This window comes from Suricata suricatta, chromosome 1, assembly GCF_006229205.1.
Source record: "Suricata suricatta isolate VVHF042 chromosome 1, meerkat_22Aug2017_6uvM2_HiC, whole genome shotgun sequence".
NCBI lineage: Eukaryota > Metazoa > Chordata > Mammalia > Carnivora > Herpestidae > Suricata > Suricata suricatta.
In genome coordinates, this window is record NC_043700.1 from 28,193,404 (window position 1) to 28,265,492 (window position 72,089).

A 72,089-nucleotide genomic window follows, 5' to 3' on the forward strand; every position below is an offset into this window, starting at 1 on the left:
AATCTCCCCAACTAAATAGGCAAATTCATCTCTTGCAAGTTCTACTTTTCAGCCAACATAGACCACAATTCTGCCACATTTTCTGCCACTTTATTACAAAGATCACCTTTCTTTCAATTTCTAGTAACATGTTTCTCATTTCCTTCTGAGACATCACCAGGACCCTCCTTAATGTTCACATGGTCACCATATTTTGTTGATAATGTATGTATTCTCAGAGCTGATAGAAGCTTTCTCTACTGTAGTCCTCACATTCGTCTGAACATTGATCAAAAGTTTAATCATCATACTTTCTGGTACCAAAATCTGTATCAGTCAGAAAAATAGGACTCATAAGATGTATACCTATTGTATATATATGATTTTTACATACAATATATGATGGTTAATATGTCTACTATATATGATTAATATCTAATGTCTTAAAATCGATTGTTTCTATACATTTCATCTATTTTTTTCAGTTTCAAATAGGAAGGCAAATCTTATCCCTTCTCCATTTTGGACAGAAATGGAAGTCTCATTAAACTTCTGAACCACATGTTTCTTCATTTGTAAAATGAACATAATAAAATCGATGAGGTTATTGTGGGTGTTAGTTTTAATATATGTAGGAAATTAACAGTGCCTTGTGCATAATAACTACTCATGGTGTTTGCTACAACTTTCAACAACATATTTTTGACATATTGTGATTTCTACAGGTCTATAATCTTTCCATTTATGTTTATATGGAGGCAATTTGACTTTAAAAAAAAAAGGTCATAATTTAATGGAGAGGGTGTGGTCAGTACCAGGTTATGAAACCGTATGTGGGTTCTGGACACTCATTTTCATCTTACTTTTGAGCCTCTGACTTTTAGTTCTAGTGACAGTTACTGTATTAGTTTCCAACATTATTAGAATCAGTGAATGAGCCCCTGTTACCATGTGCATTGTGGTTTAAAATACATCTCACTCTCTCCCAGCTAGCACTCACCTCTGTGGTAACACAGATTACACTTTATGTTCTTTCTCAATTACAGTGAAAACAAATTTATGTTCTTTCTTGGTTTAGTCTTATATATTAGTATTTCAACAACAATTATGTTTAGAAATCAAAGTATGAATTTACTGGGGGTGCCTGGGTGGCTCAGTCATTTGGGTGTTCAACTTCAGTTCAGGTAATGATCTTGCAATTTGTGGGTTTGAGCCCCGCATCAGGCTGTGTGCTGACAGCTCAGATCCTGGAGCCTGCTTCTGATTCTGTGTCTCCCTTTCTCTCTGACCCTTCACTGCTCGTACTCTGTTTCCCTCTCTCAAAAATAAATAAACATTAAAAAAAACTTTTTTAAAGCATGAATTTACTAACAACACGTGCTTTTCAAATTCTACACTCATCATGTTATTTTTAGCTTTCTTATGATTGTTCATCAAACTTTTTTCTAGAAGTATTTTTTTAAATATAATCTCCTCTGCTATAACACACAAACAAACGTCTGAGCCTGCAATGAGAGTTAGTTGTTGTGAGATCGATACACAGGGAAATACTTGTATACCACAGAAGTCATTTGGTTTCTATATGGATTATTCTTGGCTAGCGAAGCCAGTGTACTGGAGTAGAATGATTTCCAGTAAGAAAGAAATTAAAAATCCTCAGCTCAGGAGCGCCTGGGTGGCTCAGGAGGTTAAGTATCCAACTCCTGATTTTGGCTTAGGTCACGATCTCACAGTTTGAGGATTTGAGCCCCATGTTGGGCTCTGCGCTGACAACATGGATCCTGCTTGGGATTCTCTGTCTCCTCTCTCTGCCTTCCCCTGCTTGCTCTGTCTCTCTCTCTGTCAAAATAATAAACTTTTTTAAAAAATCACCAGTTCAGTGTCTGTGGCACAGAGCGATACAGCCTGGTGCTGTGTGTGTGTAGCCCCTACTTTACAGCAGTTTCTGCCTCTGGTGCCCAACTTCTTAGCAGCCCCGCCATTTGAGAACCCCACGTCTATTCCCTACTTCAGCTCCCACCAGTCAGCTTCCTTTACTGTGTAGCCTGCATTTCCACTCTACTTTGTTGGGCTTTTTTCTTTTTTTGAGGGGTGTTTTGTTTTATTTATTTTTTTTGTTTTGTTTTTATAACCTGCACTGTGACAATCCCCATCCATGCTGGGCTGCTTGCCTGGCCAATCCAAGTTATCTCCCTGGGTACCAATTATTAGTTTTGTTTGTATTCTGGTTGCAAAGTTCTATAGGTTTGAAGTGATCTATCCTTACTGATTTTTCTCATAAGTTCTGTTTTTATAGTGTGTGATTTTGCAGAAAATGAGGGTGGTTTTTTTTATGGATACATGTATTGCATTATAGTAGAAACACTCTTTCTGTTATTAGAAGTCTTTTTATTTCTTTCTTCTCTTCCTAAAATACAAATGTCCAAAAATAAAGCAATGTAATTCTTATTTGCTGTTTTTGTGAAAACATCAGGAAGGTAAAGTCAAAAACCTGAAAACAATAACAGAAACAGACAAACTCCTGTTTTTTGCCCTGATTATTTATACATTAGAGACCTTTAAACAGTAGGTGCATTTGCATGAGAAGAAATAGAAAATATTGATGGTAATTGGTTAGAAAGTATGAATAGTTTAAAACTTCCAATATAAAGTAAAACACATTACTTATCTGGTTTTTTTTCAAACCAACACATTGCACACCTTAAACGTATACAAGGATATATGTCAATTATATTTCAATAATAAATACGTAAATTTAAAAATAAAAAAATTAAGTGTCTTAATATAATTAGAACCTCTTGTTTATTGTTGCTGAGACACATATTTAAAATTCTCTATTCAACTGATGACCGGTTATATGATCTTGGTCACAAAGTGATTTTAGGTACGTTTTTGGAGCCACTTAAAGTAGAAGAAAAGTCATAAGTTTTTGCAGAACCTTTTCTTTCCAGGATTTCATTTTATTATTGAGTATCAGGTGTTATAAGATTTAAGTCAGTATTCTTTTCCCATATTATTTCCAGAAGTGTTGAATTTTCCATCTCTTTTGCATTTGAAAGCTCTAGGTCAGGAGAAAGAAAATTCTATCCATTCTTTAAGTACATTCAAGTACATTGACGATCTTACTTTGTAGAAAGCCTCCTTGCCTCCATCCCGTATCACCTGCCTGTACTCACACTGACACATTCCAGTCATGTCTTTATACCAGGACCCTAGTCAATAAACTGTGTACAATTGTCGTATAAAAGAGCATAAATACACAAATTGCCATGTGTAAATAAGGAAATGCTAATCACAATATTAAATTTACTATAAGATTTGTAATATTACTTCAGATGTCTATATAAAAACTATACTGGGGCACCTGGGTGGCTCAGCTGGTTGAGCGTCCAACTCTTGATTTTGGCTCAGGTCATGATCCCAGGGTCAAGGGATCGAGCCCCACATCAGGCTCTGTGCTAAGTGGTGGAGCCTGCTTAAGATTTTTCTCTCTCTCTTTCCCTCTGCCCCTCCCTTCCCCTCACTCGCTCTCTCTCACTAAAATAAATTTTAAGAAAGAGCTTTGGGACACCTGAGTGGCTCAGCCAGTTAAGCATCTGACTCTTGATTTCAGCTCAGGCCATGATCTCATTCTTTGTGAGATCAAGCTCTGCTTCAGGCTCTGTGTTGACATCATGGAACCTGCTTGGGATTCTCTCTCTGACCCTTTCTCACTCATACATATGCACTCTCTCTCTCTCTCAAAATAAACTTAAAAAGCATAGAAATATATAGAATATATAGAACAAAGAAAGCATAGTCTGTTAAACTGAACATCTGTAGCAAGTTAATGTCAAGAGATTCATTTCTGAATTCTAATTTCTCGTATTTTATTCTGCCTACTATTTGGGAGTTTGTTTTATGTAAGTATAATGTTGATAATAATCAGAATGGTTGAGGACTCTAGGGAAATTTCTAGCAAAAAGAGAAAAGACTTGGAAGAAACATGATCATTGTCTTGAATATTTTATTAACAGCTTTTGGGAAGAGGAAACAGACATGTATTTCATGGATAGCTACATGGAGGAGGAAACAGGGATATGTTCTGGATGTCTGCATGGAGCCCAGGCTAGTTGAGTCCAGGATCTCAGTCTTCATACTTGATTGTCTTACATTTAATAAAAAAATACATATATATGCCCTCAACACTCAATGTAGAAGATATTTGATAAATACAGCTCTAAGGTGAAGTACTCACTATGTAATGAATTAGCAAGGGTCAAGATTTAAAGATAAAGTAAAATAGATTTTTATTCAAAAAGTTATGTCTTGGGACACCTGGTGGGTCAGTCCATTAAGCATTTGACTTGGGCTCAGGTCATGATCTTGCCGTTGGTAAATTCGAGCCTGCATCAGACTCCGTGCTGACAGCTCCGAGCTTGGAGCCTGCTTTGGATTCTGTGTCTCCCTCTCTCTCTGCCCCTACCCTGCTCACGCTCTGTCTCTGTCTCTCTCTCTCTATTTCTCAAAAAATAAATAAAACACATTATAGAAAATTAAAAAAGAAGATATTTGTTGTAATTAAAACAAAGAGAATGAGCTGCCATCAGAAGTAGCCATCTCGCCATCACCACAAGTCCTGGAGCTCATGTTGGTTGTGGCATTTTCTCCACTGCCAGGGAACTCTCCTGTCATACCATGGGGCTTTTCCCCTGTTGATTTTAGAATTCTACAGCAATATAGTTTCAGGCTAGAACTTAGAAGCCTGGGAGAATTCCGGTAACAATGGTACTGTGGAGGCTACCCCTGGAAAAGCTAGCAAATGGAGATGAGAGGAACATATTGAGGCCTTTGGCTCGTGCACCAGGGAGTTTTGAGACCTGCATTCCAGTGCTCGTATGTGACTGCGTTACTGTACGATTTGAAATCAGGAGATTGTGGTTAGTAACTTGATGTGTATATATTACAAAGATGATTCAAAGAATTCCTGATGACTCATGAAAACTTTGTCTTTCCAGTGTTGGAGGCAATGGCTCTTACCTCCCTCAGGTTTTTTCTAAATGTCTCCTGATCAGTGAGGCCTTAGCTGACCACCTCATTTTAAAGCACGGTGCTATCCCTGTAATGCCCCCAACACTTACAATGCTGAGCGTACCATAGACACTCAATGAAATACACTGAATTGAACGAATGTGGAAAACACTATGCTTGCTATATTTACCCATTACCTCTCCTGTCAACTTTGAACCTCTTGCAAAGCCATTCACAAGAAGGAAAGAAAATAGGTGTGGAAATGTCTATCTGTGCACTGCTGATGCTACTCAATCTTATTTGGGAAAATAAAGGCATGGAAGCAAAAGAGGAAATGAACCGGTACTAAACACCTACTGTGTCCCAGGCATTGTGCAGAGAGTGTCATTTATTCCTACTAAATAAACTGTGTCATTATTCCTAGTAAAATCCCATGAGGTAATTGCTATAAACCCTGCTTTTCAAGATTAAAACTAAGTCTCGGAAAGCTTAAGAAATGCTTGCAGTCACACAGTCTTTAAGAGTGAAATAACTAGGATTCAACCAAATCTGTCTGACTCTGAGAAGGAAAGCTTCCTCTCAGAGTATTTGAATCACTCCCTGTTCAAAAATTCTCTTTGATACGCTCACATTCCACAAATATCAAATTTTTTAAAAATATGCCTAATACACACAAGACTTCCATGTTTATGGATAATTTACACAGACCTGATCCTTATTTTAACCAGATCAACATCTCAGGGTGAGGGTTCATTGAGGAAGGAGGAAGTGGCCTTTGGGGATCATAATGAGTAGGGATTTGACTTTTTAAAAATTTGTTATTGGGCCTCCTAGGTGGCTCAGTCGGTTAAGCATCCAACTTCAGCTCAGGTCATGATCTCACAGTTCATGGGTTCGAGCCCTGTGTTGGACTCTGTGCTGACAGCTCAGAGCCTGGAGCCAGCTTCATCAAATTCTGTGTCTCCCTCTCTCTCTTCCCCTCCCCTGCTCAGGCTCTGTCTCTCTCTCAGAAATAAATAAACATTAAAAATTAAAAAAAAAACAACAGGTGGAGTATCAAACAGGAGAAATTGTAATGATTATGAAGGAGTGAAGTGGGGGTGGGAGCTGGCGCCTGTGTGTCTCAGTTCATTTGAATGTCTGACTCTTGATTTCAGTTCAGGTAATGATCCCAGAGCTCTGGGATCGAGCCCCACATCAGGATCCATACTAGGTGTTAAGCCGGCTTAAAAGATGACTCTTTCCTGCAGTGCCTGGATGGCTCAGTTAAGCATACAACTTTGGCTCAGGTCATGATCTGGTGGTTCATGAGTTCGAACTCCATGTCAAGCTCTGTACTGATAGCTCAGTGTCTGGAGCCTGCTTCAGATTCTGTGTCTCCCTCTCTCCCTGCCCCTCCACTTGTGATCTGTCGCTTTCTCTCTCTCTCAAAAATAAACATTAAAAAAAGTTTTTAAAGATGCTCTCTCTCTCTCGCTGCCCCTCTCCCTGCCATGCTCTCTCTCACTAAAAAACAAACAAAAAACCAAAGGAAGGAAGTGGGGTACCACACACGTCTGATGTCACCAGCTTTCCACATCACTGCTCTCCAGGTTCCCCTCATTCCTGAGGTGACGCGATTAAATCCAGTGGGAAAGGAGAGGAAAGAGGCTAAATGGTTCTTTCTTGGAGGAGGAAGCCAGATGCCAGCCTGAGACTCGTTTTCTTATGCCCATTCAACCTTTGATCCATTTGGCTCCTCACTCTCTAATTAAAGTACTTGTGAATTCAGGGCGCCTGGGTGGCTCAGTCTGTTAAGCATCTGACTCTTGATTTCAGCTTGGGTCATGATCTCACAGTTTGTGAGTTCAAGCCCCATGTGGAGCTCTGCACACTGACAGCATGGAGCCTGCTTGCATTTCTCTCTCTCCCTCTCTCTCTGCCCTTCTCCTGGTTTCTCTCTCTTTCCATCTCAGAACAAACAAATACACACACACACACATATGAAGTACTTGTGAATTAGACTATTTCAGGTATTGGGGTGTCTGGATGGCTCTCAGTCAGTTAAGCATCCGGCTTCAGCTCAGGTCATGATCTCACAATTTGTGGGTTCAAGCCCCGTGTCAGGCTCTGTGCTGACAGCAAGCACAGAGCCTAGAGCCTGCTTCAGATTCTCTGTCTTCCTCTCTCTCTGACCCTCCCCTGCTCATGCTGTCTCTGTCTCTCAAAAATAAATAAATAAATTAATTAATTAATTAATTAAATAGACTATTTCAGGTACTTCTGCAATTTATCTTTCTACTCCCATCTGAAACTGCCCAGGTTGTCCATTAAAATGTGTTTAAAGCAGTCACTGTCACTGTCTGTTTCCAACTAAAGGCTTTTCGGCTGCAGAGGGGAGAAGACCGCTACCAGGTACCTCATAATGTTGTGTCTAGTTGGTGATTATCTGGCTACTCTGATGGATATTGACAGATGTCTTCCTTAGGAGTATTTTCACACAAGTGCTGGATTTTCCCTAATCCTTTCCTCCCAAGGGTTGATCATTTCCCGGATGCTCACGCTTACACAGCCACATAGAGACAAAGTGATTGCGCATGATTCCTCACATCCCATGTAATCATTGCTTCTGATAACCAGGCAGTCTTTATGAAGTGATTACTGTATAATTTTCTAAGCTCACTTTACAGTGATGAATATTGCACCCTAATCTGCATAATGCCCTCTTGATTATATTTACTAGCTATGAGTTTCAGTTCACTGGCATTTAGGTTAAACATTTCATAGTTCCTTTTTTATTAGGAGGTTTTTAAAATGTATGTTTATGTGAGAATCTGATTTTTGAGTGAGAGGAATACCCTCATTAATTCTTCCTTACAATAATCTGAAAACTAGTAGGTATAATGGGAATTTGTCATTGTCAAGAAATACATAGAAATGAAAATATTTTAGGTAATCACAAGATAATTCTTCTGCAGCTAGAGTAATTAGGCCTTGTTTCCTGGGGTTGAATAGCTACTGAGTCATTAGATTCAGAGAATCTTACCAGCTCCTCAGCTTACTGTCTCCGTGTTCCTTCTTGGTCAAGTACACTAACTTCTCCAAACTTCCTTACAAAATAAGGCATAATAATGCCTCTCTCAGAAGGTTAGTATCAGTATTAAATGGAGTAATGAATTCATCTTGTACTCTTAAGAGCACAGTCTCAGGAACCAGTGTAGTCTTGGGAAAGAGACTAATAAGTATATCTATGCCTTTGTTTTAGCATCTGTAAAATAGAAATAATTATAGTACCTTACTCAAAGTTTGTTGTGAGGATTAAAATAAATACTGTCAAACACATAGGTTCTTGGCACATAATAAGTGCTCAGTAAAAATTAGCTGTACGATATGTGTAAGCTCTGTATAAATTCTGATACGCTTTCTCACCTGTTATTTGCATTCTGTGTCCCAGTTTATATATTTATTTTTTGAAGTATAATTAACATACACTGTCATGTTAGTTTCAGGTATATAATATATAACAATCCAAATATTCTATACATTTCTCAGTGCTCATCAAGATAGGAGTACTCTTAGTTCCCTTCATCTATTTCACCCATCCCCCCACCCATCTCCCCTCCAGCAACCACCAGTTTGCTCTCTGTACTTAATAGTCTGGTTTTTTTAAGTTTGTTTTGTTTCTTAAGTTCCACATATGACTGAGATCATGTGATATTTGACTTTCTCTGTTCTGACTTATTTTATTTAGCATTATACCCTGTAGGTCTATCCATGTTGTTGCAAAAAAGATCTCGTTCTTTTTTTATGGATGGGTAATATTCCATTGCATGTCTATATCTTGTCTTTATTCATTCATCTATCAATGGACATTGGGTTGCTTCCATATCTTGGCTTTTGTAAATCATGCCACAACAAACATAGGGGTACATGTGTCTTTTCAAATTCATGTTTCTGTTATCTTTGGATAAATACCCAGTAGTGGAATTACTGGATCATATGGTAATTCTATTTTGAATTTTTGAGGAACCTCGATACTATTTTTCACCGTGGCTGAGGAAGGTTACATTCCCACCAACAGTGCGTAAGGATTCCTTGTTCTCCATATCCTCACCAACATTGGTTATTCTTGTGGTTTTTAATTTTAGCCATTCTGACAGGTGTATCTCATCATGGCTTTGATCTTCGTGTCCCTGATGATTAGTGATATTGAGCATCTTTTCATGTGTCTGTTGGCCATCTGTATGTCTTCTTTGGATAAGTGTCTATTCAGGTCCTCTGCCCCTTTTTTAATTGGATTATTTATTTTTTAGGTGTTGAGTTATATACATTCTTTATATATTTTAGATATTAGCCCCTTATCAGATATATCATTTGTGAATATCTTCTCCCATGCAGTCGATTACTTTGTCATTTTGTTGATGGTTTCCTTTGCTGTGCAAAAGCTTTTTATTTTGATGTCATCCCAATAGTTTATTTCTGCTTTTGTTTCCTTTGCCTCAGGAGACATATCTATAAAAATATTTCTATAGTTGGTATTAAAGAAATTATATTCTCTGATTTCTTCTGTGAGTTTTGTAGTTTCAGATTTCACATTTAGGTCTTTAACCCATTTTGAGTTTCTTTTGTGTATGGTATAAGAAAATGGTCTAGTTTCATGTCTAGTTTGCATGTAGCTGTCTGGTTTTCCCAGTACTGTTTGTTGAAGAGACCATCTTTCTCCCACTATATGTTCTTGCCTCCTTTTTTTGTAGATTACTTGACCATTTAAGCATGGGTTTGTTTCTGGGCTCTCTATTCTGTTCCATTGACACATATATCTCTTTTTATGCTGGTACCATACTGTTTTGATTTCTACAGCTTTGTGGTATATCTCAAAATGTGTATTTTTTTCTAGGTTATATATATATTTTTTACAGATTCAGTTAGATTTATAATACAAAGCAAAAATTTACTCACTAGGTATTGGGAAGCCTAATTTTGATGTTCCTACAGTTTTATGCACATTTATTCACATTTTACTATTAGATGTGCAAATCTTATCCTTCTTCCTAATACTTTTTTTTTTTTTTGAAGGCAGGGGCAGGCTTTTTCTTTGTATAGCTTTCAGCACTCAGAAGAGTGCCTTGTTAGTCATAAGGATTTGTGTTTAATAAATATTTCTTGACTATAAAACTGGTTTCCATTTTTGGAAGGCATTCTAGCAGCAAGTGAGTAGGCTTAGATCATTGTGGAAAGAGGTCAATGGCAATCTTAAAGCTGAATTCAGTCATAGGAATTTGTAAACAGAAATTAAGTTTTGTGTAAATTCAAATTTTGAAATCCAAAGGTGCCATGACATAATTAGAAAAGATATATTTAGCCCTGGAGTCCCATAATATTGGGCATGCTCTCAGGTAAGTAACTTAATGACATCTCTACCTCCCTATCTACAATATGAAGACCATGTACCCCCTCTTTCTATTTCCAGGGATGCTTAAAATCATTACAGAGGTAATCTATGGGAAAGCACTTTGTAGACTCTAAAATCAATGTACAACGTCAGCGTTATTGATAATTGTGAGAGGCAAGCCAATGATTCTGAAAAAGACGCCGAATATTTTTCTGGTCAGCTATGTAATTGGTACCTTCTATTTTTTCTGGGCTTGTTTTAAGCTTGTCTATTAAATTCTGTGAAGAACAATGTGGAATCAATTAGACCTTTACACTAAAGGATCTGTTAGGTGAGTCACAACTAAGTCCAAAATTGTATCCTTAGAATAGGGGGGATGTGTGTCATCAGTGGAGGTAAAGGCTGGAGTAAAGAGATAGGAAAGAGGGGCCAACACTTCTCCTTATTTTCATGGAGGCCCTATAATTCTGTTGGAGCCCTCAAAGGGATGCTGATGTGCCCCTCTGCTTCTTTGCCCATCTCTCTATCCCCTTTCATTCCTATCTCCAGCCATGTGTTCAACTGCACCCTCATCTGAAATGTAAGGCAAGCAGAGAAGGGGGGGCATTCCTACCTCCAGCCTTGATAACAACCATGAAATATGTTTTCTAGGTTCTGATCATAAGGGAGTTAGAAACACTATGATTTTTTTTTTAATCAAAATATGCTGAGGGCTCCCAACGTAGACCATGGGAGTCTCAGTTCATTGCTAGGAGAGGTGTAGGCTGATAAAATTCTCTTGTAGAATAGGTCAGGATGGAAGGAATCAGCGAGGTCATTGAGTCCACACTCTGAATAAGGAGGCACCTTTTTGGACTTCCCTTGCATGCCTGAGAACTCCTTTATTGTCAGCGAGTGCTCCCTAGGCTCTGACCACCAGAGGTGTTCCTCCATAACTCATGGGAGGACTTCGGTCATTTCTGAGACAGTAAGTTACTATTAGGTCACTGCCAATACCGGCAGCCAGTGGGAGGAGGGGTCCCTATGATGAGAATGGAATGATTTGTCCTCTTATTAACAGAAAACTGCGCCTACCTACCCCTGACTTATTCTCAGGGTCATGGGCATTTCCCATTCAACTATTTTCCTGAGGATGGTCTTCCACTGAGCAGTATGTCCCCTTTGCTTTGCCCTGTGCTTTTCAGGCCCAGTGGTCAGGGAGTGAAAACAGCTGGCTGGAATGGGGAGTCTGGTTTAGAGATTCAAGAGCAGCTTACAACTGTGAGACAGGGCCAAGCTGGTTCAGAGTTGGGAGCCACATGCAAACTGTTACTTAACACTCTGACTCTGGCTGGGGAATGGCTGAGAGACAGCACTTGGTTCCTACTGAGCTCATTACCTTACATTAGTTTCCATGGTCTAGTGGCCTGTGAATGAGAAGGAATTCTCCAAAGCCCTAGAAAAGTGTGTGTATGGAGGTGGGGAAGCGTTCTCTAAGAGAGAAGGAGATTAAGTTAAGCTTCCATGGAAAAAAAGGGTGGGAGGCTGTTAATACTGTAATTCATGCTAAGAAAGCACACACTCTGTGAGCAGAGAGGCTGTTTCTTTGGAGCAGTCTGAGGGACCTGAGCCCACAGCAGCCCGAATGTGAATGGAAAGGGAACAGAGCAGGTTAACAGCTAACTCCCTGCTTTACCCCCTTGGCTCAGTGCTAAGAGATGAGCTTTACACTTAACTTCTCCCTGTCTCTGTTTTCTTCTTGTGCAAACAGGGCGATGACATTGACTCTCTTCACAGGAAAGCACTAAGTGAGGATTAGCTAAATAAGGAGAGCAAATTGCAAGGGTGAAGGAAATGCTCGATAAAATTGCTGATGGATTTCTCCCAGCGGGAGAGTCCCTTCAATGCTCCTTTCATCTGGGTCTTACAGGGCAGCGTGTACCAGTGCTACCTCCACTGGCTTCTCAAACCTTCCCCTCTGAGCCCTTGCCCCTGGGGAGCTTTGAACTACGCATTGAAACTATTCCCACGTTCTCCCACCAGCAGCCAGAAGCAGCAAGACTCATTGTTTTCCTCTGGACGGGGAGAAACTGAGGCAGGGATTTGGCCAAATGGTAGGTAATTCCTCCCTGTTCCCATCCTGAGGAAAGCAGCTTATCAAAAAGATTCCATGCTGAATATACATGTCCCAAACTTTCTGGATTACAATTTAGTAAGATCCGCATTTAAAATTCTTAGAAACGTGCCAGAGGAAGTCCATGTTCAAACACAATCATCTGGCTTCTCATTTACTTTTCTCTTCTTCACACCAAAGTGTATTGCCGTCAAGAGAGAATTTAACCCGTTTTGGACTTGGAACCAATCAGTTGCTTAACCCATCTGCTGACCTAATTGCTTATAGGTCTGATGAATCTGTTCCTCTGTGAGGTATTACGGTCCCACAGGCTGCTCTTTCTCTGGTTATGGGCTTCTTCAAGGAAATCCATATATTTTCATAGAACCTTGGAAATGTAGGTGTGAGCAGGCTCGAATAATCACACCCCACCCTTTCTATTTCCAGATGAGAATCTGAGACTCTGAGAAAACGAGGGCTTTCCCAAGAGTTCATACCCATTCAAGACCACAGAAGAAACCTAGAACCTAGGGCCTGTACCTCCCATATGTTAACTTTGTGGAAGGTTAACAATTTGAGACATAACGCAGAGAGAAGTCACTGTAGGGCGAACTTTTATAAAGTAGCAAAGGAAATCATGTTTGTACTAGGTGTGATGGTATCCTAGAATCCACTATTAGATATGCCTCAGCTGATTATGCATAATTTGGAGGCTGGGGCCATGTACCTCAGTTAACTCACATTTGTATCCAAGCAGTGTAAGGTCTAAAATTTTAAAAAGGAATGTTCTTTATCAGTCACTCAGCTAAGTCTCAATGTATTGGGTCCTCTTATATTTGATCTTTATGAGGACATTGTGGACAGGTGGTTACTGTATGCTAAGCTCTTTCCATATTGTGACTGTTAAACTTATATGTCACCTGACTTGGCCACAGGATGCCCAGACATTTGGAGAAACATTATTCTGAATGTATCTCTCAGGGTGCTTCTGCATGAGATCAACATCAGAACTGGTAGACGGCCACAAAGCAAATGGCTCTTGCTAATGTGGGTGGGCCTCACCTAATCAATCAAAGACTTGAAGAGAACAAAAAGCTGAGTAAGGAGGTAACTCCTGCCTGACTTCCTGTAGCTGATACATCCATCTTTTCCAGCCTTCAGACTCACGCTAAAACATGGGCTCTTCTTGGATCTTGAGGCTATCGGCTTTTGAACTGAAACTTACACCCTTGGCTTTCTTGGTTCTCAGGCCTCTGACTCAGACTATCCTTACTCCATCTGCTCTCCCGGGCCTCCACCTTGCTGACTGCAGATTCTAGAATTTGTCAGCCTCTATAATCACATGCCAAGTCCTTATAATTCATCATATATTTTTTTTTCTAAGTACATACATGCACACACACATCCTATTGGTTCTGTTTTTCCAGAGGGCCCTGGTTAACACCTGTATGTTTTTATACTAAATCCCCACAAAGAGCCTCTGAAGTAGATTCTGTTGTTGTTATTGTGGTTGTTACTACTCTGTCTTACAAACGGGGAAACCACACTGGAACTAGTTAAGTCCTTTGGACAAAGCTACACACTGCATCCAGCAGGAGTCTGAATTCACTCCGGAGTCTTCATACTCCTTCTCTGTGATACACTGTCTCCTAATGTGTCCCAGAAGCCTTAAGGATGTGCATAGTCTGACCTAGCCATCCAGTTCTAAGAATTTGCCCTAAGCTGGATGCCTGGAAAGCTCCACTGAGTAGGCATCTGACTTCAGCTCAGGTCATGATCTCATGGTTCATGGGTTCGAGCCCCATGTCGGGCTCTGTCTGTGCTGACAGCTCAGAGCCTGGATCCTGCTTCAGATTCTGTGCCTCCCTCTGTCTCTGCCCTTCCCCTGCTTGTGTGTCCTCTCTCTCTCTCTCTCTCTCTCTCTAATATAAATAAACATTTAAAAAATTTGCCTGAAATAATAATCATGGATATGTAAGATGATCTATCCTAAAACATTTATAATAGTGAAAACTTAAAAAATCCTTAAATGCTATATAATGCGTCAATAGTTAAATAATCTTTGATACAGTATTCAGTGAAATACTACTGAATGGTAGTACATCTAGGACTCTCTCCAGGACTATTCATTAACCTGGGTATTCATTCACAGTGTATGACTGTAGAAAGCATGTTACAGGCGTAAGGAAATGATGCCTACATGTCATGTATTTTAGATGGGATCCTGGAATTGCATTTAGTTGTCATATTTGCTTATATGCTTTTACTCTTAAACTGGCACAGAATATAGACTTTAGTTAATAATAATATGGCAAAATAGATTCATTAATTGTGACACACGTACTATACTCATGTAGATGTTAATATGGGGGAGCTGAGAATTCTTTCTGCTATCCTCCTAATTTTTTCTGTAAATCTGAAGTCATTCTAAATAAAGCATTTATTTTGAAAAATGTGTATCTAGGAGGGTACCCTGTTTAATAAGATAAAGAATGCAACCATAAGTGCATTCTGATTATGAAAGGAAGTAAAAATGTTGCCATGAATTATTTTGAATTGGAAAATATGGCTAATTTTTATTTTTCCATGTTTTCCAAGTTGTCTATATTAAATACTCATTTTTTAAATTTTAACTTAAAGAGAAATAGTAAATACTGTTTTAAAAGGTTCACTCCCAGGGCGCCTGGGTGGCTCAATTGGTTAAGTGTCCGACTTCAGCTCAAGTCATGATCTCATGGTTTGTGGGTTCGAGCCCTGCATCGGGCTCAACATTTGCTCAGAGCCTGGAGCCTGCTTCAGGTTCTGTGTCTCCTTCTCTCTCTGCTGCTCCTCCACTTGTGCTCTGTCTCACTTTGTCTCTCAAAACTAAATAAATGTAAAAAAATTTTTTTAATGTTCTCTCCCATTTCTTTCTGAAATTCCTGAAACTTTGGCCATTAAAACACTTCTTTAATGTGAAGACAATTAGAAAATATGTTTCCTAAAGAGTAATCCTTTATTTTTATTTTTCTAAGTTTTTATTTTAATCCCAGTATAGTTAGCATCCAGTATTTTATTAGTTTCAGATGTACAATATAGTGACTCAACAATTCCATACGTTCCTCAGTGCTCATTGTGAGAAGTGTATTCTTCACCCTCACCACCTGTTCCACCCCTCTCCCACCCTCCCCACTGGTAATCATCAGTTTGCTAACAGTAACCCTTTAAATCTTTATTCTACGTTATTGCATTTGCATGGAACTGTTGGGCAAATCAGCTGGCTGTCATTTTGGAAATCAGAGGGTGTAGAGAAGGACACCAGAAAGGGAGGAAAGGGACAACCATGTGTCAGTTTTACTGTTGTCCTTAACTGACCGAGCGAAAGGCCTCAGGGACTCCCAAAGGACAAGACAGTACATCTCCTATGCATTAGGTGGTCAAGGTGTGCAGGATGATTTCCGCATCGATGGGTGTTTTCCCATGCTTTTGATCCAAGACAAGAAGTGCAGTTGGGTTTTTTTTTTCTAAAATAATCCTGGGGGTGCCTGACTCTTGATTTTGGCTCAGGTCATGATCTCATGGTTCCTGTTGGAGCCCTGCATAAGGCTCTGTGCCTCTGTGCTGACAGCATAGAGCCTGTTTGGAATTCTCTCTCTCTCTCTCTCTCTCTCTCTCTCTCTCTTCCCCCCCCCACCTCTTTCTCAAAATAAATAAACTTTAAAAAAAGTTAAAAAATAATAAGATAAAACAGTGCTCTCACACAGACAACTCTTAGACATGAAAACACACTTTGCCCATTCACCAGGCTGCCTTGCATTGTGGAGAGAGTTGTTGAAGCTGAACTCTGAGTTTCTAAAACCCTGCCATTAATTCCTATGTGACCTGGGAATAAACCTGCTAAGCTTAGGGACCTCAGTGCAGAAACGAAGCACCTGAATGAGGTCACTGATTTTCTCCTTGTGTGCTTCTAACCCCTACGTGGTCTTTACAAGTCTCCCGGGAGCCTGGTTTGGATTGGAATCTGGACTCCCTGACCTAGATTGAACCAAAGCACTTTAACATTTACCTGTTACACACTGGGCTTCTGCATACAATTTTGTTTGAGAGCAAGGATTTTGTTGAACTCTGACGTTATGCGATCCTAAAATTCTGAAAGATGGCTTAAAGTGAAATCAATGTTCAAAAACCCGTTTTTCAGGCTCATTGTCAATATTATCCCTGTACAAGATGAAATGAACTACCACAAAAAAGAGGCAAAGTCAGAGTTAGATGGTTTCCAAAATAAAGCATCCCTGCCGAAATAGTCCCTGAAGCATTCCTCTCTCTGTCTGGCAGAGGTGATGTGGGAGGGCATGTTTTTCAGGCATCACCATCGTGATTCCTGCTCCTGCTGGATATTAAAACCTTCAACCCAATACTTCTGCTGCATGAGCTGGAAGAGCAACCCAGGTTCGTGATGGTCCATAGCCTTTACAGCCTTTGTCTATGAAATCGGTATTTAGAGTGTAAGAAATGGCAAGAAACAGGAAAATATGCTGGGGAAAGGTATTGCCCAATTAAGCAGAGGAGGGCAAATGCCTTACTTTCATTTTGAATTGAGGTGGTCTGAAAACGTCTTGAAATCTTTGAGTTTATAACTGACACCCCTGGTTTCTCTCTCCTGAACCCTGGCAGCCTGGGTATCATTTATTCTTGGAAGGGACAGCTAGATAGCAGGAGAAGGGCAAGAGAAAAGCCTCCCTATTGTAAGACAGACTTGGTGGGTTATACACCTGTGCCCCCATTGACCCTGCAGTGGATAAACTAAGATCAATCATATGCTCTTCACCAAGTTAAGGCATCTATTTGAAGAAAGTGTTTGGACAAAACTCTTCTTTACTGGGTCTGTTCTCTTGAGTGTATTTCTATGGGGAAAATGTTCTTAAAAAGTCAGATTTTGGGGCACCTGGGTGGCTAAGTCAGTTAAGCATCCAAGGTTTGGTTCTGGCTCAGGTCACAGTCTCGCAGTTGGAGAGTTCAAGCCCTGCATCAGGCTCTGCGATGATAGTGCAGCATTCTTTCTTTCTCTCTCTCAAAATAAATAAATGAACTTTTAAAAAGTCATGTTACTATAAAAAAGAATATGTGAAGGGAAAGCATTTGCAAAATGCACAAATTACAATCAATTTATGTTAATTTGATTTTTTTAAATTTGGTATTCTCTTCAATGATTCTTTTCTTGTGTTTTTATTTTTTGTGAATTATTATGTGTATAATATGAAATGAGCTTATTATATTTATGTTTATTCTCTGGTAGACTTGCTGGTAGTTCTAACAGGAAAACGATATATGAGCATGAATATTTAAGACCATCTAAATTTTGTAGAAATGACTGCCAATTCCCTAATCTTTCCCCTTACATATGTACCCGTTTCCACATTTACTTCAATATTCTCCACCTTATTTTTTTCCTTTTAATTTTCTTCACATCCTTCTGCCCCCAATCTTCATCCTTATTTGATTGAATCCCTACATCACAATCCAAACTTTTAGCATCTGATCCATTAAAATCACTCACCCTATTGAAAACTCTGGCTAGCCAATACAAGTTAACAAGGAAATTCTAAGCAGGCTCTTTGTACACAAACCTCATCCCTGAATTTTAGTTTCTGCAGGCCGCTCCATGCTCAGCCCTACATCTGAGATGTGCTCTCCAGCCGGGCAGGGATCAGGATAACGATACATCCTCTAGACACGTCCCTGACTAAGCTGCTGAACTGTCAGTGCAGCGTCCATGGTAAGGGCTCTGAAATCAGCCTACTTGGGCTCACATCATGACTGTTGCTTACCAATTATGTAGTCTTTTGGATAGTTACTTACCCATTTTAAACCTCATATCCATCATCTGGAAAAGTATGTAATAATACCTACCTTGGTATTGTCATGAGTACTAAATGACCTTAGTGACATAAGGTGTGTTTGACACTAGAGTGGTACCAGACTCTAGTAAAACTTTAATAATTTGTCTTCTCCCTTCCTCCTTTTTCTCCCTAAATCTCATTCATTTCCCTTTTCCTTTCCTTCCTCCCCTCTCTCTCCCTCCCTTCTCCCATCCTGCCATCTCTTCCTTCCTTCCCTCCTTTCCTTATTCCCTTATTTCCTCCCTTCCATCCTTCCTTCACTTCTTCCTTGCTTATTTCCCCCTTACCTTCCTCTCTTCCTACATTCTTCCCTCTTTTCCTCCCTCCCTTCCTCCTTCCTTCCTTTCTTCTCTTCCTTCCCTCCCTTTCTCCTTCCCTTCTTTTCTCCCTTCCTTCTTCCTTCCCTCCCTCCTTCCCTTGCTTTCTTCTTTTCTTCCTCCTCCCTTCTCTGTCCCTTACTCCCTTCTTCCCTCCCATTTTCCCTCCTTCCTACTTCCCTTCCTCCTTTCCTTCCTTCCCTCCCTTCCTTTCATCCTTCCTTCCATCCCTCCTTTCTTCCCTCTCTCCTTTCCTCTTCCCTCCCTTTCTTTTCCCTTTGGTCATTTCCTGAGGACATATCTGGGAGCAGTAATGGTTCTCAGATGTAGCCTTCTAACCACCAGTGGCAGCATCACCTGGGAACTTGTTAGAATTGTAAATCCTTTGGCTATACATCAGACCTCCTGAATCAGAAACCCGGGTGGGGACCTAGCCGTCTGTGGTTTAACATGTCTGCCAGGTGACTCTGAATATGAATATTCTGGTGTGAGGTTTTAAGTGATGCAAATGAACCTCTGCCTCTATTGAGGTGAAAAGGGAAAGGTCTTGGCTTGCAGAGTAGTTGGGCAGTATGACAGGATGCAGAAACACTATTAGAATTACTAGAAAAACACCATCTTGAGCAGCTCAGTCTGTCAGGGTGTGCCTTCTACTCAAGATGTAAATGAGGGTGAAAGAAACAGCACTAGCATTAGCTGCTCCGTGATTACTCACTCTCAGGTAACTAAACAGCATGTGAATGTTGATCAAGCACGCTCTTGGGTAATTGGCAGTGGAAGTGTGGACTCTCCCCAATTTAATAAATATTAGAACACCACAGCAAGTGTTGATGAGTAATAGGGAGCAGCTAAACAGAAGACCTTTCGGTACATTGTGAAGGATGTAGTTCTCAGTTTTCTGGAGAACATTACAGAAGAAAATGTACATTGAGGGTAAAGCTGGAAGAAGACATGTCTGGTGTCATAGCAACCATTGTTAAGAACAATATTAACATACATACCGATCTACAGGAGACTTGATGAAGTTGTTTTTGCGTCCAATGATGACATAGAACATTTCATTGATACACCCTTTCACGCATCTCCCCATCTGATATATGATGCTGAGCTCAGTTTACTGAACTTCCTTTCTTGGTCTTTTAGAGAAGTTGTGATATTCTCAAGATCTGTCCTAGCCATGGGAAAGAACACAGAAGAAGCTATATATACATCCTTCACCCCAGGGGTTAACTTTTAGCTAAAATACTTTGTGGGGAAGTTGTTCTGATGCCATTCCTCTTAGAAGTTTTTCTCTTTATCATTGTATTAGTATTCATCTTTTGTGATCAGGAAAGCATATTCACCACAATATTCATTATTTGTTATTGGTAAGTTTTTCTATGCACCTTTTCCAAATCAACTCTATTGTACTTATCTTGAAAAACTAAAATAATAGCTTTAAGATAAATTCTAGTGATTATTTCCTGTAGCAAAAGTACAGGAAAATGGGATACATGCATCTTTTCTGAAAGTTAAGAGACTCACCCTAAATGTTTTTGAAGCACTAAAAGCAAGACCAATATTTCCTTATAATGCTCAACAGTATTGTAGTTATCAGATGTGAATGATAAATGTGTTCATATACAAAGACTTAAGGGCTAATCAAATTCACCTAGAGAATGCTGTCCAATAAAAATATGATGTGAGTCACATACCTAATTAAGAAAATTTTAATAGCCACCTTTAAAAAGGTAAAGTGAAACAAGCCAAATTAATTTTAATAATATATCCCACTTAACCCAGAATACCCAAAATATTGTCATTCCAGCATGTAATCCATATAAAAAATTTACATTCCCTCTTGGCATTAAGTTTTTGAAATCTCGTATGCTTGACACAACACATGTGAGTTTGGACTAGCCACATAGCAAGTTCTCAGTAGCCATTGATGACTGAGACAGACTTGTTAAAAGAATAAGTCTATAAGGGATTTTCTTAAGTAAAGTTCCCTCAAATGTAACAGATCATCTGATGGAAAGACATACACATACAAATAGTTATTGTTCAAGAAGAAGTGTTGAATGCAAAGCTGTTGATCTGTCAGTAATTATACATGTTAAGAAACAGTTTTGAAGATGAAATGTATTCGTACCATTCATGACTAAATTTTATGACTTTTATCGGACACTAGTTTCCTTGATTCTGAGATGTACTATTCATATTTCAGCATTGATGAGCACAGAACACATGTTAGAATTTAAGGTGTACATTTGACGTGCTTCTTTCCCTGAAATGTGAGGTTCTCAACACAGAAATAGCTGTGGTACATTGTATGGTTGTGTTATTTGAGGATATATTTCAGCACTTGAGAGATGGATTTCTTAGAGTTTTAAGGATCAGAATTAAAAGGTGGGAATATACAAATACACAATGGAATTAGTGTTTACCTTGAATAAGCAATAAGGTCAGCTTTCAGTCACAGCTCCATTTCAACTCTGGGAACTATGAATGTTGAGATCTTGTGGTACTTGACCTTGTTAATATCTACATACTGTTCTGCAGAGCATGCTGGTACCCAGCTTCCCATTTATATGGTAAACAACCTAATGCTCTCTGGATGTTGAAAATATTCTCTGAAATAGTCACTGAAACAATGGCTAATACAATGTGTTTTCTACATCACCGCTTTATTCCAAGAGGAATCAAGGGTAACTGGGCTACATTTGTTTAAAAAAAAAAAAAAAACAGAACTAGACCTGAGGCACCAGTCAGTTGAGCTTCCAACTTCGACTCAGGCCATGATCTCACAGTTTGTGAGTTCGAGCCTCGCATCACACTCTCTGCTATCAGTACAAAGCCATCTTTGCATCCTCTCTCTTTGCACCTCCCCTGCTCATGCTCTCTCTCAAAAATAAGTATTCCTAAATACCTTTAGGGAGGAAAGATACTGGATCCAAGGGAAAGAGGATTGGGACAGAATCAAGTTTAAAGTTTATTCTAAATATGTTTGAGTTAGCTGAAACTATGCATCTTATTGTAATAGTTAGACTCTTCTTTTCATACAGGTCACATTTGTCTTTTAGAGAATTCAAATCATTTTTAAAATGCCAATTCAAATAATACTGAAAGCCAAGGTAAATAAGAGGTTAGAATAACTATAACAATCAGGGTTGGCTAAAATACCTTATCGCAACATGGCATCTTTTCTTTTACATATATGCAAACTGACCATTGCTTATCTTTCGCCACAGTTGAGAAAATCTGTGGAGTACATCCTTATCGCCTCTTCATACCCTGTTGATACAGAATTAATAAAATCCTTCTATTTTATTAGTCCCGGTAAACAGATGAAAACATGAAAGCCCTGCAAGGACAGTTTACATGGTCAGTCGGTGGCATCAGGGAACTCGGGGTGCCTGATTCTGGTAATTCTTGCCTCACGAAGGTGATATTAAAAAGGTCAGAGCCTAGAGCCCATGTCACTGCTCATGCTGTGTGTAGGTCTAGTAATAGGATGCTTGCAGAGAACCTTCAGCCTTAAACCCTCATCAGACAGAGGCAAGAAGCAAGTGGTTCTCTGTAGGATGCGTTGTGCTCCCTTGTTTAATGGAAGTTGTGGGTTCCCTTCTCCTTGGAAGAAAGAGGTTGTTTGGGGTTATTGTTCTCTCATTTTATTGGGATGTTTCAAAATAAACATCCTTTTGCATATTTCTGCTTGAAGATCCAGAACATTTTCTGCTACCAGCTTTATTCACGTGGCTTGCCTAGAATTGCTAAGAAAAAGTTGTGGGCTTCTCCAATCATGGCCTCAGCATCCAAATGCTCCCTATGTGTGCCTTCCATCCTTTAGTTTCTGTCACATGATTGATCAGGGACTGTACTTGTTCTTTTTTTTTTTAACTCCCAGGTACACATGGGGTAGCTGGCATGTAAAAATTTGTCAAGTTTTAACCCAGATAAGGGCTTTCTAATCCTCACTACTACACTACCAGATGCCTTTGCTTACCTTTTGAATATATTAGGTGCATTGCAAACCAGATCTGACTAAATCCTTTACTGTGAACCCCAAAGTTAAGGGAGAGGAAGGGAGAGTTTGATGTGAATCAAAATAACTATTTTTGAGGAGTAAGATGGGGAAGGAACCAGATGTCAGAAGCTCAAAAATTGACACAGTGGATCAACAAATGGAAAACATCAATCATGGAACAGGGACCAAAGGCAAAAAAATAAATAAATAAATAAAGATTTTACTTATCCACTTTTGGCATAACATTTGCAGATTCTGGCCATTGTCTTATCCTTCCCTGATCTTCGGAGCCTCTATCTTTAAATGGGAAGGTAATTGCCGACAGCTAGAGCTCACAGGCATACCGCATGATGAGTGAGGTCATGTTCATAAAGCCCTCAGAAAGAAAAGCAATATGAAGCAGCAGGGCTATTACCGTTCCAAGATTATTTTACAAAAGCGAAACTCAAGTTCAGTGTGATGATTAACAAGCTATTAGAGCCTAGTTATTGATTCCTCTATCTTTAGAGTAGCTAATGCAGTGCAGACCACAGACCCAAGCTTTCCTTCTTCCTGTGTGCCTGTGTTTTGTGATGGCCCTTTCCTAGGAAAATGTAAATCATTGAACATATGCAGTGCACCATTTTTATCAGGCAGGTGCTAGGAGAAAGAAAAAACACCTAACCTGATTGTGCGTTGTATTAATTTTTACTGATAAAGAAGATTAATGCAGATACATGGGAAATCACATCATGAAGAATAGAGTGAAAAAAGCATCAGTGCAAAGTTCCTTACTCTGAAGCAGCATGTTGGCATTCTATGTGCATTTCTCACATACATGTTAAATATGTTGTTTTACAACTTGTTCTTTGTTCCTTTCCTATCCTATTCCCCATTTATAACCTTATCATTGATGGTTTCTCCTGTCAGTTAATATGAGTACCAGTATTGCTTTTATCAGCAAGTATTTCATGGGTGGTAAATTTTATTGGCTGAGTCATTTGACCAATCTCCTGTTGATAGACACTGAAGGTGTTTATATTTTTGCTTTCATAAAAAGTGCTCTGATGAACTTCATGCACACATCTTTGCGAGTTGGGCCAATTTCTTCTCTGTTGGAAGTGGAATTGTTGAATCTGAAGATTTGGAGATCTTGTATCTTTAATCATATTACCCATCTACCCACTGGAAGAGTCACAGCAGATTCCTTTCCACCTATGTTGTAATAGAGCGCCTGCTCCTCCCCAACCTTGCCCACACTGGGTATTGTCGATGCTTTTGATCTTCACCAAACTGATAGGGGAATGGAATGTCTGACAACTTTTCCATTACATTCTAGCATGCCTATCAGACTATAACTGAATGCAGTTGTTATGTGTCAGGGGACCTGGTTTAACTCATAGCACACTGTGTAATAACCAACCATGATATGATGAGACTTCCCTGTAGTTTTGAGAAAGAAGCCAAACTTTCACCTGGTTTCAATTATTCTCTCATTTACACTCCCAATGTGCTAGACCATCTGGGAAGCCCTTTGGAAGTGCCCCCAATAACCCAGTACAAGTTGTTAGCTGCCTACCCATGAAAGAAGGACCATGCTCAAGACAAACAAACTCTACAACTGAGATTGTCCCATTGGGTGGCCTGTGGCATTTGAGTCACTGGGAGATATTGATCCCTTTGCCTTCAGCAGTAATATTTTTACAGTTTTGACATGCTTTAAAGGTTATTGTCTCCAGGACAGGTAATTGAAGAGACCCCACACTCCATCAGAAGCATTTCATCTTTTTTACAGAGCCACAAACCAGGCAACATACTTCTCTTTTCACTGACAGATTATGCCAAGATTTACAAGGCCTGGTCTACATGAAAGCAAACACATGTTTGGGCAAAGATTCAAATAAGTCAGAGATACGGGGTCAGGACTATCCTGAAACAAAAGTCAGGATGTTCCTTCTGCCTGTGCCAGAGGCCAGCCCCTCAACACACACAAACACACACGCATACCAGTATTTTTTATTTTTCTTCTTTAAAATACTCTCTTTTCAGATAGGTGCTTTAGATCGGGTTTTGCAAAGACACCCATGATTGGTTTACTGTGGGCCACTGTTCTGAAAAGTTCATCTAGCCAAAGTTTTTTGACTGGTTATCAACAAATCCGTTTTGAACACTGCCATAACACGTTCCTTTCAGGTAGTAGAATAATGAGGAATGAAAAAATTCTCATGAGCCAGCATTTGGAAACCTGGCATTTGAAATTCTAGAAGAGTATATCTTCTGCCCAGTTCCTAAACCCTCTTTCCAATTACTGTCAAGAAGTATATGTATATGTGGCTGACTTGGGTAGTTAGATCTGGGCAGTACACACATATGCCCTCCTCTTGATTTCTCAAATTCTTCTCTATGACTAAGAGTGAGCACTGTCTTCTCTAAGCTGTTCCTTAAACTTCTGTCCTTTGTTTTCCCTTCCTTTCCCCATTTGTGATATCTATAATATGTTACACTAACTATAATAAAGGACCAGTGTGAGTAGGACATGCTGGAAAGCCCTTGCCCTGGGCCTCTAGAGCCACTAACTCCCAGGCCAGCCAGCTGGTAATGTATCATTGCTATCTGCCTCCTCCAGCCTTCGGCTCAATACGCTTCACTATGACTTCCCAAAGTATCCTCATACTAAATGTGAATTAAAGGTATTCTTTTTTGGGTTCAATTAGAACAAAAGCACCCATCATCAGTTTTGTGGTGAGGAATCTGGAAAATCTGGTGAACAAAGAACAAGATGAGATCTTTAACTTTGGTGAGAAGTGCATATTAGAGTGAGTCAGGAGACTGGGTTGAAGTCCTAGATCTAGTTTTAGAATCTTGAGTGATTCAATTAATGTATTTGAGCAGTAGTTTCCTCACCTCTAAGATACAGTGAAGGTACACAAGGTAATGATTGTTCCTGAATAATATTTGGCACATTGTAGCTGCTCTTTAAAAGGTGGCCATCATTATGATTTAAGCCCTCTATGGCTTTATGTTTCTATGATTCTCTATATATCAGAAACATTTCTCTAACCCATCTTGGTTAGATGGGTGCTACTGAACTTGAAAGACAAGAAATGGGATGGTATGATATGAGCTGAGAAAAGAGTAAAAGAAAACACCCAAAAGCATCTTTTTAGGGTAGCATTTGCCAATATTCATAGAACAGGTGCCTTGGGGAGGGAAAGGTTGGAATATCCATTTTCATAGATTCCTGCTTAGTAAGTAGTAATTATGTCTCCATATTGGTTTTCCCCCAGTTTTACTGAAATCCAGTTGAGTATATACATTTAGGGTGTACAGTACAATATCTTGATCTACATATAGTCACAAAATTATTACCACAATGTTTAATCACATCCATAATCTCATGTAGATACAATAAATAAAGAAAATATTTTCCCCCTTGTGATGAGGACCTTTAGGCTCTAGTCTCTTAGCAACTTTCATATATACCATATTGCAGTTTTATGTTTCTGAAATAAGCCTATGAGGAAATAGGAAGGCTGTCGGGAGTGTGATTTCACCAGGATAAGAATCTGATTTACAAATTGTCAGTATGACTAAGGGTGTCTGTTTGTTTTAGATCAGGAGTCAACAAACTACAGGTCACCAGCCAAAACCACGCCTCTCAATCTGTTTCTGTAAATAAAGTTTTATTGGAACATACTCAGTTATTATATCTCTGGCTGCTTTTGTGCTACATTGGCAGAGCTGTTTAATTGCAACAGAGACCATATTGCCCACAAAGCTGAAAATATGTACTGTCTGACTTTTTACAGAAAAATTTTGTCAACCTTAAGTTAGGTTATAGTAGCATTGGTGCTGATTAAATAGGTAGTGGCTGGTATCAGCATGTAAAGTTTAAACCATTTAAGGGCAAGTAACAGAAAGGCTGAAAGCTTAAGAAAAAAGTATGTGTGAGTTTATTTATTTGGAATAGTAACTAAGGAAAAAGACTTTGGTACCATCATTCTTGGTAGACTCCCTTTCTTGAGAAACAGTTTTTCTGGCTAGATGAGAGTAGATAAAGCCTAAGGAAAATCATCCCATTCTGGGTCTTAGGAAACAAGATTTTGATTCTATATAATGGCTATGGAGAAACATAAAGGTGTTTTATACAATTATTATGGTAGGTGAGAAAAATGTAATAAGAATAAAAAGAATATTCCATATTGAGAGGATCAGTTTTGGAGCCCAGATCAAATAGACCTCAGCAAGAAATACAAGATCAATTTCAGTGATTTTATTTAGGGAGAAATAACAACTGTGCAGATATCCAGAACAGAAATAGGAAAGAGTGTTCACCAGTCACTGTAGGTTGCCACGAAGTACCTGCACGGACTTTTTAAATGTTGTATTGGTAACGAACGGGTGCGTGACTATGTGTACCCTGTAAAAGAAAAAAGACTCAAATCCATTTTTATCAGAACTGGAGAAAAAAATAGTTCAGATGTTTGAAACTCTACTGACGCAAAATATTGTGTAATTCATAAACAATTCTTTGTGGGTGTTTGAGTTCATAGGATGCCCAGAATATAGGACTCACTAGCTGCCCTCATGCACGAAACAATTGTTCTTTGGTATATTTGTTTGTTGGTCGAGTGGTAAACATTCCCCTAGAGGATACTGAAGTTTGTGAAAAAGGATGAATTGATGGGTATGGGCATGGAAAATGCAGTCACAGGGCCCTTCTCTCACCGATCGGCATCCCACCCCCAACTCCATACCCCACGCACGCACCCTGCCATCCTGCACTGTGACACTGGCCATACTGTCTCGGCAGCACACAAAGCCCATGCCCAGGATAAGCTTCTCTTTCAAGCGCCTATCTGGCTTTCAGCATGTGCTTTGAAGAGATAGTGACATTGCTATGCTCTGACATGCACCATAATGTCAGCAGAGCAGAAGCAAGTGGAAGATTCTCCTTTCCTGATAAAGATCAGTTGCTGTTTCCTGTCTTGAAGACGAAAGTTGAGCAAATGCAAAGGTCATCTGTGTTTATATTAACAATGCAGGAGTTATACTATGTTTTCGCAACAACATCAGATCATTATTTATCCACTTGCCCTTTTTTTTTAATATAATTCCTTTGAACTGCCTACATTTGCTTATCATGATATTTCTAAGTCTGTAAACAGCCCAAGTGTGGCTGCTCTATTTCTCTAAATAGAGTCTTAGGTCATTTTATTATCCAACATTATAAGTCATCAGAATGCATCCATCTGTTGTCTTTCCACATCTGGTGTAATTTTTAACTCTTTAAGCCTAACTAAAAAAAAAAACCCAAAACTTAGATAAACCATTGTGACATTAGTGTATTACTTTTTCCTACCACACTGCTTTCCGATACATTGTTTTCCCTGGAAAACCACAAAGAAATGATTAAATATATCTATTTCTTTGGAAATGGCATTAAATACATTGGCTTCTCCCCCTTCACTTAGTGATCTCTCTGGTTTTCTGGTGCCCTGATTATTTTCCCTGGGATCATAGCCACTCAGAGCCTTTTCTTACTAACTCAAAAAAATCTTTACAGATGTGAAGGCACAGAGCCTCTGAGGCTGCCTTGCAGTGGCCCATGGGCAGACCTCCACAGAAGTGGAGGTGTAAGCAAGGGAAGAAGCCAAAGGCTGTTTAGCACCAATAATCTTGTCAATTTGCTAATCATTCTTTCAGACTTTGTTGCGTGCATGATTAGATTTTCTTGCATGTGCATTTTGGGGGTGACAGCATATTGGTTGACCTGTTTTCAATCCATTCTACTACCATCAGTTTGACAGCTCCTTCAGCAATAAAGAAAAAAGTTGAGCAATTCAGCTGTAAATCACATGATGAGGCAAATTACAGTTTATCAACTGGCTATAAAATAGTTCTAATGTGTGAGATAAGATGGGCCATTGTCTGTTGGGGAAAGATGCTCAACATCAAGGATTTAAAATTTAAAATTATTTAAAGTTAAGTGGCTTATAAGTACAATATTAACAGGGACAGTTTCAACCACACAATTATTTTCTTCCAAGTTGTTATCTGTTTCAGTTGGAATAGGCTAGATTTGCCCGTGGTAACAAAACCACCCCAAAGTCTTGGCAGTTTACAACAACCAAGATACGTTTTTCAATTACACTACATGATCAGTGAGTTTTAGCAAGTGGTTCTGTTCTGTGTCAATACCTACAGGGGACCCACAGTGATGGAGGAGTCTCTTTTAATATTGGTGTCTGTTACAGCAAAGGCAAAGACAAAAGTAGACCTTGGTCATAGAGCAAACTATGGCTTATGTTTCTGTCTGGATATAATACAAGTCACTTCCCTTCCCATGTCCATTTCATGTGACAGAACAAGTCAATCCAAATCTGACTTCAGTGCCTTTGGGAAAATATAATTCAACCCCGGGAAGGGAAGCAAGGTCTGGATGAGTGGTAATGAAATCCACCTCTCCTCAAACCCAGGTCTGATGCTCTATTTGAGTGAGTCCCCCCCACCCCTTTAAAACCAGCCTAGAAACAGTGCTTCTGGAAATCAGCTTCACTAGTTATAAAGAAGGGGTCTCATTGTTGGGATGTATTGTCTGACCTTGTTTGTAGATTTCAACCATAGGCTGAAAATGGATGACCCATTTTAGGATTATCACCACTCGTAGAACTAGAGGTTTTCCTGCTTAAGGGTTTCACACTGATGCAAAAAAGGAGTACACTCTTCACCAAAAAGGACCAAAGCTCCCTCCTGCTCTGTCAGCTGCTGGTTCCCCCCAGCAAATTACTAAGCAAGTTACTAAAACTAGATACAAGGAGCTGAGGTCTCCCTCTTCAGCAAGTCTGCAGAATCTGCACTTATGACAGTACCCAGGTAATTCCTGATAATTGCATCACTTCCTGTTGGAAACCCAGCTTTTATTTCAGCAATTTCAGTGACCCCTGAGTTCACCTGAAGATGTCTTTATGTTGGATCTGCCTTATATATGGGGCAATTGGTTCAAGACTTAGAGAAATTTCTACAGATATTCTCATACCAGGTAAGTTGTTCATTTTTGTTTTGCTTTTGGGATAGGACCTTGTCATATTTTGTCCACTATTGGAAAGCATAGATTAGTATTCCATACGGAAACTGGTTTATTCCTTCCAACGTGTTTTTGTAAATAAGCTTTGGCTGCATCAACACCAGGGTGTAACCTTAGGCAAGTGGACCTTAGTGATCTGAGGGTGGAATGGAATATGGTCTTTTTTTTTTTTTTCAAGACAAAATAATAAGCTGTATGTTTTGCAATATTAATAGGATTAAGGATGTATAAGGATATTTATCCAGAGTTTCTCTTCTCTTTGTTTTGTAGAATGATGGGACCCAACCCGGGAAATTGGCCAGAAGCAACAATGGCTTCAGGCTTGGCGAAATGGACTAAAACATGGAGGTAAGTTTTTGAGACTCTGGTTTCCTAGGACCACGTCTCTGCCTCATCATACAGAGTCACAGCCTTCTTTTACCACTATGGTCCCAACACTGTGAAGCCTTCTGCCCATTGGCAGTGCTTTTCCTGCCTTATGCTGATTACTAATGCCAATAAAATACCTACGTACTTTGGCTATAATGTATGCAGATACGTGTTTCTAATTAAAGGGATATTGTTAGAACATGACTTGGCTTTGAGATACAAAAGTTAATAATCTAACCAGAAATAATGCTTTGTTTTCCAGCATAAGAAAATAAGAACTTCATTTTAATCATTTTCCCCTTTCTCTCTCTTTTTGTTTGTTTGATACACATACATGGGCAGTATCTAAACTGGGGCAATACCAGAAGTTCTTGCAAACAGTGTGGCCCTTTCTTCTCAGACATCGGACATACCACATCTGTTACCTGCTTAATCATCCATCCGCTCCTTTGCTACAGCGGCATATCCAGGATTCTGTATCCTATCATTGTTCTTTGTGGATACCATGTACATCTTTAAAGAATAAGTGTAAATTAATTAAAGTTATGATTTCAAAATATGTATCTATATAGCGTACGTGCATAATTTTTGCTTTTCCTCATTTTTCTCTTGTAGGACTAAAAGCTTAAATCTGAGAGCAGCACATGTGTGCAGAAACTGAATGCACCATAGGTTCAAATGGGCAAGGAAGTTGTTCAATAAAAGCACACGGTCTGGTTCTTGACCATGCTATTATAATTTGCATTTTCAAATCAGTGTGTCTCCAGCCTTAGGACAGTGCTACTATTATTGTTGGTGGATTTTGCAACCTAATCTTGACTCAGTCAGTGAACCACAAAAATCACCCAAGGCCAGATTCCCAGTCCACAGGAATTCCCTTTCAAGTGATGAGAGATGTACTCTTCTTCAAGATCTTCTTAAGAATTCAATTTCTTGAACATAAAATTATTTCTGCTTATCAGTGAAGCAGAGGATGTTGACACATTCCCTTTGCTTCATCATGTCCAAAAAGTAAAGAAATCTTAGTAACATTGATGAGTAGCAATGAATGATACGTTCTGTTTCTTCTTGGGCAAACCTGGCAAACAGTTTAAGAACATGTGTGCAGAGCTTGGGCATGCAGTCTGAGCTGGAGATGGGTGTGTGCGGTGTCCACTGTAGGATCATTTCCACTCAAACTCAAGACAGAGCTGTCTCCCTGTAATCCAGATCACTTTTTCCCCCCTGGATCGGACAGCTTGCATATGTTCATCACTGAAAATAGGGACTGTGCTTTTCGTTCTGCGTAAATAATGACTAAAGTCCAAAGCAGCTATGGAGGCATTGACTAAAGATGGCATTCTGCTTATTAAGTGCACCACTTGCTACTGTAGACATGCAATGTCTGCTTGTTTCTTGTGTTACACTGTGGGTTTGTGCGAGGTCTTTTTTTTTTTGGCACATGAAACACTTTTCTCAAAGTTTGTTAGTTTAAACATCAGCCAATATTCATTTATTGAGCATGACTGTATAATAAATAAGATTCAGGGATAGAAAGATGAAGAAGACATAGTCCTTGCCCTCCAGTAGTTCACAGTTTAGAGATGTCTCCATGATAAAATGAATAATAATAATAAGTAGCATTTATTGAGCATCAACTGCTTCTCCTCAGTTAGATTCCCTGATTTAATTGCCACATGACCTTGTGCAGTGACTGTTGTAATACACACAGGTCATCAGTGTGTGGTTCAGAGAAATCAAATAACTTGCCATGGTCACAGAACAAGTTACGTGGTCACAACAGAGTTGTGATGTCAGGCTAAATCTCTCTGATTCTGGAGCCTCTGCTCCTATTGCTTCCATTTTAGATCAGGCTGCCTATGTAATACACTTGGGAAACAGGACTGCATGATGATTATAGGAGGTGGTACCTGTCCTAATCGGCAGACATCTGAGTCCTGGGGTAATGCTCCAAATGTTAGCTAGGGTTCTGTACTATTCTTCTCTTGCCAGCAAACAAGAATCCACATGTCCTAGCCAGATACTTATTCTCAAGATTCCTAGGAACACTCCCCCAACCCCCCACTCAATCGTTTATATATCCCTTTATATATAGTTGCATTGTTGCTAACTTGTTGGCACCTTCATTTACATTTAACAAACCTGTCACAGCATTATGAGTCCTCAAGAGACAAGATCTCATGGGATAGTTAATATTCTGAGGAACTCAGAGCCCACCTTAGAAAGGGAATCTCTGTGAACCCAGCTTATGCTTATTTTGTATACTTAGCCTGTCTATCAATATCTCATACTGTTTTCTATTCCATCATTGCTTTTATTAATGAAAAAAAGGAAGGAAAGAAGGAAAGAAGGAAGGAAGGAAGGAAGGAAGGAAGGAAGGAAGGAAGGAAGGAAGGAAAGAAGGAAGGAAGGAGGGAAGGAAGGAAGGAAGCAAACAAAGAAAGAAGAAAGGTAGGAAGGAAGAAACTTGACTGGGTAACTTCCTAGCCATCTTTGCTCTGATTATCACCATAAACCAAAATGTCAGTAGGGATAAGGTTTACCTTGTAGATGGTTAAACACATTGAGTTTAGAAATGTCACAATTAACTAGAATATGTTATTTAACAAATGGTAGACGTTACTATTTATTGGCTTAATATGTTGCCCTTCCCAGGAACATCTGTGTTTTAAAAGAAGCTTAGTAATCAAATCCAGGTTAAAGAAGTACATTTCTAATTGTGGACTTGTCCTCAAAGGGAGATACATTTTGGCAGAATGTGCATGGGGAAGGTGGTTTCCTTGAGGAACACCTGGTAGAAAACTCTCCCCATTGGAGAGCTCTGGGCCTATCTTGACTAGACAGTAATAGACAATTTGAGGATGAAAAGATAGACATAGGGGTGCCTGGGTGGCTCAGTCGGTTAAGTGGCCGACTTCAGCTCAGGTCATGATCTCACAGTCCGTGGGTTCGAGCCCTGCATCAGGTTCTGTGCTAATGGCTCAGAGCCTGGATCCTGCTTCTGATTCTGTGTCTCCCTCTCTCTCTGACCCTCCCCCGCTCATCCTCTGTGTGTCTCTTTCTCTCAAAAATAAACATTAAAAAAAATTTTAATGAAGAATAAAAAAGATAGACATAACAATAGCATATATTGAGAACTAATTATGACTAAACAGGTTCTAAGATCATTTTTTTACATTTATTTATTTTGAGAGAGAGTGTGAGGGAGGGGCAGAGAGAGGAGGAGACGCAGAATCCAAAGCAGGCTCCAGGCTCTGAGCTGTTAGCGCTGAGTCCTTTGCAGGGCTCAACCCACAAGCCATGAGATCATGACCTGAGCTGAAGTTGGACAACAACCAACTGTGCCGCCCTGGCTCCCCTAAGATCATTTTATTTTTTTAATTAAAAAAAAAATTATGTGGGGCGCCTGGGTGGCTCAGTTGGTTGAGCCTCCAGCTTCGGCTCAGGTCAGATCTCACATTCGTGGGTTCGAATCCCGCATCAGGCTCTGTGCTGACAGCTAGCTCAGAGCCTGGAGCCTGCTTTCGGTTCTGTGTCTCCTTCTCTCTCTGCCCCTCCCCCGCTCATGCTCTGTCTCTCTCTCTGTATCAAAAATAAATAAAAACATTAAAAAAATTTTTTTAACATTTATTTATTTTTGAGAGACAGAGAGAGACAGAGCATGAGCAGGGGAGGGGCAGAAAGAGAGGGACACAGAATCAGAAGCATGACGTGGGGCTTGAACCCACCAACTGTGAGATCATGACGTGAGCTGAAGGTGGACACTCAACTGACTGAGCCACCCAGGTGCCCCCTCTAAGATCATTTTAAATCAGTAACTAATTTAATCCTTTCAACAACCCTAAAAGGTAGGTGCCGTTATCCTTATTTGTAAAATAACAGAGCCTAAGAGAGATTATCTACTTTGCTCAAGATTACACAGTCAGAAAGCAGATGAAGGATTTGGATCAAATTTTCTTGACCGGAGAATCCGTGCGCTTTCCACTATATCACACTCTATTTAATACCACAATGAAGTGTGCTGTCTGTCCTTCCCTGGCCGGGCCTGAATATTCTTGGCCAGTCATATTTAGGGGGAAGAGGTGCTTTACGTGGTGGCCAGTTGCACAATGAGTAATCTTAAGTTTTTCACTTCGATCAAAGGGAAGTGGTAAGAGTGGAATGACTGTGTTTGGAGGGAAATATTTGTTATTTTGTAGTCATGGTCTGCGACATCGCCTGTGCTCCTGAGTGGATGACAGGGAGTGAGGCCAGAGAGGGCGTTTGAGCACATGGTATCTGTGTCCACACTGAGATACTCAGAACAGTATCAACCTGGACAGCCATCTGCTGGGGAGTGGGAGACACACCAGGAAGGTATGGAAGGAACTAGCAAGGAGACGTCAGGAAAATGTCAGAATGAAAGAGAAATGCAAGTCTTTAAAGGAGGTTCACACTCTCTCCTCACCGCCTGCAATTAGGAAAGAGGTGATAAAGGCCCAGAAGGGTAAGAGAGAGATTATAGATTTGGGCAATGCTTACCAGGCTCATGGTGGAAAAGTGAGATATGCCCAGTAGCACAGCTGTGGAAACTATTAGAAACTGAGCTAATTGTAGACGTCTTAGTGTGCCTCAGGAAATAGGAAGGCATTTGTCCCTTTGGGGCTTGTATTTTTTCCAATTTTCCTTATTCAGGGAAGAATTCATTCTTTGAGCAATGTAACCTGCTAGGATTTCTCAACTCCACAAAAAAGAATAACTATGGATTAATAATGGACTGAAATAGAAAATGTTAAATGTGTGTAGCAAATAAGTGGGAAATGTTCTGTCTTGTAAACTGTATTGTTTCAGTTCCTGGCAACAAAAAGAAACAATTCTCACCTATGCGGTTCTTAACGGATGTTAAAATTAACCTCTTTCCAAATGGTGCAAATTTTCAGTCTCAGTAGGGGTAGGACCCTGAAGCGCCCTGAGCTTGGTCAAGAGCAAGAAAAAGTTTTTACAGCACAGATGCCTTTTCTTCCTTGAGCCGAGAGCCTGGTGGCCTTTTACACACATGATAGCTGAGCAGTTTTCAGAAGTTTTCTCATCGGTAAAACTTAAATTTAATTCATTGAGAATTTTCTAGGGATCAGGCCCTTAGCAGGGCATTTTCCACCTGTTTTTCATTAAAAAAAAAAATGCTCGAGTGGCTGTCCTGTCAGGCACTACAGTTGCTGAAAGTTCTCAATTCTAACACAGCCTCTGAAAAATAGGTGGGGTGATGCCTACCCATTTTACAGATGCAAACAGCACCATATTCAGACAAATTAAGGAATGTGCACAAAGCCATGCAATTCATGTATGACATCTGGGAATCAAAATGTTTAGAGTCTTCTAACTTACTGAACTCTGAATGCCCCAGAAGGCCAGCTTAGGAGCCATTCCTGGGACCCATGGCCCTTGAATTGTTACTTCATCCTGTTCCCTGTTCACCATTGAAGCTTAGCCCAAAGTGTCAGTTCCTGATACCCTGTGCCTTCCAAAGGACGCGGACCTAATTTGACAAAATAACTTACAGGTATAAGGCTAGGGGAGATTGCCAGTAATCACCAACCCTTTTCAGGTGCCTGTGAACAGTGGCTTTCTGGAGACGCTATGCCTGTATTTTTGTCGGATAGTTAAAAATCGGCATAAAGAAGGATGGCAGATAACCAAGGTGGGAGGCAGATATTTCAGTGAATGCGTCTTAAATCAGACTCTTTCTAGATTCACTTAGGGTCCCACTTCCGAGAGCTGTCACCATGACAACCCCAGAATCTCATTGGTTGGGTGGACAAAGGTATCCATGAATTACAGAAATGTTCTGAGGGGATTTCTCCCCAGTAACCAGGGAGACTTGTATTAAAAGGAACCTTTAGTTGGGACACCTGGGTGGCTCAGTTGGTTATGCATTGGACTTCAGCATAGGTCATGATTTTTCAGTTCATGGGTTCAAGCCCTGTGTCCGGCTTTGCACGGACAACTCAGAGTCTGCTTCAGATCCTCTGTCTCCCTCTCTCTCTGCCCCTCCCCTGATCATGCTGTCTCTCTCTCAAAAATAAACACTAAAAAAAATTAATACATAAAATAAAAACGACCTTTGGCCAAACTGAAGGAAAATAAAGTTCACAAATGTGGTATTAGCTCCAGTTGATGAGTTGGTGGCTTTGTGTGAAATCATTGCTGGGTAGACCCCAGTTTATTGGCCCAAACAACTCTCTGTTACCTGACAGAGGCAGAGAAGGTCATTTTGCATAATCCAGACCCTTCATCTAGGACTCTGCTGCTGTTGCACGGTGAGCTACTATATTCACAGTCATGCTGTTTGCTTGCTTGGTAATTCTGTAAATGAGTCTGGTTAATAGTCTACAAATCTTAGTGTTTTACATTCGCCATGTAAATAAAAAGACCTCTTTCCTCAGCAAAAAACACCATCAGGCAATATACTTTTAAATAAAAATATAAAATGCAATCAAATGACTTCAAAGTTCCAAAGAATGAGAAGTCAAGAGAACTTACAATATTTCTTTTTTAATGATTCTGGATGTACTTGGGAACATTTCAATATGTGCTAACATAGTAATTCTGGCGGTCATTTATTTCCATAGAGTCATACCACTACTTCTAAAGCAAAATATTTTTTATTAATAAATTGTTTTTATTAGCCAAAATGAAGCTTCCTTTTATAATGTTTATTTATCTACATTCCCCATCCTTTGAATTCTGGAATAAGCCCTAGCTTTATTCTATCGCTAAGTGTGTATACTTTCATTTTATTCCTTAATCTTCATTTCTGAAGTTTTCAACAAATAATTTGCTTTCAAAAAAAATTAGAAGCTTAAGTTGGCTTTATAGTTAACAAGTGACCTTTGGTTTTGGCTAAACAATGATTTATAAAGGCATTTTGGATTCAGATTTCTCCTCCCCTACTTCATCTTCCATTGCTAAAGTAAACATCAGTTTGATCACTGAGACGATGTTCTATTTTGGGTGGAGTTGTACCAAGATGTTTTTATTTATTTATTTTTTATGAAAAGCCATCATCGATTAGGCCATCATTTAATTAAGAAGAAGCCATACGTACTGAAACCATGGGAATGAGCATGGATCATTATATAAGTATAGCATATTTCTTTGATTTGAGCTTTCAGGGACAAAATAGCGCCTATAGTGTTTTAACGGTACCGGAAGACATTGTGTAGGTGTGTCAGTGACAGCGCACAAGCTGGGCCTCACACGCCCAAATATTGTGCGCGTGCACCCACACACACTTAAAGAACTTTTCCCGGCATCTTATGCCATGCTCAGCACCAACACCTTCATCAGTACTCACCAGGCAGGTAGCAGAAGTGCCTCGGACTGTCGGCGGGGACGTGCTCCTCCTCAGAGTAACGGTGTGAGGGGGTAAACGGGAGGGGATTTTGGCCAGTTTGTTAACCATATCAGGGCATCTTGTACTTCTTCAGCATGCTCAAACTTGGAATTTATCCACGTTGAGACTACAGGTCTTTTTCTGGAACTGCCCCTGAATTGTTTTTGTTTCTTTCTTTGTTTGTATTTAACCTGGCTAACACCTATTCATTGATCATGACCTAGCGCATCTCGGAAAGCCTTCCGTTTCCCTAGCCTACCCCAACTCTCAATCTGAGCTCAGCGACACTTCTGTGTGCTCCGTTTAGTGATTTCTTTGTATTCTAGAAGTCTGTTACTAGGAAAGTAGTCCTTTACATGTAGACTTCCTTGACAGGAAGGACCAGGCCATACTTATTTTTTTCTTACCAGTGCCTGGCACAGAGCCTGGCTGTATAATAAATTTCAAAGAAATCTTTGTTGAATGGGCAAATAAACTTTTGAGAATTCCACACAGCTGTCTTTATATGCACCAGAACGCTCCCTTCATTTCACCTGGTTGTTTTTCACAAAGGCATATATTAGGGAGAAAAGAAGGAAACTTGGCTTGCAAAGCAGCCTACTATGGCATTGCGAACATGAAGTTTTTGATTTTGGAGTTCTTATCAATGAAGATTGTTTTTAAAACTAAAATTCAAATGTTTAACTCTTCCCATTCTCTATTTTAACATACGTCTTCCTACTCTTGGTTTGGTTTTTAGTATTGTGTTTTCAATAGCAAACATCTGATTGAAATGTATTTCTTTAGTGGAGCCTGGGTAGCACAGTCCATTGAGCATCTGATTCTTGATTTTGGTTCAGGTCATGATCCCAGGAGCCTGCTTGGAATTCTTCCTCCCTCTCCTTCTACCCCTCTCTACCCTTTCCCATCTCTAAAATTAAAAAAATAAAAAGAAATACATTTCCTTAGATATCTTTGTTACACCTCATTAGCAACATTTTCCAAATATACAAACCTCACTCATGAAATAAGAGACTTTTGATAGTCTTTATTTTTTATTTATTTATTTATTTATTTATTTATTTATTTATTTTTGAGAGACAGAGAGAGACAGTGGGAACAGGGGAGGGTCAGAGAGAGAGGGAGATACAGAATCTGAAGCAGGCTCCAGGCTCTGAGCTGGCTGTCAGCACAGAGCCCAATGCGGGGCTCGAACCCACGAATGTGAGATCATGACCTGAGCCGAAGCCAGACGCTTAACCAACTGAGCCACCCAGGTGCCCCATTAATCTTTAGATATTATGCTGTTTGTGCAAACTGTGACCTAATATGTTTTTTTAAAGTATCTTCCTTTAAAATCACATATTGGAGCGCCTAGGTGGCTCAGTCTGTTAAGCACTGGATTTCGGCTCAGGTCATGATCTCACAGTTTGTGGTGTTGAGCCCCGCGTTGGGCTCCGTGATGACACCTCAGAGCTGGAGCCTGCTTCTGATTCTGTGTCTCCCTCTCTCTCTGCTCCTCCCCTCTTCACAATCTCTCTCAAAAAAAATTTTTAATACCTTTTAAATAAAAATAAAATCACATATTAAATTAAACCTTGTATTTTGAGATAACTGTAACTTCACATGCAGTTATAATACAGAGAGATCTTGTATTATACCCAAGGTACCTCAAAGATACAGAACATTTTGGTCCCTACAAGAGTCCCTCTTGTGCCCTTTTATAGCCACATCTATTATCTCCCCTTGCCAGTCCCACCTTAAATCCCAGCAACTATTAATATTTTGTCATTTCAAAAATATTGCATAAATGGAGTCATACAGTCTGGAACTTGGAGTTTTGGCTCTTTCCGTTCAGTATAATTCTTTGGAGAGTCTTAGAACAATTCTCTGGAGATTTATCCGAGTTATTGTCTGTATCAGTAGTCTGTTCCTTTTTCCTGCTACATAGTATTTCATGGGTTGGCTGTTTAATCATTCACCCATTGAGGAACATCTGAGTTGTTTCCAGTTTGCAGATATTATAAATCAAGCTGCTATAAATATCCATGTACTGGTTTTTGTATGAACACACATTTTCATTGTCTGGGATAAACAACCCGGATTGTAAACCCTGAGTTATATGATAGTTTCATGTTTAGTTTTTGTTTTGTTTTGTTTTTGTAGAAACTGCCAAAATCTTGTCTAACACACTTGTGCCATTTCACATTTCCATACTCCAGTTTTTCTGTATCCTTGCCAGAATTTGGTGGCGTCACTTTTATTATTTTTGTCATGATGGTAGGTGTTTAGTGATATTTTATTTTGGATTTAATTTGCATTTCCCTGAGGGCTACTAAGGTTGAACATCTTTTCGTGTGCCTTTTTGCCATCTGTATATCCTCTTTCCTGATGTGTCTAGTACCTTTTGCCTATGTGGTAATTGGACTGGCTTTTGACTGTTAAGTTTTGAGAGTTCTTTATATATTTTTGAGAGAAGTCCTCCTTCAGTTAGGCAGTTTATAAATACTTTTCTTTCAGCATGTAATTTGTCTCTTCATTATCTTCATTGAGTCTTTCACAGGGCAAATATTGTTAATCTTCATAACAGTAAGTTTTTATACCTATTTTGCATCCAGATATTTCATTTCTCCTGATAGAAATACTTGTCAGAGATAATGTGAAATCGTTTTTACATATTCATACATCTGTCTCCACTAATGTCATGCAAATGTAACCTTCACAATCATAATGAAAACAGAATCCTAAATTATAAATTGGCTGTTTTCCTTGCTCCACTATTTTGTTATAAATACACTTCCAATAACATTTGTTGAGCACCTACCTGTGTTGAGTAATAAGGTTACAAAATTCATAATTTGTGGTTTATTTGCTTTAGGCAGTTACATTTTAGTGTATTAACATCTAAATTCTTATTTCATAATTTCCTTCCAGGAAGCTCAGAATAGTCTTATTTTCTATGCCCTTTGTTGCCTTATGATGAAAAAGAGAAATAAAGTCTTAACTTTGCTTTTAACTATGAAACTTGAAGAAACACAGTGAAACAACTTGTGTGTCCTTCCACAAGTCACAGTAAGAATATTTTCACAAACAGACTTTGACTTCTCAAATCGTTTCGGCACACCATGCTATTTCTTAGGACATAGAAGGTTGCTTTCAAAACACATAGAAACTGTTTTTTTAACTGTTATAAGAATTTAATTAGCAAAAATTGCCAACTTAATAAAAAGTCCTGATAACCAAGGAGCACTACATAGAACTACTTATAATATTAAAAATTAAAGGATATTTTACTGTGTGGTATTATAAATTTGTGAAAATTAATTGTACATGTGGGCAAGAGTTAAGATTAACCACTGAAAAGAAAAGAGTTAGGATAAGGAATGGGTGTTTCTGGGTTTTCAATTTCACTAATTTCTGATTACCTTTAAAGCAATTGTTGTTCTTGGCCATGATGATCTCTAGCATAAAGGGCATTTTCTAACTTGTGAAGATATAAGGGAGTTTGATTTGACACAACAGAGCAGAGAGAATTGATTGATGACTAAGAGTGTAAACCCTGTGTCATCAGAGTTGTTTCCCTGGTGATGAACTATGACGTCACCAACTCATTGGTGCTGTGACTTAAAGAACCGTTTAGACAGAGGATGAAAAGCAGTAGTTCACTGGGATGCATGCCATCTTTGCTTTATATGACATTATTAATTAAAACAAAGGGCTGGGTATTTCTCTCAATGAGATTATATAAAGATATTACATGTCTGCAGACTTGCCTGAACATGGTCATGCTGGTTTTAAATTGAGGCTTTTCAAGCACGCGAAAATCCACAAACAGAATTTGACTTGGAATTGTGTATTCCTAAGAAAAGACCTTTTCTTCTCACATTTTGAAAAAAAAAAACCTCCTCATTAATCATAGTTAAACTCAGACCAATTTTCATCAGTATCCTTGCCCTTTGTTATTTAATGGTCTTGTTTTTCATTTTAAAATATTGGCACTGAGGGCATGGAGGGAAAGGTCTTCCAGCTCACATGCTCAGAGATTAAGAAAATAGTTTAGATTGAAAATGAGGCACTTCCCCTGATAGTTTTGGTTGGTACATGCTCTAGGCTAGGTTTCTAGGACACAACCAGATGCAAATGAACTGGCAGTCACTGTGCCTACTTGGTGTTTGTACCATCTCCATGGTAGCAAACACCCAGGCTGCTGGAAGCATGGATTTGGCTCGATGTGTCAATTTAGTTTATCCACCTGGGGATTTGCACACCTTCCTCTGACTTTTTGATCGCAGTATCTCGACAATTCCTCTCAGTTCAAGAGTGCTCAAGTATTGTAGAAGGCAGCTTTCACTGTAGAGTTATGAGACAGAACATTCAAAAAGTCAACCTGAATTTTCAACCAAAAATTGGAAATCTAATGCTAACAGTTGGTGCCAAGACATAGCATCATGGAAAAAGAGACAAAGACCTTGAGTTATAGCCTACATTTTGCCAGTGTATGACCTTCAACTCTGATACTTGATTTTCTCATAAAAAGTGAGATATAAAAAGTGAGTGTCACATAATTGTTGTGAGAATTCAAAATAAACCCTATTTGAAGCTCTTAGTTCAGTGCTTGGTCTACGTTAGTGCTTAGTAAATGATCATTCCTTTTTTCCTTTGCAACAGATATCCAAAAGGTCTGATTCCATTAATCCTTCACACAAATAAGAATTAATTTCTTTACCATCTTCAGAGCTTACGAAAGGCAAAATATGCATCATTTCCATCTCGCTGTCACTCAAAGAACATCCTGTTGTTACTTAGCTCAGGGAAAAATGGAGTTACAAAGCGAGGGCCGTGTCTGCTCCTCACCAAACGCTGACCCTTCTTTGCAGGATTCAAAGATTGTCTTCCTCAGGCAGGTCTACCTGGGCCTAAACTCAAAAGAATTGCATTCATTATGAGCTAGAGGAAGTCAGATCTATTTTCCGCTGCATTGGCCCTCTGGCTCTCTGGCACTTTCCACGTCCTCCTCATTTGGAAAGGGCTTCATCATTTGCAGTCTTACAAAGCAATCCTATTGTTCCTTAGTTCCACTGCTGGGCATAGGTGAAACCTCTCACTCAAGGCTGCAGAACAAATGAAGTCCCTTGAAGGAAAGCTGTCACAGTAAAACCCAAGTTGCCTCTGTGATATTCCAAAATCCAGTTGTTTTACCTTTCTAAAAAATGTTTGGGAAAATTTCAAAATTGTCTTTGACAGTATATCATAAAGCCTGTGGTTGAGCCAAAAGGCTTATTTTCACTGTGTACCAAAAATATTGTACATTGACAAAGAAAAGAAATAAATTAGAAGTAGATTTGTTGAGGACATGCCATTAAAAACAGGCTCTATTGAATCAACTCCCTTTTCAGAGGGGCTGCCAAGCTAAACTTGAACTAGTCTAATGGAGGCAGGTGGTAGATTCTAAACTTGGAAAAAAATGAGCCTTTATATTCCATTAAAGATTATAACTACTTGATGGAGAAGTGTTGAAAACACTAAATGTGAGTATCTCAGAAAGAAGGAAAAAATAAGTCTGTCTTTTTGCTAAATGGCCAAGGTTTTCCCTTTGTCTTTCACCTCTTTATAAATCCATGGTTCAATTTCTACCAGACCATTCACATCTCTGTTATCCTAGTAAGTGATAAAGTTGATAATATACTTCTTCAAGTGACCATGGACAAAGGACTAGAAGCAGAAATAAAGGAATAGCAGGATATAGGGATATGTGAATAGATATACGTGAAAATTTATGACAAGGTGGACCTGGTTAAGGAATAGATTTTGGGAACCTAAATATGGAGGGAAGTGGTGGTGGGGGTGGGGTAGGAGTCGGGGAATGGCAGCAAATGCAGAGAAAAAACAATGGTGACAAAGGTCTGGGTAAAGAATGGAGGGATAGATATTCCAAAATTTCCTACTTTATACCACAATCACAAATTCCTGGTAAGGATTCTAGATTGCTCTGTGGGCTGATATGCATTCTCCTCCATCAGGTACCAGAAATTTATGTTATTAACCAAACTTTCCTAGACAGCAATATGATTATTTATTATTTGCTAGAAAATCATGCACTCTTAGTGTTTCATTCAATATGAAGTTTTTTAAATTTGAAGTCAGGAAAAAATATATGGCTCTAGAAAATATTCTAGTGACTTTTACTGGTTCCTGTCTTGGTTAATATCAATGATGTAAGTGCTCTGTTACTACCTGGAGATTAAATGAAACCCACGATCCAATTTCCTTTTTTTGATATATGAATTACTGTGCTTGAAAAAAATTTTGAATAGATGAAACACATTTTAATCTTCTATTTTTTATTATTATTATTTTACTTTGTAAAAGAGCCAAGGCAGCATCCACCAAATCATTCAACCAGTTGACTTGTTAATGGATTGACATGGCTCAGGCATTTTCCAAAGGGTGAACTCATACTTTGGTAATCCCATGGACTTTCATCATATTTTCTGTCTGTACCCCAACGTCATAATGAACAACATCATTCTTTCCGTGGAAGTCTGGCAACTCTGTCAAAAGTAGAAACAATGCTACTGACTAGTACAAATCCAGCAATTACAAAGAGCATATCTAACAAATAAGCCCACCTTAAAGAAGTCATTTTATACCCTTTGGCCTCGTCCACCTCACCCCTAAAGTGAAAAGTGGGACTAAGTCACATCCAAGATTTTTCTAAATAAAAGTCTATGATTGATTTCTGTAGTAAATCCAAACAAATGAAGACTAACCAGCTTGTTAGCTGCCGCCATTACAATAGCGGTAATTCAGAGAAAATTTGGGGAGGGAGGTAGCCATCACTGGATGTTTCCTGAAAGGCGATAACAAGTTGGATCACCACCTGAGAACCGCATAGTAATGGCCAAAAATAAGGGTGGCTGGTGGTAGGCAAACTGATTGTGTATGTGCTCTGTCTACAAATGAATCTCCCCTAATAGTCCTGCTGGTACATTTCTTCATTTCTCAAGGTTATTGAGCCACCTGATTTGCCTTTTTCTCTAACCTCACTCTGTTTATTTCACTTGCTGAGTGATATGTGGGTTCTGGATGTGCAATTCAAAGCCTAAATATTAGTCCTGATCAAAGCGAACATAATCCGGGGCGCTGGGGCGGCTCAGTCGGTTAAGCGTCTAATTTTGGCTCAGATGTTGATCTCGTGGTTCATGGATATGGGCCCCGCATCAGGTTCTGTGCTGACAGCTCGAAGCCTGGAGCCTGCTTCAGATTCTGTGTCTCCCTCTCTCTCTGTCCCTCCCCCACTTGTGCTATGTCTCTCTCTCTCAAAAAATAAATAAATAAATAAATAAATAAAATAAACATTAAAAAAATATTTTAATGAATATAATCCAAAAAAAAAAACCCAACACAGGCAACAGTAACTCACCAGCTGACTCCTCTCCTCTCTTTTGTTAATTCATTTATAACAGAAAAGTCTAGGTTCTTTTTTCTTGCTGTGACATCCAGAATTATTATCTAATAAGATCAATTAGGGAAGGCCTTGCTGACTTACAGACCATCCTAGGATTCATCAAAGGTGAAGATGTTTCAAAAAGATTCCTAATTGCTTAAAATTTAGCTCCAAGCACCTGAGGGTTACTAAACACCACAGAGATGGTGTTATATATTTATACATGAAGGAAAGCTCAGGCAAAGACATTTCTTAAGAAGACTGCCCTGGTGTTAGGGAGACTACTATAGTTAAAAGGGCAAATATGTTATTTTTTCGCCATATCCCCAGACCAGGCGCTGGAAGGGAAGCCAGATGTCAAATAAACAGACTAATTTGTTGAAATCTGAACTAAACCTGTGTTTATTTGTTTAGTGTTAACAGATATTTATTGAGATCGTATCACAGATAGGAAACTGTGTCGGGGAAAACTTTTAAATCAAAATTGCCAGGTACTAAATCAGATGTGAAATAGCATTTCACTCAATTGCGGCCTGGTATCAGAGCATAGTCTTTCTTTTCCTGACAGGGGATGATATACCTTTAAAAGCAGCTGATCGACCACTTTCCTTTTTCAGCATGCTTCGGGATTTTCATAGACGAAGAAGGAACATCACATGAGAATGATAGTTGTTTATAGAAAGACTGTTCTTCTGATAGGCAGCAGAGGCATCCATGTTGGCAGCAGCAATATAAATTAAAACTTTGAGTGCGCCTTCTTGCCTATTTCATTAGTACCTCTTCTTGGTTTACTAAAACACTTGAAGAGTGAAAAAATGAATGAAAGGCTTGGGAGGCTTCCACACTGACCCGGTGGAGTCGGGAGGGACTGTCAGGCATGATGAACCCAAGGTCTGCACTGTAATAGGGTCACAGGACAGAAGTTGGTAAGAGTTTCTTAACTTATACTCAAAGACATTTAGTTCTTGGTAAACTAAAAATAACTTCGATAAGGTCATCTTGTTTATATTCTTTGCATTAAGAATATGAAAGCCCAAAAGACCTTAAAAAATTACAGCAGGCAGAATAAAGTCCTCTCCTGTCTTTTCATCAGAAATGGTCTGATCAAACTCTCAGAAACATGCCTTCTGCAGTCAAAACTTCATACATAGCTAATCACAGTGGGGAAGCACTTATACCATATGCAGTTATAAAAAGATAATCTTGAGACATCCATGTACATGAATGCCTAGCGTTACATCTATCTTATACTTGATTCCATTGTATTCTATTAGCTAGTTGCAATTTTCACTAAAAGGCAAAATTAAAAAGTTTAAAAGAACAGTTTAAAATGGGTTGCTCGGTAAAAGAAAGGATGTCTTGGGGCACCTGGGTGGCTCAATCAGTTAAGCATCCGATTTTGGCCCAGGCCATGATCTCACAGTTCATGAGTTTGGGCCCTGCACTGGGCTCTGTGCTGACAGCTCAGAGCCTGGAGCCTGCTTCAAATTCTGTGTCTTTCTCTTTCAGTGTCCCTCTCCCGCTCACACTCTGTCTTCTCTCTGTCTCTCAAAAATGAATAAATGTTAAAAATAATTTTTTAAATGGAAGAAAGGATGTCTTACAGTAAATCTCTATGAGGACTTTTTCCAAAATGTAAATCTCAGGTTTTGAAATTTTTGTAGGTGATCATTAGCTTCAGTAGAACATTATTTTAAAGTTTGGATATTTAACCAGATTATATTACACATTTTCCCAGAGCTTAGTTTTATATGTTCCCTTCAGGTTGAGTCTCTATCATATTTGAACATGAAAAAACAAAATGATTTTATTTAACCCCATAAAAGCAATTGTTTAATCAATGGCTACCTTTAATGGCTGCACGCTTACCTGGGTCTGAGCTAGGGAAATAAATTTATTTCCATCAGCAAGTGATCTTGATGTACCTACCTGAACAGAAAACATCAACCACATAATAAACCACCAAGAGAATTTGAAAATTTTCCTTTTGAGACTTCTTTTGCCATTGATTAATGCTTGATGCCGCGTGCTTGCAATTTTGCTTTCAAGAGAATTCTTAACCAGGTTCTTTATTTAAATCAATAGGAATAGAATTTCCAGGGCTTAAATTAGCATAATCTCTTAAGATCTTGCATTTGACACTTTCATAATTTTTACATAATAGTGGCTTCAGGGAGTTGGAATTGCTCCTTTAGCTGGCCTGAGTCTGAGGAGTATCCAAAGTCTCTGAGTTGTTTTATTTCCCTTTACCCCCTAAAGCACTGGAAATGGTTGGCTCTGATGTGCTCCTAAGGCAACCGCAAGATGAGGCAAAACAGGATTGAGATGAAAACCAAGTTCACCCACATCCTACGTCAATTAGTTATTTTCTTTTTCTTTGTAAACAAGGCGTGTGGGGAGGTGGGGAGGATGTTATAGCTTTTATGGTAGATGTTCCTCCACACCCCGAGTCCTCCCCCGATTTCTCTTCTGCCCCACCACTGCCCCTCAACCCCCAGCACAAGCTGACACCAGAACACGTTTTCTCAAACAAAGCTCACTGTTTACTCTGGCTTCATCTCGAAGGTCATCAACACATTGAATTATCTTGGGAGAATCTTCAGAATAGTGTGTATGTTTAGGAAGGATGTGAGGGGGATTGAGAGGTGGGACTCCGAAGAACACGTTGAAAGAAGAGTATTAAGGAAAGCTGTGCTTTAAGATTGGGCAAGGTGCAGTCCGTTGTTAATAGAACTAAAATGCAAAGTGCTCAATGGGGCCTTGAGTCATGTCTCTAGCCTAAAAAATAACAGCAACAACAAAAGTCATTTCTAAAATTGCCAATGCTCTGTTTCTTCAGTTGAAGATTTGTTTCAGATGCAAAAATGATACAGTCATAGATGGGATTTGTTGCTGGACCTGAGCACAGAAACATTTACCCACTCATGTATTCACTGGGCACCTGTTATGTGCCAAGCACTGTGCTAGGCACCATCAAAGATGAACAAGATGTGCTGGCATTCATAGGCCAACAGAAGAGACATAAAAGCAAAGAGTGGAAATATATTATGGCAATAAATATTTAGATACAGTCATATCATAAAGATATTTCAGCTACGCAAGCCTTCAAGCATGAGGAGGAATGTGTCACATAAAAGATGAAACGGGGAGCTAGTACTTCTGGGAAGAAACCACATGTACAGCCGTGTGGGTTGTGGTGGAGCTCAGTGAGCTCAAGAGGAGTAGGCAGTCCAATGTGTCTGGCATGTAAAGTTCCGAGGTAGGGATGGGCTGCCCAAGGAAGAGGTCATTGGCTCCAAAGTAATTGAACTGTGACTGAACTTGAGGTATGATAACATCTACAAGAAATCTGTCAATGTGATGGGCAGGTGACTAGGAGAGAGCAGAGAGAGACCATTCATGGGTCTGAACAGAAACAGAATGATTTTGCTGAACACCTAGTGTGGGCTGAACACTTGTTCAATTATTTCATGTACTTCGTCTTTTTTTATTGTTGCCACAAGCTTGAGAGTTAAGGTTGATGCAGAATTAAATATAGGCAGAAATCAATAGATATCAAATGAAAAGCATAGAGGAATGTCTTCCATCTTTGTCTTGGTCTGTGTGCCAGCAAAGTGAGGAGCTTTTTAGGAAAGAGATCAGGGTGCAAGTCAGCTCTTGGGCTTGTTTTGTTCACCTATCTTCGTGCCTAAGTGGGACTTGAAATAGAAGTCAGGGGCAGTTGGCGAGGGATGCTTCGGTGACTGTCAATTAAGTGCCCAACTTCAGCTCAGGTCATGATCTCAGGGTTTATGAGTTTGGACCTCACATTGGGTGGGCTCTGTAATGTCAGCACAGAGCCTGGAGCCTGCTTTGGATCCTCTGTTCCTCTGTCTCTCTCTGCCCCTCTCCAACTCTCTCCCTCTCTCTCTCTCAAAAATAAAAAATAATAAAATAAAATAAAGAGAAGTTCATTGACCTCCCAGAAACATCTGGAGAAACATTGGAAAACTGTCTCTTGGGGTTGCCCTTAACCACTTTTTAACAAAACTGGCAGATGTTTTAGAAACCTGAAGGAATACATAGGTCTCCTTTGGCCTTTGAAACTATGACATCTTTAAGTACCACTCCATATCTTGATATTATAGTAATTACAATTTTCTCCAATGTCCCCAAAGTGGAACACCTTGGGCAGTGACAGAGGAGAGTGCATTTGAACTGATTTGACTTGCAGCAGAAATCTCTTGTCTAATTCTCCTATCCTATCTCACCATCTGGGCCATCCACTTCCATACTTGATTATACCCTGTTTGTGGCCTCGGCCTTGCTATTCTCCCTCCTGCCCTAGAACCATGGGTTATACTCATTTCTATCTAGAAACCTGAGCAAACTGCTTCCTGTAGTTGGTCTCTGGTGGAAAAGGGTAGGGAGGAAGCCCAACTTCAGCCCAGCCCTCCTTCCCAGCACAGGAGCAAGGAGGGCGCCATTTTCCTGGGGGAAGGGAATCATCCTTCTCTCTTCAGCAGCTGCCTTTACCACTCTCATGCCCTATCCAGGGGCTCTATGTGCCTCAAACAAAGTTTCATGTCTCTGGCAACTGAATGTTCTGGCTCTATAAAGGCAGAGGATTACATTGACTTGTTCATGGCAATTCTTTGCTTCTTGACCCTCAATGGCTCTTCAGCTTTATTTGACTAAACATTTAGCACTGGATCAGGGTCGCTGGGAGCTATGTTTTTTTGATTGTTTGTTCCTTTTTATTTGTTTTTCTGTCCTTATGTTTTAGTGCTATTATTTGTTTTGTGTCTTGTTCTATTTCATTTTGCTCATTTGGAGGATCTGAAGTTTGGGTGTTCATCTATCAAATGGATTTTTTTCTGGTCAAGTAGATGTTGAAAATACACATTTAACTCAGCACCTATTACAGTGATAACAAGATACTGTTTGCCTTAAATGAGCTCTAAATCTAGTTGGAGAAATGATACATATGGAACTGGCAGTAAATAAAACATGGGCTATACTTGGTGCTACAATGGAAATATATCAAATTATGCTATGAACAGAAGAGGGGCCATTTTGAACTTTGAGATGGGGAGACTTCATAGAAGGGGTGATATTTAAATTGGAACATGAATGAAAAGTAGTATTTCATGAGAAAATAAAAGGAGAAGGGCATTCCCAGATGAGAGTGCAGTATTAATAAAGATACAGAATGATATATGTCTTACCCAAGGAATAATAAATAGTACAGGGGCTGCTAAAATGTAGCATGAAAGATTAGAGAAAGTAGAAATAGCTGATCATAGAAAAGTAGATTGCACCTTTATTGTAGAAATCTTTGCATGCTATACTGAGAAGCTTTGATTGCATTCACCTGACAACTATGAACCATTACCTGTTTCAAAAGAGAGATCTGGTGGAAGAACAGAAATAGAGATGATGATATCCTCATATATAAAATTCTACCAAAAGCACGAGAACACCCCATAGGTCTGCTCCATTTTCTGATATCCTGCTTACACTCTTTGAACCATTTGAAAATATGAAATAATAATGTTTTTTCTGATAACAATATTTAATAATTCTTAGCTACCAGTCCCTGCTAATTTCCCTTTGATAAGACATTTATCCCAAATAGATACCATCTCTTTGGAAAGTGGTGGGTTCCACATAAAATAGTAGCTACATTTTCACTTTTAGAATACCACTGCATGATGCTATATACTCTTATTAGGTAGAAACTTCCAACAAGTGTTACAAAATTGTACTGGTTTGTGGGTACATGTGTATTTTCAGGTATTAGGAACCAGGCTCCCTACCTGTGGCTCAGTTAAACCTTGCCATTGACTTTCAGGAATTTTCCAAGGGTCTAGGTCTTCCCTTGAACATTTGGAATGCTTCTGGAAAGATAACTTTCATCACAGCTTTTCCGTTTGAATAACTATTTTGGTCAACATTGAAAGTAAAAAATATAACTGGGTTGACATACGTCTTTCCCCTTAATAAGTTCTGTTTGAAATTAACGTCATATTGATGAACTAAGCATTAAAGATTAGAACACAGGAGCTATTGAAATGTTGTGTCAGTACAGAAAATTATGTTCGCTACTTCTCATTCTCAACATAAACGAGCAGTAAATCACCACCCTAGGGGGTGTATGCATTAGGGCCTCCCACATAAATTTCACCTCTGCGTGCATAAACATTTTCTTATTATTGCAAATAATCAACAGGGGAGTAGCAAATGCAAGTTTAGCTTTTCTCCAGAATGTTTATCGTGGTTATTTTAAACTGTTTATAGGAAAGAGAGAACTATAAATGTCCTTCAGGAGGTGGGCAGGACCATATGGCTTGGAAGGCTTTGCTGTGATAAAATGTTTGGTTAAATTGTAGGCAACACATGGTTCTCCCGTTGCCATTATTTGTCATTTCAAACATTGTTGTTGATATTCCACTCCTGAAACAAATAACACCAACGTAAAACATTTATAATAACTCAAGAAACGAGGTTCGAGGACCCAGCTGCACCCTGGCGACCCGTTCTCCGTCAGCTGTGGTTGCTACTGGGCCATCCTCCCCACCCCCGCCCCACGGAGAGAGCCACAAACCCTTGCTGGCCTTCAGAACCAACACTGTGTGTCCCGGGCATCCCTGGGTTTTCCTTGTGGGGCTTCGCACACTTTCATTTTCTCCAAGAAAAGAGTCTCTATAGTCAGTGGCTTGGGGAAGTGTTCAATTTTGGATCCTCAAAGCATGGCTTGCCCTGCAAAATGTCTCCGATAGAGCCCAGGTGTTCACCGCATGTTAGTTGAATGGAAAGGTGTAATTTCCTTTCAGGTGACCATCCAATTAGCTTAGACACCGTGTTTCTTGGTTAGTCGAAATTCTAGTAGTAGAAGCGAGTGAGACGAGCAAAAAAGAAGAGGCAGACCTCGTCCCAAGGCCTTTGTCTGCCATGTTCCCTGGTTGCCTACTTCATTTAAGCTGACCATACTAGAGTGTATCTTGGTTAAACCCTCAGAAAGTCACCACAACAAAAACTTAGGCAAGTCCTCTTGAGAGCCTTTTCAAATACGTATTTTATTTATATACTTATGTTGGTTGGTACAACCCTTTGAGAAGAATTCATTTTGGGGGGCACAGTTTATTGACTGGAACAATGAAAAATAAATTCTTTGTAGTTTTTCCTTAATTTAAGGAAGTTGGCTATTTTGGCCCCTCCTGTTCTATCGCAATCCAAAAGAACATCAACCCCCACCCAAATCTCCTACACACAAATACACATTTCTCTCTCATCTTTACTTTCCGACATGTATTAGAAGGTGTTCTGAAATGGATAAGGAAATGAATAAGGCAGTTTTTAATTCAAGATATTGACAGTACAAGAGGGAAGGCCATAGCATCAACAAAGAATTGTGACAGAGTATGTCAGACATTTTTATTTAAATGTTTGTTTATTTTTGAGAGAAAGAGAGAGAGTGCATTGGAGGGGCAGAGACAGAGAGGGACAGAAGATCTTAACCAGGCTCTGTGCTGACAGCAGAAAGCCGATGCAGGGCTCAAACTCATGAACCATGAGATCACGACCTAAGCTAAAGCCAGATGTTTAACCAACTGAGCCACCCAGGGACCCTGAAATGTGATACATTTGTCACCATAGGTACTAAAAGAATATCATGGAAGCAAAAGGAAAAGAGAAAGATTAATTCTGGTGGGTGAAGTGATCGGAATGAAGACAACTTCTGAGGAGGTGGTGTTTGAGTACTCTTTAGGGATGAATCTGATTTTCAGAGGTAAAGAAAAGGGAAACAATTCTGAGAATCCCTTGTTCATGTTCTTGGACATCTCTCCTTCATCCCTCCCTTCCTCTCGGCCTCCCTCCCTCCCTTCATCCCTTCCCCCTCCCTTCCTCCTTTCCTTCCTCTCTTCTTTCCTCCCTTCCTTCTTTTCCCTATATGTAGAAAACTAGACAACCAAAAGTAATGAGCATTATTTTTGATTTAGGGTTTCTTTCTTGCCGGCGATTCAAAATGTGGTGCATCTCATTACAGTTACTGTTTGTCAGAAAGGCAGAATCTTTTAGAAAGTAACATACAACAAAGATTAAAAATAAAATTTTTAGGGGAGCCTGGGTAGCTCTGTCAGTTGAGTGTCTGACTTCCGCTCAGGTCATGATCTCACGGTTCGTGAGTTCGAGGTCTGCATCAGACTCTGTGCTGACAGTGCAGAGCCCTCTTGAGATTCTTTCTCCCTGTGCCCTTCCCCCCCCATCCTATCCCCTCTCCCAAAATAAATAAACTTTTAAAAAATAAAATAAAATCATAAATAAAATAAAATTTTGAAACACCAAGATAGAGGAGAATAAAACCTATATGACCAAATTTGTTTGGGTTTTTCTTGGTGGAATTATGGAATTGAATTTCAAAAGCCCCACAGTCGATTTGGATTGACCCAGGCTTCGTAGTTGTAAGGCAGAATTGGTTGATTTACAGGAGTGCTATAACCGTAACTCCTGTTTATAAGACAGTTTTTGGTTTACAGTGTGGTTCTCACTTGGGTAGTACCTACTGCCTAGGGAGCATTTGGCAATTTGGGAGTTTATTTTGTTGGCAGGTATTGGAGGACTATGGCATTAAATGGGCAGGGCCAAGGGTGGGGGGGCAAGCCAGCTACTGCTCAGTGAAAGACTGCCCTGCGCCCCACCTGTCACTGCCTCACATCCAGCAAATTCTCATGTAGATGAAAAGCTTATGTCACCTAACTCTGTTTTATATGTAAATAAAAATAATTTTTTAACATTTTATTTTATTCTTTGAGAGACAGAGAGAGGCAGAGCATGAGCAATGGAGGGGCAGAGAGAGAAGACAGAGAATTAGAAGTTGGCTCCAGGCTCTGAGCTGTCAGCACAGAGCCCAATGCAAGGCTCGAACCTACAAACATGAGATCATGACCTGAGCTAAGGTCGGACGCTCGACTAACTGAGCCACCCAGGCGCCCCATATATAATTCTTTGTGGTTTAATATATACTGAATTTTTGAGGCATGCAATCACTGTGTAAATCAAATGAAGCATACATTCTATTTTGCTTAGAAACTTGCTGCATTTTTCACATTTTCAGAGACTCATATCACACCAATAGCTTATGTTTGAGTCACCAGTAAAATGCAGGAATGTATGTCTTTCAGCTAGAGGTGCAGACATCGGACCACTTCTCTATGGCTTCTAGCGTAATCATGCCTTTAACAGTTGCCTACTGAGACACAGTATGGTCTCGTGGTAAAAGCAGGTTACAGACGGCCTGCATTCTCTTACCATCCTCTCTGAACACACACTGGATTTGTAACTTTGGGCAAGTCAGTTAGCCTCTCTTGGTCTCATTTTCCTTATCTGTAAAATGGGAATAATACTAAACTAACCTCACAAATATTAGAAAGTTTTGGGAGCTTAGAACAGTGCTGAGCATGTAGTAAGCATTATAAAAGTGTTAGTAATTACAAGTTTACATTCCTTCTCTAAAACTGGTGAGACTAGATGTGTTTTAGAATTCAGTACAATTTTGGGGGCACCTGGGCGGCTCCGTCAGTTGAGCATGACTCTCAACTTTGACTCAGGTCATCATCTCAGAGGCATGGGATTGAGTCCTCGAGTCAAGCTCTACACTGAGTGATGGACTCTGCGCTGAACTTGGAACCTGCTTGAGATTTTTTCTTTCCCTTGCCCCTCCCCCACTCACACATGCTCTCTGTCTCTGAAAAGAAATAAAAGAATTCAATATATTTTTTAAAGATCATCTGGTCCTTGTATTATGTATATTATATAGCATGATTAGTGGAAACCAAGAGAACACTTATAATTGAAAACATGATGATGATGATGATGATGGTTGATGATGATGGTGAGGATAATGATGATTTGCTGAAAAACTTCTGGACTATTCACAGTAATTGGGAAAAATAAAGACCTCATCGACTTCTGGGGTGTTTCTGTTAGGTTTTATTGTCAAGCAAGTTACAACATGGTTTTGAATTTCTGAATCATTTGGATTGTGGAATGGTGGAATAGTTATGAACCTGAATTTTATTGTTTGTTTACAAATCATTTCCCTCTATTTCCCTTTTATGGAATAGGCATAATCTGATTACTTAAAAAGTAACTTTGTGGATAAAGTATAGCATCTATGAATCTCATTTTGAAATAGTTAAGGTACTTTACAAGCTATTAGAAAAAGAAGATATTGGATCCGATAGGGTTGGGAACCACTAATAAATGGCCTTTGGCTTTGTTTTTTGATATATGTTATTTCATTTGATCTTCCCGAGAGCCCTATGTTAGAGAGAAGGTCCTTACATGAGAAAGAAGAAAACCAAATACAAGAGAAATTAGGACATGCCAAGCTCCTCAGTCTCAGTAAAGAGAGGAATTGGCCTTGACCTAGATCGTGGACGTCAAGTCCCCTCTGTTCTCCCATTCCTCCGCCATGGATGGCTCAGTCACAGCTAACATCGGTGCACACGAGCGCCCCCTACGTGACTATTTGGGGCCAAAACTATAGGAGGGAACACAGTGAATAATGAGCGATTTCCCATCAAATGTTGATATTTACACTATTACTACTTAACATAGCTTCATTTTCCACCTACTATTTTAACCAAAAATTTAGTACTTGGATTTATTTTTCCCTGAAAGTATTTTCATATGAATCTCTGCTTTTCCGATAAGATGTTCTTGATCTAAACTCCTTTTAAAAAAAGTACGACCATGACCTCAGCCGGGTTTCCATTTGAGAAAGAATGCAGTTGGCAGTGCTCAGGAGCAGAAAGAACACTGTAGGGCTAAGAAGGCAGAACGATAAATTCAGACCCCGATTTAGCATAACTGGATGGCGTGATTGACTGTAGGCAAACCTATGGCCTTTATGCACCTCTGTTTTTCCATTTGATTTACTGTGAAAATGAAATGACGTGCCATACAGAATAAACCAGAGTAAAACCTACCAAAATAAATGCAGATTCAATCTGAAACCACTGGTTTTATGCCTGTGGAAGACAGGAGGAGCCTCCCTATCTATGAAGTTCAGCCATAAGAGAGTAATGCCAAATTATCCTTCATGGAATCAACTTCCTGCTGATGATCCAGTGGTCTTCTGAGTTCTGTGAATTTCATTGCAGCCTGTTTTGACCCATGAATAATAACATACCACTAATTTCAATGGTTTTGCTAATAAATTACATTTCCACATTCAATCAAAACAACAATCTAGCAGACACTGCTCAAGACACAAGGTAAATAAAAAATATGGCATTACCAATGAAGATACATTTTTTTCAATCAAGAAGAAATCACTGAATAGCTTTCCTTGATTTAGATAGCAATTAGGTTAATAATCAAATGAGACTTATAATCACAGCAGAGGAGCCTAATCAGGCAGATTACAATGTATTTCTTTAAACCTCTCGAAAGATCACATCACAGCTGAATAGCGAAATCTACTTAGGACTAATGTCCCTTGATCCTTACTAATTGTTTCACTGGATGCAGTCCTTAGGGGGAAAATAGTTTCAAACAATCTTTTCCTCATAGAATTGGGTTATTTAACTTTAGAAGTATTTCCTATGTATAATCAACAGGATTGTCTTCTCCATAAAAGCAAATTCTGTAAGTGAAAAACAATATATTTTTCACTCTTCTGTTTCACCCAACTTAAGCAATATGTTCTGACCCACTGTCTTCATGATGTGCACCCTTATTTGCTCCTATTCTCTTCCTTTCTCAAAGGAGCGTGGGTTTTATTTTTTAAAAGCACCCGAGAACCATACATGTCCTTATTGTTACTAGCCACTGAAAGAAAACAGGTGTCTCTCAGAAAGTGTGTCTGCAGGTTCCACTGCAGACGATCCTACGGAGAACCACGTTGCTTCCTTCCTTCCGAGAGCATCTCCTGTTTGTCAGACTCTGTTCCACATGAGCAAAAACATGGCCCCTGACCACATGGAGCATAGTGTCTGCTCACACATGGCCTGACTTCTTTCTGTAAATTGCTTGGGAACATGCCAGTACTTCCTTTCCCGGGGCATTCCTATGTTTGCACCCTTCTAGAAGGGAAATCATTGTAGCCCCATAATGAGTTTCCCAACCCAACCAGTAGAAACTAGAATAGAGACTCCCTAGAAATTGAAAAGGATATAGAAATCCCTATTCAGATTTCCTTTTCACTAACTTCATCTAAAAAAATTTTCGTATGATTGCTCTTCAGTAAAACAATAAGCAATGACCAGCAAAAAGAAGAATGTTTCTGCTGTAATCTTTTATCGTAAATGGTGGGATCGATTCCTCTCGTCATTAACATGGTCGCCGGCATACACCACTCCACAACCAGGACCTGGTGCATAGACTCGGGGGGGGCTCCAGTAAGTTCAGGAAGGTGTTTCTTGAAAGGTTTGTTTGGTTGTAGTTTCCTTCCAAAGGCATAGTGACCAGGACGGAGGAGTCTAGTTGATGAGTGCCTACGGAAGGAATACATATGTATGTGCTCATGCTCACCTCCTGGGTTATATGCACATGAGTCAGTGCTTATTCTCCGAAGCTACAGAAGGTTTGGCCTTCAGCACGTCACAGACTTAACGGGTATGGTGGAGTCTTGTTCTGACCATTTTTCTCTGACCTGACAGAGCTTTCACTTCCCATTCTCAAAGCAGGCATGAAAAGTTAGAAAAAGAATAAAGTCATAAGAGACTCTTTCCTGATCGTTTCAGACCTTGAAAGCCAAAACTTGATCCATCATAGGCTGAGAGAGGGGAGTGACAGTCTCCCACTACTAACATGTTCCTGCCTCTTTCTCTTCGATTTCTGGTAGGTCTTGTTTTATGAATTGGGCTATGATATTTCATCCCGTGCAGATATCCATACCTCTTATATCTTTGTTGTACCTGAAGTCATGTCCTGATGCCGCTGTCCTCTCTGTACTTCCAGAAGTCCTCCATGAGGAACAAATAATTGATATTATTTGCGAGATGATTAGCATGACTAAGGAACTTACATTTACTCTGAAGTTGTGTTTGCCTTTCCACCCCATACAGCTAAGGTGAAGGAAGAATCACTCCGTTCTTTCACAAAGCAAAACTATATTTTTTAAATTTTTAATGTTTTATGTATTTTTGAGAGAGACAGCTTGAGCAGGGGAGGGTCAGGGAGAGAGGGAGACACAGAATCTGAAGACAGGCTACAGGCTCTGAGCCAGCTTTCAGAACAGAGCCTGATGAGGGGCTCGATCCCACGAACTGCGAGATCATGACCTGAGCCAAAGCCAGATGCTTGACTGACTAAGCCACCCAGATGCCCCAAAACTATAAGTTTTTAAATGAAATTTTTCTTCTGGCTTTCTTTCTGTTTTGCTGACTATTCATTCTCAGCGTTCTTGCCTCTTTCTCCTCTATTTGATGTCCAAATGTCCAAGGGTTCCAGAGCCTCATTCTCTTCACTTATTGTACCCAGTCAAATGACTTCAAGTACCACCTATCTACTGGTGGCACCCCACACTCCAGTCCTAGATCCTGTCTCCCCGAACTCCAGGTTCATAGGTGCTAGGAATCTCCATTTAACACAGTCAACACACACCTACAGTATTTTCCCCCCACCAGCTCTTCTTCTGGTCTTGTCATCCTGGTAAATCCCGCTGCTCTCTACCCAATTCCTCAAGCAATGGGGTAGATATCAGTTTCTCAAGTCAAATAGCTGGGAGTTCTTCCTCTCTTTCCCTCACTATCTCCCTCTACCATCTAGTCCATCAACATATCCTATAACTTCTGATTCCAAATATTCCCAGAACCCTCCTGACTCTATCATGACTTCTCCTTAGCCTGAGGCAATATAATTTCTTTCCTAGTTTTGCAATGGTTTCCAAACTCATCCTTCTGATTTTACATGTGTCCCCTCCAGTGAATCCTCCATTGGACAGCTAGAATGATCACTTTAAAGTATAAGTTAGATTATGTTACTCTCTTCTCTAAAGTCTTTAATGGGAGTGCCTGGGTAGCTCAGTTGGTTAAGCGTCCGGCTTCAGCTCAGGTCATGATCTCACTGTTCATGGGTTCAAGCCCCGCATCAGGCTCTGTGCTGACAGCTAGCTCAGAGCCTGGAGCCTGCTTCAGATTCTGTATCTCCCTCTCTCTATGACCCTTCCCTGCTTGCACTGTCTCTCTCTGTCTCTCAAAAATAAATAAAAACCATAAAAAATATTTAAAGTCTTCAATGGCTTTTCACTATATTGTAAATAAAATCTAAACTCCTTCTCCTGGTCCCTATTTGATCTCATTCCCTATCACTCACCCACTTGTCTACTATACTCCAAAATCACTGACATTTATTTGTTGCTGTTCCCCTACAATGCCAACTTCAGGCCCCAGGGCCTTTGCACTTGCTGTTGTCTATAACTAGAACACTTTCCTCTAAGATCTGTCGAAGGCTGACATCTGTCATTTAAGACTCAGATTAAGCATCACACCCTCAGAGTGGCCTTCTCTGATCTCAGTCCAGTGAGCTTCAGAGCACCTTATGTCAATTACATGCAGAATATTTACCACCGTCCGCTATTTTAACTGATTTGTCTTTTGCCCTTCTCCTGTTACCCCCTACCCTTGAAATAGAAAGTAAGCCCCATGAGAGGAGGATTTTATCTATGTATTCATGACAATAATTCCTGCCCTTGAAAGAGTGCTTGACACATAGATAATCCTCAATAAACATGTAGAATTAATGAATGAAAATCATTTGAAAACATAACCTGAAGTGAGTCAGGCAATATATTTAGCTTATTGTTCACGCTAATAACACTTTGGTGACTGCTCACCTGCTTATGGCGGTCTCATTTCTCACAGAGCTTATAGGTTCTGTTTTCACAGATGAAAGTTACTAAACATTTAACCTGAAGTAAGCGGCGGGTTGTTAGCTGTAAGCATTAAGAATCGCTGCAGCAGTCTGTTGAAACTCTTTCTGGGACAGACTTACATTTCACTACCTGTCAGAGTTTACAATTTGAGAGCAAGCAGAAGGGAACCTGAATGCCTTTCAACTTGGAAGACTTGATGCTGGAAAATCACCTCGATCTCACTTTTTTGCTAGCTAGATCTACTCGTCTTTTAGTTTCATGGCCTGACTCATGAGTTTCTATACATCCATTTATAACCTCAGTCAGCATTTTGCTCTGTCCGCCTGTGAAGAAAAGTGGGTAACTGCAGTCTCAGAAAACAACAACAGCAACCCCTGTTTCTCACTGATTCTTTCAAATAATTCAGAGCCGACTGCAATAAAAAGTGATAGTTGTCTAATTTTCTCAGTCCTTCATTTGAATATAAAATATATTCTACTTCCCTGCTCTTTTCTTTTTGTGTCTTTTGCTGTCACTGTAAGACATATCCAAGAAATAAAGAGAAGCCAAACATTCTGTTCATATGGGCAGAACCTACCCCAGCACGAAGCCTGTGTCTAGATGGTAATAGACAAAAGGCCCAACAGACTGGTGTTTTTTAACAGATCTAAATAAAGGTGATGACAGCAAGTGATGCAGGATCGCTGAACTTTTGATGGCACGGCTTTGTCATTAACCCCTATGAGTTCAATGACCATTTTGTGTTTTTCCTTTCTCAATGAAATAAAACGTTCTGCAGACTCTGGCTCTGATTGGTAGATACTGGAAGAATATAATGAGTGATGTCTATGAGGTCCCTGCCCTTCAAGTTGGCTCAACTTGTCTCATAACTGTGCTAAAAACACCCTATCTAAAAAAATCTTTTAAAAGTAAGTCTGATATAAACAAGAAATTTCCATATTATGGAAGACTGGGTTGCAAAAGACATGTCTTCTGATCTCATTTCAACAGTCTAGAGGGAACTAAACAAGTGCCTTTGATATCTTCCCATTATGCTAATACAGCCTTGTTTATAAAGAAGGAGCTGTTTTATGTGTTGTGTTCAGTAGAAGGGCTTAAGGATCTATCGTCAAACTACTTAGCTTTCTCTGTATCTAGCTTCAAGTAAGCACCCGGAAAGCCTCCTGTGCCCTTCCAATATTTAAAATTACCTAATCTCTTAAACCACTAAATAGGTTAAATAAAATACCCTAAGGTACATTTCATCTACCCCTCCCAGTTTTCTTTGTTTCCGTTCCTGTTTGCTTGCTGACAGGACCCCGCTATGAGCACTTAGAATGGATTCGCTTCCTGGATGGAATATTGTATCTATTTTTTTCTGCAAATTCAAATGCTGATTACTCATTTTTTCTGGTCTCATAAATTATCTACAAGAGCCTCAAGACCGAAGGGTGCTTGGGTGGCTGGGTCAGTTAAGCGTCTGACTCGATTTTGGCTCAGGTCATGATCTCACAGTTTGTGAATTCAAGCCCTATGTCAGGCTCTGCACTGACAGCACAGAACCTGCTTGGGATTCTCTGTCTTCCTCTCTTTCTCTGCTCTCTCTCTCTCTCTCAAAGTAAATAAATAAGCTTTTTAAAAAAGATCAGAGATGCCTGGGTGGCTCAGTCGGTTGAGTGTCCAACTTCGGCTCAGGTCATGATCTCGCCACTCATGAGTTCGAGCCCCGCACCAGGGATGTGCTGACAGCTCAGAGCCTGGAGCCTGCTTCAGATTCTATGTCTGCCTCTCTCTCTTCCCCTCCCCTGCTTACACTCTGTCTCTCTCTCTTTCTCAAAAATAAACATTTAAAAATTATTTTAAAGATTTAAAAAAGAGCCTCAAGACTGAAATAACTGAGCAGCTTTCAAGTTGTACCCTATAGAAAATTTAGAGCTCAGATTCTGGTTTGCCTGATACTTGATTTCTAAAGATTTCCCTAAAGCTCTACTTGGAAGACTGTGTCTTGTCCCTTTTTATATTTGTATTTACTCTCATTTTGTGTTGTTTTATGTCTTAAGAGTGAGGAATTGCTATTCTCATCAAAGTATTGGTATGAATAAGAGAAGCCTTAATATACTACAAAAAAGTGGCAGATAGCTGCCTTAAGTAAGTTCTGGAAGGGAAACGTGGTATATCTAACCTGACTTGAAGTACAATGTGAACATAGGACAAGAAATGATACTTACTTCCTGCTACAGAGTTGGGTGAAAGGGGCGGGGGGGTGAGAAGATATTTGAATACCAGGAACAATTTAGGCTGGATGAAAGACTTTCAGATAAATACTCACTCTAAAATGAGAGATTTACAGAGATGTTAGCGGCCCGTCTTACAGAGATATTTACTATCTTTTTTAAACATAGCATCTGTATATGCTTTTCAATCATAACATTTGAAAGAGATTTGGAAAGTTAGGTACTTCAAGACCAAGGCAAGAAAAACTTTCACCTTCCTCCTCTCCATTCCCACCCTCCCCCAGTGCTATCTTCTAACTCTCTAAATGTGAGCTTTTCTGGGAAATCCCAAGATCAGAGCTCACTAGCCAACTTGTTACTGTTAATACACCATTGTTTGTACTATCCAGATAGAGTTAAGACACACACACACACACACTCCTGTCTGTAACTTTTTTTTTCTGTCCATTTTCCCCAAATTTTGCCATCACAGCTCTTCTTTTTAGGTAATATTGTCCAAACTTATAACACTGTAGCTCTTCAATTGTTTCCTTTTAGTTACTTTGGTATAAAACCAGAAGTGAAATTCAGAGTATGCAAAGACCTGATTGATGAGTAGGGTGTGGAAGCTGCAGTTCCCACAAACAGCCACGAGGGGCACTCTTCATGAGAATACTGGCCCCTGCCTGCCTTACAGGGACTGAGCAGGCACCTGTACTTTACCCACCATGATGCTAGTGTCACTGCCACCGCACTACTGGCATCCGCGGGAGTCTGGACCCGCACTGGGCAGGGAACATGCAGAGGCCGGATGCATGAATGACCACAGGCTAACTCTAGGCACCTATTGCAGGCACCTCTTGGGGACTATGTGGGCTGCAACCCTGGGTGGTTGAGCAAAAGGCTCAGGAAAAGGCTGTTTCTCTACCTGAAGTATTTTAATAATCATATGATCACACAAAGACCTACCAGGTGACTGTCATCTCTCTAGATAGCCGTAAATATCTTACATAATTACTCCCTTCCACACCAAATCTGCTACTTATTGATGATCTTCATACATACAGATTTTTTTTTTTTGGTGAAGAAGAAATAAACTAATAGTATCAGTCCAAAATCATTCTGATGAATCAGTAATGTTATCCAGACTTGAATGGTCCTAGGAAAACAGTAAGCCAAGTTTTCATATTTCATTTAAATAAATATACAAATAATGAGTCACACTTGAGAGACGGTAAGCTAGCTCTTCACCAGGACATTTCGGCACAGGCCCCCTGTATCATATTTTTCCACTGGTTAGAAAAACTTTTAGGATTGTGCTAGCCAAGATGGCAAGGACAGAAACTTGATATTCCTTATTCTACTGAGAGGGATTGTGAACATATTCGGAACTACTAATTGTCCAAGAAACATCATTTTAAAGCATGCCGAGTCTGGGTTGTCTGGGTGGCTCAGTCAAGAGTCCAGCTTTTGGTGTCAGCTCAGGTCATGATCTCATGGTCACGGGATGGAGCCATGCATCTAGCTCTGTGCTGACAGTGCAGAGCCTGCCTGGGATTCTCTCTTGTCTCTCTTTCTCTGTCTTCCCCCACTCATGCTTTCTTTAGCTCTCTCAAAAATAAATAAACAAACTTTAAAAGATGTGTAAAAACACTTTAAAAAAGATACTGAATCTGATAAATAAATAAAGTTGAGTTTGAATAAATAGCTTATATAATAAAATTGCAACAATGTTCTTTTAAAATTTAACATTAGGGATACCTGGGTGGCTCAGTTAGTTAAACATCCAACGTTGGCTGAGATCATGATCTCACAGTTCGTGAGTTTGAGCCCTGCATTGGGCTCTGTCCTGACAGCTCAGAACCTGGAGTCTGCTTCATTTTCTGTGTCTCCCTCTCTCTGCCCCTCCCCTGCTCTCCTCTGTCTCTCTGTCTCTGTCTTTGTCTCTCTCAAAAGTAAATAAACATTCAAAAATTTAAAAAAATAGGGGCACTTGGGTAGCTCAGTTGGTTAAGAGTCTGACTTTGGCTCAGGTCGTGATCTTACGGCTCGTGGGTTCAAGCCTTGCTTCGGGTTCTCTGCTGACAGCTCAGAGCCTGGAGCCTGCTTCCGATTCTGTGCCTCCCTCTCTCTCTGCCCCTCCCCTGCTTGTGCTCTGTCTCTCTCTGTCTCAAAAAGAAACAAAAAAAAAGTTTAAAAAATTTTTAAATAAATAAAATAAAATTTAACATCAGTTTTTTAAAAAATTAACATCGGTTTAGGGAATATTTATTGACAATTGTATGACCAATTACTGGTTCATTCACTTACTGATTTAACAGTTATTTGAGTTAATATTGCATAAATGTAGAAGATATAATATTGGAAAAGTGCTTCAAGAGAACTATGCTAACAGGGCTGTAAGATGAGGGAGATTGAACTTGTCAGAGGAAGCTTCACAGAGAAGTTAGCTGGTGTTCAAAGCTCAACGATCCGGGCAAAAAAGAGAGGAGAAACAGAGAAAAGTTTATGCAAATAGAGGGAGGGAGGTGTGTGGTACCCGAGCAGGTTTGACATGGCGGCTGGACCCTGCTATGTGTGGACATAGTTGTATCAATATGAGTGCGAGCTCCTGTGGGTAATTTTAATAAAAATCTAATTAATTAAAAGTAAAAATACAATAGCCACACACCTCTACTAACTAAGGAAAATTGAACATCACCTCTCTGGGTTTCAGTATCTTCTTTATAAAATAAGAGGCTTATACTGAGAAAAAAAATGTTTTAATGTTTATTCATTTTTGAGAGAGAGAAAAAGCATGAGTGCAGGCGGGGCAGAGAGAGAGAGGGGGAACAGAGGATCCAAAATTGGTTCTGCGCTGACAGCAGCAATCACGAGCCGTGATCATGACCTGAGCCAAAGTCAGACACTCAACCCCCTGAGCCCCTAGAAAAATTTTAATCCTAAATTCCCAGAAGTCAAGCAGAAGAAGTGAAACTGTATGTGCTAGAAACCCTGTTTCCTGCATGTGGTTTTTTTTTTTAATTATTTATTTATTTTTGAGAGAGAAAGAGGGAAAATGGGGGAGGGACAGATTGAGAGAGGGAGACACAGACTCTGAATCAGGCTCCATCCCCCATACTGTCAGTGCAGAGCCCGACATGGGACTTGAACCCACGAGCCATGATGAGATCATGACCTGAGCCAAAGTCGGATGCTTAACAGACTGAGCCACCCAGAGGCCCCTCCTTGATGTGGGTTTTAAACATTTTCTTTCACTTGCCACTTTGAAGAACCCAGTGTCCAGTTGTGTTCCGTCATTAAATTCTGAGGTCAAAATTCTGACGTATTCTGACATGTTCATGAAAATTAAATTTCACAGCAGCCTCTAAAAGTGGAGCCCCAACTTTCAGTTGAGCTGCCCTGAGGTTTCATTATGAATAGGAAAAGTGATATTAAAACTTAGAATATATTACACTCAAATAACTTTGGTGTTTTCACAGTATCTTCATATACATCTTCTAATTTAAGTTTATTTTACCCGTATGATGTAGCCAGGTCAGGACTGTTTCCCGAACTAGGAAACTGAGAATAAGAAAATCGTAGTATCCAGCTCATGGATCAGGGATTCATTCAATCCTACTCAACTGTTCTTTCACATAGTCTTGGCATTACTCCAGTTCTAAACATCATCTTAAGTAAGGATACCAAATCTAGGGCCACCTGGGTGGCTCAGTTAAATATCTGACTTCAGCTCAGGTCATGATTCACAGTTCATGTTTTCCAGCCCCGCATCAGGCTCTGTGCTGACAGCTGAGTCTGGACCCTGCTTCAGATTCTGTGTCTCCCTCTCTCTCTCTGACCCTTCCCCACTCACACTCTGTCTCTCTGTTTCTCAAAAATAAATAAACATTTAAAAAGTTTTTTTTAAAGAAAAAGGATACAAATATAAATAATGTTCTTGTCAGAAAACACAGATTGTGAACCCAGAGCTGTTAATGCTATTGTGACCCATGTTATAAATAGACTGTGGGACACGGTTTCATTTTTCATTTAGACAATGTATGAGAGGTTCACTCTAGAGAGGTTCTGTCACTAACTAGTGGTATTACTCATCCAAGCCGTTAAGTCTGCCCAAGTCTTGGTGTTTTAATAAATATTATTGTCATTGAACCAGAACTCACTGACATCTAAGTCATTTCCAGCTATAAAATTCTAGAATCCTGAGGTTCTCAAATGTCCATGTCTTGTTTTATTATTTTTCTTTTTGTGACAAGATTTATTTTTTAAGTGTATTTATTTTTTGAGAAAGAGAGCAAGCGCACACGCACACGAGCAGGAGTGAGGCAGAGAGAAGGGGACAGAGAATCCCAAACAGGCTCCACACTGTCAGCACAGAGGCCAGCTGGGGCTCAGTTGCAGGAACCGGTGAGATCATGACCTGAGCTGCAATCAAGAGTCGGAACGCACCAAGGCACTCAGACACCTACATTTTTCTTTTTATCAAATTACATCATACCAGGTGAGATGGTAAATTAAACAATGAAAAGTCTGCCATATTTGCAAGGGAAGGGTGTTCACCCGGCCTACCAACAGCCTCTCTGTAATCAATAACAGTCTGGCAAGGGAGTCCTTGCCATGGCGTCTGCCATCATACCTAAATCCATTCCTTTCTCTCTCTCTCTCATGCCTTGTGGTAGCTGCAGGATTCAGCCTATTGGCCAAGAAACTCAACGTGCCTTTGAACAAGGAAAAAGGTTGTTGGGTATATTTCTGGCCTATGCTGACAGTTAACTTTCTCAAAGTGAGGAGCAGGCCATCAAGGAGAGACCATTAAAAAAAAAAAGTTTCTCTGAGAAGATATAACTACAACCAAGACAATTAAAAAAAAAAAAAAAACCAGTGAGCTGTTTGGAAATGTTTGACAATTTTCCAAAGTGCTGATCTAGCAATTGCTATTCTGAAAAATGACTTCAAGAATATCTTTTTCTACAAAGCATTTTCTGGATAGAGATGTTCAGGACAGCATTATTTAGGAACAAAAATAGATGGAAATAATGTCCATCATTATGGAAATAGTTAAATAAATTTTAACATATATTCTGCTTTGATATTATATGGTCATGTAATCAACAAGGGAAGTAGTTCTGATAAATGATCAAAACAACAGAACAATATTAAAAAGTATAATTAAAAATATTAGAAAAATTAAAAAGTGTGTTAGCAAAACAAACAAAGTGAGGAATGATTAGCAATGACAATGTTAGGGTGATAAGGCTTACAGTAATTTTTTGTTATCACTTTTCCTCTACTTCTATGTATTCCAGATTTTCTCTGATGATAATAACTATTACTTCATTTGGGGGTGCCTGGGTGGCTCAGTCGGTTAAGTGTCCAACTTTGGCTCAGGTCACAATCTCGTGCTTCATGGGTTCAAGCCCCGCGCCAGGCTCTGTGCTGACAGCTCAGAGCCTGGAGCCTGCTTCGGATTCTTTGTCTCCCTCTCTCTCTGCCCCTCACCCACTCATGCTCTATCTCTCTCAAAAACAAAAATAAACATCAAAAAAAATAAATAAAAAATAAAAACATTTATCCAATGGCTGGATGATTTCTGATTGCATCTAAAACAGCATATGAATATACACCCGAGTGCCTATTACAGCATTGACACTAGTCTTATTACAGAAGCAACTACTCTGGGCTCCCATTTCCTCAAAACCAAAGAAAGATTGGTAAACTGGAATTTCTACTGTGATTTGTCAAAACAATTAGCTCGGTGAGGAAGAAGCAAAGTTGTCTCCACCAGCCCCTTTCTTCCAGTCCCAGAGCCCAGTCGCTTGGTGCTGTAGACCTGAGTTCTTGCACAGACTCTGCTAGTGTGCATGTCTTCTAGGTCTGACCTTGACTGGATCTTTCCATAGATGCTGAGCAGAGTACAGTGCACACACAGTCCACCCCACAGCTGCTGCAGAAGACAGTTTCTTCCCATGCATGAGAAATTTTTTCATAGGGCTCAATCTATAGACCTCACTTATTCACTCAAAAAGCAATTGTGGAGTTCCTAGTAGGGGCCATATATTGTCCTAGGGTAAATAGAAAGATGAGCCAAATCTAAATCCTTTTGTTAGAGAAGAGTGTAGGGGTAAACCACACACTCTGCACAAATACAAGGGGGTGAGAGGGCTATGGAAGCCAGAAGCAGTGTTGTGTGAAAGGTCAATGGCATTAGACAGGGCCTGAAAGAATTTATGGTCTGACTCCTTTGCCCCCAGCACTTCATATATGCTAGACTTTCACATTGCCAGTTCTCTCTCTTTTCTGCATGAACTTGTCTAGTTCATAGAGCTTCTGCAGTACCTCTTAGGTACTTTGCAAATCCCAGTGATAAATAGGGACTCAACACAGAAGCTGCCAGGAAGCTGCCTTGTTGGTCCATCTTACAGCAGGCAATAAGGAAAACACAGTAAATAGTATGGAGTGCTCTGAGCACTGCAGCCCCCTGCCTCCTAATCCCTCAGTCCTTTTCCCCTTTATTGACTGAGTAGTCACACATTTAGCTTTCGAATCACACTTAGCCAATCATTAGAGCAAAAGAAGGGACTTTCCTGCAAGGAGCCCAGGGGTGGGGGTGGGGTGCCGCTGGGGATCCTCAGTCTTGGAGACAGAAAGTTACAGGGACACAAGGTAATTAGGGTCCAGTGCTTTAAGGGATAAATCTTGTTTTTCTTCCTAGCTTTGTCTCTTTGTAACCTAAGGTCAACTGAAGTTAATTCTGTTCCTGGGTGCTTGAGAAACCTCTCTCAGTCTGTATTTTTAGGCACAAATCTTGACTCCAACTTAAAAAAAAGAAAAAGCCCTTCAAAGAGTTCCTTGACCCCCTTTAACTTAGAGCTGCCTTCTCAATGTTTTTCATCACTCAGACAGAAATCACTCTTCCTACAATTTTGGCCTCACTATTCAAGTTAGCTTAACTTTTACATCTGTTGTTAGCATTTCTTTGAATAACTTGAATCTCTCTTATTTCCCTAAAAAAAAAATGTATTTTTTTAGAGAATTTTTTCTTAGGTGCCTTTCCAACCACATCCTTTTCAGTCACATCAGAAAATGACCTTTCTGTTCTCCACTTGTTATTCTTGTCACCCTGTTCTCTGAGCTGTCACTCATTAACATCTATATACATGCAGATTTGAGCAGTCTAGTATTTGATGTTCTTTACAACAAGAAGTACATTCTTCATGTACTGAGAACCCAGGAGAGGGGCTACTATGTTCACACTATCAATATTTTTTATTTTTATCCACTTGTATATTTTAAATTTCTTTATATAGATATTTTAATGTTTATTTATTTTTGGTAATACACACAGGTTTTACACGCAAGGACACTGAGGATTATGGAGGTTAGATGCCTCACCTACACGCTGCAGGTGGTGTGTGGCGGTATAGTGACCTGATTTCCTTCATCGGGACTTTGACCCCTGGAATGTTGCTAATATTGCTTCTTACAGCTTGCCCATGATAACCAACAAGAATAGTACAAGTTTTTATTTCCCTGTGACCCCAAACATGGTCCAACATCCATGGCACTCTCCCCTTTGAGTCCTATGGTCACCGCTTGGGGATTTTTGTGGTTCTGTCTTTCCCTCACCCAAGTTACCAACCTCTCTTTTCTCCTTCCAATGCTTTGTGAACAAGCACCTTTTTCTGTAAGTCTGTCTTTCATGTCTTTGTCATTATGGAAAATGGACTCTCCAGACGGTACCACAGGTCTGTCCCATCACTTCTTGGCCTGTATCAATCTAAATTTCCCAAAGATGTGAGAAGTTGGCTGAGTTTTTCCTGCTGAGACTTCCACATCACCTGCAACATTTGCCTGGTTAGTTATCTGAAGAGGACTATGTACAGGATCATCTCTGACAATTTTACTTCCTGTTGGTTTGGGCTGCTCTGCTAGAGTAGGGATCTACTCTCTGTCTGTATATGCTCTGAAGGTATCTGTAAATGAATGAATGAATGAATGAATGAATGAATGAATGAATGAATGAATAAATGACTTTATCAATGGCTTCATCGTCTTGTTCATAGTCTGTCTCTGCACTTAGTCTTCTTTTCCAATTCTTTGGAAAAGAAACTTCAGGGGCACCTGGAAGGCTCAATCAGTTAAGCATCTGACTTTGGCTCAGATCATGATCTTGTGATTTGTGGGTTTGAGCCCCATGTCCTGCTCTGTGCTGACAGCTCAGAGCCTGGAGCCTGCTTCAGTTCTGTGTCTCCCTCTCTCTCTGCTCCTCCCCCACTCATACTCTCTCTCTCTCTCTCTCAAAAATTAAAAAAAAAAATTTAATCTGAGACAAAAATTGTAATTGTACCAATGTGATCTCATTTAAAATTTTCTTAAGTTTATTTTGAGAGACTGAGGGAGAGCCAGAGAGAGAGAGAGGAAATACCAAGCAGGGTCCAGCACAGAACCTGACATGGGTTTCACACTCACAAACCATGAGATCATGACCTGAGCCAAAGTCAGATGCTTAACCGACAGAGCCACCAAGGCACCCCCGAGTATGATCTCATTTTAGTGAGGAATATATAAGATTGTGCCTCTAAAGTGCTTCATTAAATGCCTGATTCATATAGTAAGTATCAATAAAAGTTAACGGATATTGTAAGTTGGGGAATGAAATGAGCCCCTTGAGATGCTAATCTCCAAGGGGTCGAGGATGCTAAGCAAAGACTGTGGGGGTACACAAGCTTTAGAAAGTTATAAAGACAAATTAATGAAGGAATAAGAGCAAAGAATTGGAAAATGTTTAACCCACTCAGTGTGGAAAATGGACTCTAACTCATTTTACTCATGTCTAACCTGATTAAACCTTTTCATTTCTTTCTTTTTCTTTTTTTGGTTATAAGTACTTTTTCTCTCCCAAAAGAATATAAAAACTAGAATTCCTTTGGGATGGGAGTCTGAGAGAGGGATAGAAGGTTGGAAACACACTACTTGTGTTTGAGGGTAAAACCCTGTCTAAATATTTGTGAGATGCACCTTATTGGGTTACCCCACTCTCCTCAGCAAAGAAAACACTCCAAAGTTTAATTTAAGGAAACACCAAGTGATACATTTAGCTCTCAGACAGCTTCACTCACCTCACATTGTCAGGGATCCCTAGTTAAGGAAATAATTTGCAATTCCAGGGGTAAAATTCTTTCTCAAACTTACTCTTAGTTCCATCACACAAAACACAAAACAGAGAATTGCCTCCTTGTGCATTTTTGCATTGTGCTATTTGCTTTCAATGTCTTTCTTTTCTTTTTTTTTTTTCTTTTTCACTTTTCTTTGCTTTAAAAAATAGTTCTCACCACCCTTTGGAAAGATCTACCAACTGCAGTAAGAATGAGTGTTGATTTTTAATAAGCTGAATTTTAAAGAGATGAACTAAAGTAGAGTTTGAATTATCTTAGAAATTTTGCTTTGTTGATTGACATACTATTTAACTTTCCACAATATTGCTTCTAGGAATCTCTTTTATGCTTTTAGAAATTGCTTTTACGAATCTTTTATAACCTGTCTCCTTGGCCTCATTAGATCTTTACAGATGTCACCAATGCTTGGAGGCCATGCTGCCTATAGACAAGCAAACAGCTATTTCCCTGCAAGCTGTTTTAGTTGGACTCCGATCGATGGGCTTATCTTTGCTTCTATTCAATTACCTTTTTTAGAAACAATAGAATTCTTCATCTATGAGACATAGTGGATGGAAGGGCACACTGTCGTGACCTGATGCTTCTTTTATTTTAGAAAATCCATTTTCTAATCGCTTTCCCTTGTACTCAAGTGGGTGTTTTTTCCCCCTACATTTTGCGATTTGTCACCATTTGCATTTTTGGTGGATTACTTTGAATTGACTTTTCTGATAAGAAGGTTGTGGTTATACATCACTCACCATCAGTTATGATACCAGGCCAGTGAGAAGTACTCTTCTTCCTTGATTTGGAAGTGCTCATTTTTTACACAAAAAAGAGGTGATCCTGCTAGAATCTACTTGGGTTTAGTAAGAAAAAACAAACAAACAAGAAACATTTTAAAACAGAGACTTATTTTTTTTAATCAAAAAAATATCCTATAAGACAGATTCTGTACTTAATGGGACCACTGTTAAATAGTTAACATTGAT

The 72,089-nt window shown here is 39.6% G+C and overlaps 3 long non-coding RNA genes across 7 annotated transcripts in view; 1 reads left to right on the forward strand and 2 right to left on the reverse strand.

The window, feature by feature from the left end:
* LOC115288537 overlaps window positions 1-3,193 on the reverse strand; it is a 4,135-nt gene extending 942 nt beyond the window's left edge. Inside the window, exon 1 of the long non-coding RNA XR_003907064.1 lies at window positions 3,106-3,193. This is a non-coding gene — a long non-coding RNA (uncharacterized LOC115288537). The remainder of the gene's footprint in view (window positions 1-3,105) is intronic.
* Window positions 3,194-4,765: 1,572 nt separating this feature from the next.
* Window positions 4,766-30,646, forward strand: LOC115288521. Of its 5 annotated transcripts, none has more exons than XR_003907051.1 (4): window positions 4,766-4,898; window positions 18,077-18,207; window positions 29,991-30,068; window positions 30,432-30,646. It is a non-coding gene; the product is annotated as an uncharacterized LOC115288521 (long non-coding RNA). The 5 variants fall into 5 exon arrangements; XR_003907053.1 differs by lacking the exon at window positions 4,766-4,898 and adding an exon at window positions 16,813-16,880; XR_003907050.1 differs by lacking the exon at window positions 18,077-18,207.
* Window positions 26,885-40,970, reverse strand: LOC115288515. Its single transcript, XR_003907046.1, has 3 exons — window positions 40,866-40,970; window positions 30,515-30,602; window positions 26,885-27,053 (listed from the first exon to the last, which is right to left on the reverse strand). It is a non-coding gene; the product is annotated as an uncharacterized LOC115288515 (long non-coding RNA).
* Window positions 40,971-72,089: the final 31,119 nt, after the last annotated feature.